The sequence below is a fragment of the Triticum aestivum genome, chromosome 1D (assembly GCF_018294505.1).
Source record: "Triticum aestivum cultivar Chinese Spring chromosome 1D, IWGSC CS RefSeq v2.1, whole genome shotgun sequence".
Classification (NCBI taxonomy): domain Eukaryota; kingdom Viridiplantae; phylum Streptophyta; class Magnoliopsida; order Poales; family Poaceae; genus Triticum; species Triticum aestivum.
The window spans coordinates 384,898,109-384,968,953 of record NC_057796.1 but is presented as its reverse complement, the minus strand read 5'-3'; the positions used below and the strand labels follow the sequence as shown (position 1 = coordinate 384,968,953).

General features: G+C 45.3%; 5 protein-coding genes across 9 annotated transcripts; 4 read left to right on the top strand and 1 right to left on the bottom strand.

Moving 5' to 3' along the window:
- Positions 1-14,026: 14,026 nt before the first annotated feature.
- On the top strand, positions 14,027-50,847 carry LOC123182272 (uncharacterized). 4 transcript variants are annotated; one of them, XM_044594785.1, is made up of 22 exons: positions 14,030-14,157; positions 14,318-14,573; positions 16,332-16,367; positions 16,474-16,612; positions 16,939-17,197; positions 17,309-17,540; positions 31,365-31,515; positions 31,620-31,826; positions 33,948-34,002; positions 39,800-39,960; positions 40,042-40,303; positions 40,819-41,041; positions 41,151-41,298; positions 41,404-41,991; positions 42,144-42,205; positions 42,278-42,332; positions 42,421-42,457; positions 42,587-42,915; positions 43,059-43,190; positions 43,357-43,517; positions 49,670-49,738; positions 50,592-50,847. In XM_044594785.1, exons 3-22 carry the CDS (start codon positions 16,354-16,356, stop codon positions 50,644-50,646), a joined length of 3,339 nt encoding a protein of 1,112 aa, XP_044450720.1. In that variant the 5' UTR covers positions 14,030-14,157; positions 14,318-14,573; positions 16,332-16,353; the 3' UTR covers positions 50,647-50,847. The 4 variants fall into 4 exon arrangements, with proteins under 4 accessions (XP_044450721.1, XP_044450719.1, XP_044450722.1 ...); XM_044594786.1 differs by lacking the exon at positions 14,318-14,573 and having other exon boundaries at positions 14,027-14,157; positions 16,480-16,612; XM_044594784.1 differs by lacking the exon at positions 14,318-14,573 and having other exon boundaries at positions 14,027-14,157.
- Positions 50,848-53,992: 3,145 nt separating this feature from the next.
- On the top strand, positions 53,993-56,600 carry LOC123182270 (very-long-chain (3R)-3-hydroxyacyl-CoA dehydratase 2). The gene is made up of 9 exons (XM_044594782.1): positions 53,993-54,213; positions 54,347-54,432; positions 54,543-54,590; positions 54,699-54,787; positions 54,895-54,948; positions 55,533-55,600; positions 55,949-55,998; positions 56,105-56,202; positions 56,300-56,600. The coding sequence occupies exons 1-9, from the start codon at positions 54,155-54,157 to the stop codon at positions 56,402-56,404; spliced, it is 657 nt and encodes a 218-aa protein (XP_044450717.1). The 5' UTR covers positions 53,993-54,154; the 3' UTR covers positions 56,405-56,600.
- Positions 56,601-57,682: 1,082 nt separating this feature from the next.
- Positions 57,683-60,053, top strand: LOC123182271 (50S ribosomal protein L17). Its single transcript, XM_044594783.1, has 6 exons — positions 57,683-57,869; positions 57,996-58,050; positions 58,174-58,224; positions 59,031-59,122; positions 59,238-59,315; positions 59,685-60,053. The coding sequence occupies exons 1-6, from the start codon at positions 57,814-57,816 to the stop codon at positions 59,836-59,838; spliced, it is 486 nt and encodes a 161-aa protein (XP_044450718.1). The 5' UTR covers positions 57,683-57,813; the 3' UTR covers positions 59,839-60,053.
- A 407-nt stretch (positions 60,054-60,460) lies between these two features.
- LOC123182268 (probable monofunctional riboflavin biosynthesis protein RIBA 3, chloroplastic) lies at positions 60,461-63,491 on the top strand. 2 transcript variants are annotated; one of them, XM_044594778.1, is made up of 7 exons: positions 60,461-60,710; positions 60,821-61,124; positions 61,633-61,854; positions 61,971-62,296; positions 62,486-62,615; positions 62,736-63,032; positions 63,129-63,491. In XM_044594778.1, the coding sequence occupies exons 1-7, from the start codon at positions 60,655-60,657 to the stop codon at positions 63,372-63,374; spliced, it is 1,581 nt and encodes a 526-aa protein (XP_044450713.1). In that variant the 5' UTR covers positions 60,461-60,654; the 3' UTR covers positions 63,375-63,491. The 2 variants fall into 2 exon arrangements, with proteins under 2 accessions (XP_044450713.1, XP_044450714.1); XM_044594779.1 differs by having other exon boundaries at positions 60,495-60,710; positions 60,916-61,124.
- On the bottom strand, positions 63,400-64,126 carry LOC123182269 (histone H2B.11). Its single transcript, XM_044594780.1, has one exon. The coding sequence runs from the start codon at positions 64,038-64,040 to the stop codon at positions 63,603-63,605; it is 438 nt and encodes a 145-aa protein (XP_044450715.1). The 5' UTR covers positions 64,041-64,126; the 3' UTR covers positions 63,400-63,602.
- Between the last annotated feature and the right edge of the window lie 6,719 nt (positions 64,127-70,845).

Sequence of the window (70,845 nt, the reverse complement as noted above, 5' to 3'; positions counted from 1 at the left end):
AGGGACACTATGTTTTGTCTATGTATCCACACATTTATCAAGTTTCCGGTTAATACAATTCTAGCATGAATAATAGATATTTATCATGATATAAGGAAATATAAATAACAACTTTATTATTGCCTCTAGGGCATATTTTCTTCAGGGGCACCCCTCTGGTACTTTTCTGGCCCATCCTGGGTGTCCTGGTCCAAAAAATTCTCCCAAAATTTTTGCTACGTTTGGACTCCGTTTGGTACTAATTTCCTGTGATGTAATAAACAAGCAAAAGCAACAACTGGCACTGGGCACTATGTAAATAGGTCAGTCCCAAAAATGATATAAAGTTGCTATAAAATGATTGTAAAAAAATTCAAGAATGATAATATAAGAGCATCAATACTTCATAAATTATAAATACGTTGGAGACACATCAAGCCGTCGCACGAATCTTGAAGACTCCTGTGTGCCACATCATCACATGTGTGCGAGCAGTCAATGATGGAAGCGACCGAACGATTTACAGTCGTCGCAGCGAAGATGGATCCCCTTCACCCCACCCCCCGCGGCCCTTCCCCGAACACTCCCCATCGTCTTCTCCCCCTTTTTGGCACCGGATCTGAAAACAGGCTGCCGGTGTCATCGAGGTTGGCGGGTGAGGTCGGGTCTCGTTTCCCTCGCGTCGAGCGCGCGCAGCACCACCTCGATTCGGCACCGCATCGCGGACGAGGAGCTGACGTCCTAGGGATGCTTCTAGTGGAGCAGGCCACGGGTGCCAGTAGCGCCAACCCTTGCGACTAGGAATGGCGAGGGCGCCAATCCCCTCAAACCAGGTGACGCATCTAGCACGAGGTCAGCAGCGGCAGGGGTGGCGCAGCGTGCGCATCGAAGGTGACATGGAGACGCGCGCGCGTTGGATTGCTTGAGGGCATGGAGGCGCATTGCGCGCCCGACATGTCAACCTCCCCTACGCACCTGTTCCAATGGCTAGTGGTAGCGGAGCCGAGGCAGGCCACTATAGAGAGGAGTTCCACCAATGAAAGGATGGTGTCACGCGTTTGAGGCGGGCCGGGGCGGTGGACGCAGTCTCGCCACCGATGCTTTCCCCTCGTTCCTGCCGTCTTCCTGCTTCCCGGGACTCCTCCAAGCTCACCACCATGTCCCCCAAGGTGAGATGCATATTACCCCTCCTTGCTTCCCTCAGTATCAATATACAGAGGCGTGTGCCGTTGAATTCATGGCCAGCCACCATGGTCGGAGTTGCAAAAGCTCGGCAAGCCATAGTCGTTGCGAAATTTCGGCTGTCATAGTACTTGTGTTGTTTTTCAGCATCATGCAGTTTGTGTTTGTGATCCACATTGTAATTCACTTAGATAAACCTTCATATACCTTACTTTGTTTTAGCATTTGTTTGTTTCCTAAATGAACAACTTGTGCCAAGGTGCCCATTTTTTAGTGTGATGATCATTGTCAATTGATACTCAATTTTTGTTTTTCATTTTTTTCAATATGATAGTTGTGATAGTTTTTCATATCAATCCTCCCATGTTCAATCCATAGTTGCCATGGTAATTTTCAATCCATAGTTTTTCATGATTTTAGCATTGGATGGGACATAGTAGTTGCCATGGCAATTCAAATCTGCATGGAGAGGATCATACAGTCGTCCGTGCCATTTGTTATATAAGTGTTGTTTGTTGCCATGTGTTTATGTGTTTTTTTGTGCATTGTGATCTCATGAAGTCCATCACATCCTTGTCTTTCGGACATGGAAAATTTCAGCTTTCTTTATAATGCTCTCATGGCTGGTTCTTCAAATTTTGTTGTTTTATATTTGCAATGGCAATTCTATCTTTGCTGACATGGCAAATATAACTACACATCCATGTCAGATTCTACACTTATCATTGCCATGGCAATATATAGTTTTCACTTGTCATGGCAATATATATTTTTCACTTGCCATGGCAAATTTAGTACCTACATTGCCATGTCAAATTTACTAGTTGAATTTTGGAAAATTCTAAAATACGGTAAACTTGCCATCCTTCAAACAGAAGGCAAACTTGCCATGGCAAATTTCACTCTATTTCCCCTTCGCAAATTTACTTTCACAAACAAGGCAAATTTAGTTAACAAATCATGGCAAATTTAGTTTACTGGACATGGCAAATTTAGTTTACTGGTCATGGCAAAATTATTTTCCAAATCATGGCAAATTTACTTAACATGAATTTTGCCATGGCAAGTTTTCATACGAATCTACCATGGCAATTTTTTTCATACTTTGGTTTTCAACTTTTTGTGTTTTCTCACACATGGCAAATTCATCATACAAAACACAACAATTCTTGATACGAATCTGCCATGGCAAGTTTTTTGTTCATATTTTTTTATTTTCAATTTTTTTCACACACGGCAAATTCATCATACAAACACAGTAATTCATGATACGAATCTGCCATGCCAAGTTTTGATACAAATTTAGTTTATTGATCATTGCAAAATTTAGTTTAATGGTTCATGGCATATTTAGTTTACAAATCATGGCAAATTTAGTTTATTGATCCTGGCAAATTTAGTTTACATGAATTTTCATCATGGCAAGTTTTCATACGATTCTGCCATGGCAAGTTTGATAAGAATCTGCATGGCATGTTTTCATGTTCATACTTGATTTTCAATTTTGTGTGTTCTTTTCACACATGACAAATTCATCATACAAATCTACCATGGCAATTCTTGATACAAATCTTAAATGGCAAGTTTCTCATTCATACTTGATTCCAACTTTTTGTGTTTTTTCACACACGGCAAATTCATCATACAAAACACGACAATTCTTGATACAAATCTGCCATGGCAAATTTTCTTGTTCATACTTGACTTTGAAATTTTTGTATTTTTTCCACACACGGCAAATTTCTCATTCAAAACACGACAATTCTAATTAAACTTTCATGGCAATTCGATTAAAATGCCATGGCATTTTTATCTTTTATTGTCCTGGCCAAATTTTCCTTTTTTGTGCTTTTTTCACATGAATTTTCAACTTTTTTGTGTTTTTTTTCACATGGTAATATTTTTTTCATACGGATTTGCCATGCTTCATTGGGGAATCAAATATGTGTTTACAAACCTTGTAATTGTAAAAAAAAATATAATGTCAAATAGTTTGGACAAACTCGAATGGCAATTTTTCTGGATTTTCCATTTTTCTGCTTTTTAAAGCTGATGGCATTTTTTAGTAGCTAAGCAAAAAGTGGGCTTTTATTTGTCACAGAAAAAACCAAAATATGGGCCTTTTCATTTTATTCATTGTCATCGGGCTTTTTGTTTCTTTTTTTACTTTTCACATGGGAAAGGGCCGGGTGTGATGGAGGCGTGCGGGCTGTGGGTTCCCCCTGCCAAACAAATTCGTGCGGGGGATCGATCCCCTCGTACCGAATGAGTCGTGCAGTACGGTGCTCCTCCTGCCACACGTGTGGTGAATATCTGCGTCCTATATTGTTTCTAGTAACAACTTATAATATGCAACAGAGGAAGTATAATATAAAATCCAGATATAAAAATATGTCGTATTATAATGAACGCGGATTTGGTGAACATGGATGCACCTGCACCCTTTATGAATAGTAAATTCAAAAATTAATAGAAAAATAAAAAAATCTGAATTAATTTTTTAAAATACATAGTCAACCGGTGTACTCACATACGAAGTTTCACGAAGAAATCACATCCGTGGTAATTTGGGCAAAAATGACAAAATCAAAGCTATATTAAGAAACACTGTTTAATGAATAGTATGGTTGCATTTGTATTTTCTTCATTAAGAATACTGTAACATCCCAAAATTCTAAATTTTGGAATGTTATATTAAATAGATAGTTATGATTAATTGTTTGATTGCCTGTGTGAAATTGAGTGAAATTCGAAACTTTTGAAAGTTAAATGAGAGGGAATAAAAGGACTTTCCCAAACTTTCACCTTGCATTCGTGATCTCCGTGAATTCAAATTCTTTTCACCACAAAACCTTGGAGAGAAGATGACATGACTTCTTCCATTTAAATAAATGAAAAGGGTTTTTGAAAATATTTGAATTCCATTGGAAATATTTTAAATTCGGAAACTTTAAGTAACTCAATGATTTTCATGAGAGAAGATAAAATGACTTCTTCAAAATATATGAATCTGAGTTGGAAGTTTAAAAGGATCAAATTTAAAGTCCTTTTGAAATTATTTTTTTTAATTTGGAGTTATTTGGTTTTTATTCAAATTATTTTTCTCCAAAATAAAATATATGGAAAATAGGGTAACATGATCCCCTACATTAGAAAATTGGAGAAAAATAAATTTGAAAGTATTTTGGTATTTTTAAATGATTTTTATTGGATTTTATTAGAGCAGCAACACTATTTGGATTATTTAAATTTTTTTGGATTTTATTTGACGTTATCAAAATGTTCAAGTGATAAAGAATATTTTTCTGAAAACTTTGATATATAATATGCCCATATAATTTTTTTATTTTGTTTTTATTATTTTTTATTTGTCTAAAAAAATGTTAAAAAAAAATCTTCCTCCGTCGCCGACTGGGCCGGCCCAGCTCCAGCCAGGCCGCGGCCCAGCCCACCTCTTCGCCGTCCCCGAGCTCCCGAGCGGGAGTCCCGCCGCCGCACGACTTGCCGGCCACCACCGTGGCCGAGTCGGCCTCCTCGCGCCGCCTTTGCCCCTGCCGCACGCCTCCTCAGGCCGCCCCTCCATAAATAGCGCCCCCGGCCCTCTCTCTCTCACCTCGCCTCGCTGCTTCTCGCATCGCCGGCGCCGCCGCCCTTTGCCGCGCAGCGCCATCGCCGCCGCCGCCGCTGCACACCCCCAGCGCCACAGCCGCTGCCGCACTTCGCCGGACGCCGCCGCCGCCCCAACGCTCGCGCCGGAGTTCGCCGCCGGCCGGATCCGCTCCGCCGCCCGACCCGATCCTCCCGTTTTCCCCGACCGGTATAAACCGCAAACCGCCACGGTTTTCTCGGTTTTTTCTTTAAAACACGGTTTTTCTTTTTAGTCTAGTTATTTAACGAACATTCGTCGTTTAGACTTCTGTAGCGAATGGTTTTCGTTCGTTTGGTTCTGTTAGCGAGCGTCGCTCGATAGTTTTTTCTTTTTCTTTTTAATTTAGGTCAGGGATCTTTTCGCAATTAATGTTTTTACAAATTAGTCCCTCTGGTTCAAACTAGCACAACTTTTAGCCCGTTTATCCAAATTCAACAAAACCAACGCCCACTTCTTCATTATGATCCCCTCTATCCATTTAACCAACTTGAACATGTTTTTGAAAGTTTTATAATTTGAATTCAAACAGATTTGATTTTGAACTTCGTTTGATCATAACTTGAGTTTCGTAATTCCGTTTGAGTTGATTCTTTTTGCCAAACGAAGCTCTTGACCTAAACTTTCTGATAAGGCCAAATTAACATAATTTTGGTACTGTTAGAAATTGTTTTATGTTGCAAGATTTATTTGTTTGGTTTTGATGTTTTCCGATGTGTCTTCTTCGTTCTTTCCGATCTTTTGAGTGAATGCTTATGTGTGGTTACTATTGCTTGCTTACGATAGATTGACCGGAGTGTGACGAGTAGAACTATCAGGAGTTATGAGTGCCAAACATCTTCATCAACAGTACAAGGCAAGTTCACACTTTGATCATACCCCTTTCATACCCAGTTTTTATGCATTAGTTTCACCCTCAAACATTGCATGGTTAGGAATTGATAACATGTGGGTATTGGGAAGTAGTTGATGAGGTGGGAACCTATTGTACTGCATTCAAACCCCTGGGAGTTACTACATTATGCTTATACTGCTATGCTATGCTCGTAGACGTGGATTGGTTTGAGAGAATTCATGAAAGATGTGAGAGTTATTATTATCTAAGGGAAACTTAAGGTGGCTACTTTAATACACATCTGGGTGGATTGGTTGGGGCACCCTGGAGCACCCAGTGGTTTGCCCGGGCACCTGGAGAACCCAGTGCTTGCCCAAGGGGATCCCGGAGGACCCGTGTGATCACCCTATGGAATGCCACCCAGGCTCAAAGGGATCATAAGATTATTCATGCTAGAAACTTCCGTGTGCAGCCAGAAGCTATTATGGGCTCTAGCATAGTTGAGTAGGTTGCATGACCTCTTCCAGTGGTAGGCTAGCAGTGTAGAGGGTGTAGGTTGGTACTGTCTACCCGGGGTTAGAGTTAATGCTTCCGAAAGACTGTGTCTCGGTCATCCGTTTCTCAAACACCATGCAGTGCAAGAAATCCAACGGAGGAGATCGAGTCTTGTGGGGAAAAGTGCGCAAACCTCTGCAGAGTGTACAAACTAATCATGATTAGTCGTGTCCCCGGTTATGGACATCTTGAGTATCTGGTTCTTGAATTATCATGTTGATCTCATCACTCTAGTTTAATTAATTTGTTGGGTTGATGATTATGTTAATTTGGGGTTGAGTTGGAGGAACCTTCTCAATGTTTCAACCAATTTTGATAGTTAAATAAAATATATTCCTTTGTAGTAGGGAAAAATTGGCTTTTCGCAAAAACATTTCAACCATAGAGCTTTTCCACCAGCCAAATATGCATGTAGTGATAGCTATTATTCATCATTATCCTATGGTGTGAATTTGCCAGTACATTCAATGTACTGACCCTTTGTGGCTGCAACGTCTCATGTTGCAGGAATCTTACGACGAGTAAGTGATACGTTAGGGTTACGATTTCTACACTCAACTTTGTCGTTGGTGTTGATGGGAATCCACAACCTTGTTGTTACTTCCACTATTTGGATTGAGGTAATAGTATTTACGTTACTTTATACATGTGATTTACCTTTGTTATAAATCCTCGAGTACTCTATGTGTCAGCATACCGATCCAGCGATGACACTTAAGCAGAGAGACTTGACCGTCTGAGGTCGGGTCGCTACAAATACCATGTGTGTCAATACATCATGAAACTTCACACATGAGTAAAATGACCGGCTAAGGTTCATACCGCAAAATTTCATAATTTTTTTATTTTTTTCTAGCATTTTTTATGAATTTACTATTCACATGGGTGCGCGCGCACACATGTTCACCTTTGTATTTTCGTATTATAACATACTAATAAGGCCCATGGCACGAACATAGAGTTTGCACCCAGATGAAAACTAAAATGTGAAAATTAATAATAAAATTTAAAAATCCGATTTTTTTATAAATAATGGCGAGTGTTTCACTTGCATACAAATTTTCATGCGGAATGATATTTTCGGAGGTCTGAGAAAAAACCAAAATTGCTCTCTAAAATGACTAATTTTGAAAGTATTTTGATGCACTAATTTTGTTATCTTTTTCATAGACCTCCACGAATATGTTTTTGTTATCTTTTGTCTAGACCTCTACTCGCAGGTAAAAAACTAAGCAATGTTTGTTGTAAAAATAAACCAGTTTAATTTTTGGATTAGAAGGAGCATTAGAGCATCTCCAATAGTGGTCCAAATTTTGACGGTTCAAAATCGGAGATGTAAAATTTGGACCGCCAAAAAGTGCGCTTTGGAGCTCCGAAAAAGGGCCAACTCCAACAGATGGTCCAAATTCATGGTCCAAGCAACTCCAATAGATGGTCCAAATTCATGGTCCAAAACCGGCAGCAGCCGCGCGGCTGCTGTTCAGCCCCTGTCCAGCCACTGTACAGCCACACATATTGCATAAAACATGTTTTAAAACAACATAAAAAAAATTCATGTCCACAATATCAAATTATTACATAGTTCTTCAGATCGAGGAGATGAAATGCAACACAAATACAACATAGTTTTGCACAATACAACATAGCTTCGGTTTCTTCCTCTTGTGCATGGCCACTAGCATAGCAATCTCCTCTTCTTCATGCAAATCAAATTCCTCGTCCGATGATGAATCATCCACGAAAGAGGAGTCAACCCAGCTCATCTACAATGCACACAACCACCGTCAAACATACTATCCAATCCCAAGTTAAATCATCAAGTTTCGTCATTTTTTTACCTTGGGGAATTCTGTCAAACACCATGTGCGCGCGGTGGAAGAAGATGGCCACCGGTTGGATTGGCTGCTGCTGACGGCTGCGGTCGGCTCCGGACGGCGGCGGTGATAAGAAATGAGCTTGGAGGCCGGCCAAGAGGACCTCGGCGGGTGGCGAAGAATAGTTCGGCAGCCGGGCGGAGGGCTTGGTGCGACGGTCGTGCAGCCGGTGCAACGGCCGTGGACAGGCTCACGGCCAACGGGGAGGAGGTCGGCGGCAGCCTAAGACCCGGCGGAGGCCTACCGTGGCAGCCGGACCGCCGGAGGCGCCGAATCCCGCGCCGGCTGCCTCCCGATTCGGCGGCGTCCGGGCGGCTGCGAGCCGGCTACCGGCAAGGGAGGCGACGGGGGCGACGGCGGCGGCGGGCATGTGGGGTGGTGGCGGCGCGACGGCGAGGTTTTGGGTGGTCGCGGCGGCGGATTCCGGTCGGCTGGTCTTCGGGCGGGCGGACGGGCGTGGGTAGGAAAGGAAAGGAAGCGGCGGTTGGGCGTTCGTGGGCGGCGGCTGGTTTTGGACCAGATGCACCTCGTGATGTAAATTTGCACCGCGAGCTGTTGTATTTTACATCACGAGGAGGCCGCGGTCCAATTTTTTTTGCATATGTACCGTCTGTTGGAGCAGCGTTTTTTGCCCCAGACGGTCCAAAAATTAGATACTTTTACATTTGGACTATCTATTGGAGATGCCCGGATTAAATCATTTTTTCTCTTCCTTTGTTCACACCGCCCTCTCAATCACATTCGACCAGATAAATATATATCATCCTTCGCTCCATCCATTCTGATAAAGGCGATCTGGTGACCTAAAATCCAGGGCCTAGGCCCAATGGGCTTGTCTATGGGCTGGGCTTGGGCCTGAGTTTTGAGCCCACTAGCAGGGCTTGGACGGGCTTGGGCTTGGCATATTGGCATTTTAAGGAAGAGGCCTGACCCATGGCCCTAAGCCCTAAGGGCTTTTCAGGGCTTTTTACCAGATGGGCCGGGCTTGGGCTTGAAAAGTAGGCCCGATGATAGGGCCTGGGCCTTAGTTTTCTACCATGGGCTTTTTTAGGCCCGGCCCATGGCCAGGTATAGCCGGCGGTAATGGACCCGTGGGGCTTAGATGTTCTTTTAGGGAAGGTACGGATTAGTAGTAGCTCATCCTTGCATGTGAATCTGGTATCCTGATCCCGACATGCCGGCTGAGAACAACGTCAGGTTGGCTGTTCAACGCGGGTTGGAGAGCGGCGCGGCCGACGCCGTCGAAGTGGAGGAATGGCCGACGGCTCCCGATCTGAAGAACGAGTGTGGAGGCGGCGAGGTGGGCGTCGCCCCTTTGGGCCGTAACGCCGCGGCCCGCGGTCCACCGTCGTCCTCGCGCGTCGATTTCTCGTGGTATGCGCCGCGCCGCCTTCCTTGACGCGGGAACGCCATCGTCCGCGCCAGTTTTCGTGACACTGTCGAGTTCCTCGCCCACTTCGAGCACCGTCGCCGCACTACTAACTTAGCCGTCACCGTCGTCGTCAGGCTGTTGCCGCCACTCTTCTATGTCCGCCGCCGCTGCTACCCCCGTAGCCGCAGCAGCCGCTCGTCCACCCCCTTCGTCTTCGTCTAGCACCAGCCCGTCGCCAGCGTCGCCGTCATCTACCCCGACCACCGTTGGTCACATCGGCCCCCATGCCGATTGACGACCACAGCCGTCATCGAGTCTTCTTCTCTGCTGGCCCTCCGACTCCTCGACATGGCGTACAACTTGTGCAGATCACTCGTCTACGCATGCCCGGTGCTGGCAGCACCGATGCATGCCTTCGTCCATGACGTGTCCCCGAGCCTGGCAAGCCTGGTCGGCGCTTCGTCAACTTCGTCTTCGTCCGTCTATGCATGCTCAGTGCTGGCAACACTGATGCGTGCCTTCGTCCACGATGTGTCCCCGAGCTTGGCAAAACCCGGCGCGATGCCTCGTCAACACCGTCTTCTTCCCGCCGCACCACTACTTCGACATTATTGCGTCCATGACTAACTCGGCGCCTCCTTGCGCCCGCGGCTACACGACAACTCCCTCGACACCTGCTACCCCGACTCGACATCGACCACGGTGTTCTTCACACGGCTACCTCGACCATGGCTACACCATCCTACGCTCTCGGCTACCTCGACATCGGCACAAAGGGTTATCATCCACTTGAGCAACTCGTCGGCTTCCTCTACAGTCAACACGTCTGTGACGTGACACCGTCCACGAAGCTCCCACGACGCTACGACTGCGGGGGGATGTCAGCCAGTCGGCTGCTATTCTCTCCAGTCTGTCCGTCCGCGACGCTCCTGTTGTTCGCAACGCTACCGCTACGACTACAGGGGGATGTTAGAGATATATTTGGGATGCATGTATTTGGTAGTCTAGGATTTGTAATCCGTCTCCTACCTTATCTTCAGGAGAAGCGTCTTGCCCTCCAAGTCTTGTACTCAATATATACTCGCCCTCGAGGCTCAATAATACATCCATCATATTCCACCAAATCCCTCTATCTCTTGTAACAGTAGTAGCTCATCCTTGCATGTGAATCTGGTATCCAGATCCCGACATGCCGGCTGAGAACAACGTCAGGCTAGCTGTTCAACGCAGGTTGGAGAGCGGGGCTGCTTGTTAGTCTTAATCTTGATTTTATTGTATCTGCATGTTTGTATTTTTCGTTCTGCATGTAGTTCAGTTTAGGGGGTTGTCCGACAAAGTCTCAGCTCAGATGTGAGGTTGTGCGATGCAGCCTGACATGATGCGTCCGGCACGACGCGTGAAATAGCAAGGGACGTAGGAAGCTGGAGCTCTGATCGGGAGATGTCAAGAAAATAGGTGTATTAGAGCAACTCTAGCAGACCCCGCAAAATGCCTCGGCCCGCAAAATAACCGCCAAATTGCGGGTCGGGGTCAGAAAATCTGCACGACCAGACCCCGCATCCCGCACCGGCCCGCAATTTTTTTTGCGGGGCGCGGCAAATCTTCTCCCCCAACCTCTATCTTCACGGGCTGGGAGGCCGACCCGAGCTCAACCCCTATCCGGCGCGAGATTTGGCGAGAGGGACATTTCCGCGCGCCCTTTCCCGCTTCGTGCATCCTCCGCCACCATTGCCCCCCCCCGGAAGCTCCGGCTGCTCCTCCCCGGTTGTCCCTCGCCGCCATGGACGACCCCATGTTGTCCCCCGTCACCGTCGAGGTCGCGCACGTCCCTTCCCCTCGGGCGGATCTCGTCGCTGGCCATGTTTGCCCCGCCGGCGTCGCCCAAGCACACGTCGCGCCTGCCCGCAAGCGGCAGGGCAACGTGGTTGTGCAGGGCGGGAATCCAGCTGCCCCCGCCGTGATGGTCCGCGCTCCGGGCGCCAATGCCGCAGTGCGATCCCGGCCGGCGGCGGAGAAGGCCGGCAAGGCCGCGGGCGCAAAGCGGAGGAAGGTTCCGGCTTCAAGGAAGCCATCTTCTTCAACCTCTCACTCCATCCCCCCGCAAGGAGGTGCTCCGGCGATGCCGTTCAACGGTGCCGCTCCCCCCGCGAGCGAGGTGTTCGACGAAATGGCCGGAAGGTATATCTCTTCGGTCTTCGGCGATTCTCTTTCATTTTTCGCCATTGTTCTCGATAGCTCGTGACTTGTTATCGTTCGCTATAGCGGTGGTTCGAACAATGCAACAACCGAGTTCGTGAACTTGTTGGACACGAACGCGGGTGACATTGATCAAGCCCCTTTCGAACCATTCGACTACAATGAAACGGAGGGCGGCGTGGACGACCATGGTTGTGCGGACGAGTTGGAGGAGATCGAAGCGGAAGCATTTGAGCAATCACAAGCAAAAACTGGGAAAAGCCAAAGATCGAAGAACTACACGATCTTGGAAGATCAAGCTTTGATCAAAGCATGGAGTGCGGTGCCTCTTGATGCATGCACGGGTACTTCTCAAACCGCCAAGAGATATTGGCAAAGGATCGAAGATCAATACTTCCGCATTATGAAAAACTACCCCAATAGGACTCCACGCACATTTCGGTCGCTTCAAGGTCGTTGGGAGAACATCAAGCCTATGTGCAGCCGTTGGGCAGCTTGCTTGGAGCAAGTACGCAATGCACCTCCAAGTGGCACCGTGGAGTCCGACTATGTGAGTTTGCTTTGCCTTTGTTCAAGTTGTGCATCATCATAATGTATCATGAGAAATGATTGCATCACTTTGTTCATATTGTGTAGGACAAGATTGCTCAACATAGATACAAGGACATGGAAGCTTCGGAAGTCAGATTCTTCAAATTAGAGCATTGTTGGGAGTTGCTTCAAAAGTGCGAGAAGTGAAAGTTGATCGACAAAGAATCCCCACAAAAAAAGGCTCACTTACAAACATGGATGAAGATGAGGATGATGATGGCCCAAGAAATTTGCACAAGCCCGATGGCGACAAGAAGACTAAAGAGAAGATGAAGAGAGAGCAAGAAGCATCGAGCTTGAGGGAGAAGATTGATGCCATGGTGCAATCAGACGAGTTCATGTTGTTGAAGTCGTTGGAGATCAAGAAAGAGTTGGCCGAGAAGAAGGCAAAAGAGAAGCAAGAAAAATGGCAAATGCTCAAGGAAGAGGGGCTGCGCAAAGCTGCAACTGAGGAGAGAAAAGCACGCGCCTCTGAAAACAAATCGATGTCATTGTTGCTCGCCGAAGAGAACAAGATCATGTCAATGAACCGCAATGACATGGACGACGTCACCAAAACATGGCATGATATGGCAATGAGAGAGATCTTGAAGAGAAGAATGGTCGCCTCGGCCGGTCCGTCTGCCAGTTCCGGTGATGTTTTCTCTGCTCCATATAGTGTCAATGTGGATGATTTCGGTGCGGGAGTTGGAACAAGCGACAGAGGTGGCTACAGTGGCGCCGATGAACTTCAAGATGGACTCCATGGCGCGGAGTGAAAATCGACCCCCAAGATGATGCCGGACATGGGCGCATACCTTTGCATGCCCTCTTTTGCGTAATGAACTTCACTTTTATTTACGCGCAAACTGTTTATGTCATTTGAATTTGAACTTGTTTGTGAAACCCTATGACAAATTTCAGATTTGCAGTTTTTCTGTTTGCGAGTCGTTGCGCTGGTGCCCGAGCAAAACCCGCATAGCTGACCTGTAAAAAAGCATACTCCACATCTGTTTTGGGATCTACATCTGTGTCAGCCCGCGCCGGCCCGCAAAAGCGGTTTTGTGCGAACTACAAACGCGTTTTGCGGGATCTGCTAGAGTTGCTCTTAGTTTGCATGGGTAAGTTTGTTAGCCGCTGCCGCCGGCCGTGCAGATCACGTAGCTAGCGATCCAAAGAGAGATGGGGTCACGTGCTAGTACGTGGGTTAGTGGTCATCGTGGAGGCCGATTAGTACGAGCATGTTGTACTGGTTATTTAAGTTGAAGAGATAAATGAGAAAGAGAGGCCGGGAGGGCTGTGAAAAAATGTAGCGTTTGTGTCACCAAGAGGAGAGCTCTCGGCAAAGCTGGTGCTGGTTTCTTCCTTGAGCGTGTGTGTACGTGTGTGTTCATGAGAGTGTTCTTGTGAGAAACCATATACGAGAGAAGAGAGAGTTGACAGGAAGAAGAAGAGCGGCGCTGCGACGAGAGGCGGCGCCAACACTGCTGACGCCGTCGAGGTGGAGGAATGGCCGACGGCTCCCGATCTGAAGAACGAGCGTGGAGGCGGCGAGGTGGGCGGCGGAGATGGGGCTGAGCAGCGCGTCGATGGAGAATCGACCGGGGGGAGGGGCGGGCCCCGGGAAACCCTGACCCGCTCGCTCAGGAGAGCGTGCGAAACGAGAAGACATGGGTCACGGGAGGAAAGGTGACTCTGGATTCTCGAAAGCACACGATGGCATTTGCAGAGTAATTTCTGTCAAAGTTTGAGGCCAGTTCGATCGGGCCTGAAAGATCGGGATGCTGGTGGAGTGGTGGGTGGGGGGGGGGGGGGGGGGGGGGGAATACTGTGGAAGTGGACGGCCGCGCATAAAGCTTGCCTTTCGAGCTTACTAGCACTACTGATACACGAGTGAGGACCGAGGACCGAGGAGTCGGAGCGCATGGTCATCCTCTCTTCACATCTGGTATGTAGTTCAAGATCTGAGCCTGCCATTGTCTCTTGTGTCTGGTCTTCAATTATTTCTCTTTGGTGCGTATGTTATCCACAACGCGACTTGATTTGAAACAACTTCTCAACCTTTTTATAAGTTTTAATTAACAATGGAAACCTCTCGCGACCGACAGCGGGCGGCAGCCGCCGCGCCTGATCTCCGTGCTCCAGCCTCCTCCGCGTCCGGCGAGGCCGGATCCGGGTTCCACGTCATGTGCTCTCTGCTCTGCCCCCTTTCGCCGTCTCCTTCCGCCGCCTCCGCCAGCTCAACCGGGGATGGCGATGTGGATGAGCGGCAATAACCTTGGCACCCGCGACGTCTTGCCGCACGAGTGAGGTCGAGTATCCTGAGCATTACGGGCAACCACTACGTGTGGTTTTCAATTTCAGGTTCAGAAAAATTTCAGCACCAACCGAAATCACTGAAATTCAGTGAATTTTAGTTATTTCAGTTTCCATTTCAGCCAAATGACCGAAATATTCACTTGAATTCAATTAAAAATTTGAAAATTTTAGAAAACATTTTGAAAAATATTGGAATTGTTGTGCTATACTGAAATTGCTGAAATATTTTGGCCGAAACGTAATATTTCAGTGTCTGCTGAAATTACTGAAATTCAGTGAATTTCACCGAAATCTCACTGAAAGTGAAAACCATTGCCTTGAGAATGGTCATTAGTGCGGCGACCGAAATATTAGAGCTCGTCGCCGCACTAATGTACACCCAGGGAGCTACTCACCGCACTAACTGAGGTGGTATGCCTTGCTATTGGTCACCGTGCAGCAGATTGCAGAGATCCTTCTCAGTGCTACCATTGCCTTGAGAATGGTCATCGGGCACGAGATTACTGCAACGCCACTTAGCTCACTGGCAGGCCCTGTCACGTCCTTGTTGTCCCGCCTCGCACCCGAGCATTGGCAAATTACAGCTCCCCATCAGGTCCGCATAGATGTCACACCTTTGCCTAAGTTTGATCGTCGTGATTCCTGGGCGTTTGTCGTTGTGGGTGATCCTGTTGCTTTGGGTGATAATGTTGCCGTGGTTGTGGCTCCGGTGCTGCAGATCATGGCTGAGCTAGAAATGATGTGTGAGGGGCTGGTTTACGATCGTTAACGGAGCATCTGAAGATGGACTTGCTTGTGCCCTTGATCGTGGCTTGGGCACTCACTACTCCTCCCTTGGAGCCTGGCCAGGCGTCGGCAAATGAGGGGAGGGGAGTGCTGCTCCTGACACTGTTGCCACACACTCGACTGGGTCCATTAGGCATGTGGTTCCTATGGGGGATGATGTTGATGTGGCCGGAGTGCTGTTGCCTCGGAGACATGTTTGCCATCAAGCTTTGTGAATTCCTAACTAACTTGGATCCTAAAAATCAAAGGCAATTGGATGTCTCTTGAGGGAAAATGCTCGGTGGGACAAATGCAAGGAGGGTGAGCAATCAGACACCCGCAAGAAGAAATCCTACGAGTGCAAAGGCAAGAAGGGTGGTGATGATGAAGAGGCGCAGGTGGTTTCATGATGCAGCTTTCTACGCTGCATCCGGGGGCTCCGATTTGTCTGTCGTCTTTGTCGACATGTTCTCTTGTTGCAGCGAATTGATGGTGATGTTGTGACTCAAGTGTTAACAGATTGCAATCGTCTCATGTTGGGCGTATTTTTAGCTCTGCCTTTGTGGTCACGTGGATCCATAGTTCTGGAGTAGACCGCATGAGGTGGGGTGTCTGTGATGGTTTTGCCCAGTTTATCACAATCTGACTGGGAAATTCTCTTCTTGTTAATTAATGGATGAGGCAAACCTTGGTTTAGAAAACAACCTTTTAACATCTCTATCTGCTCTTTTTAGTATTTTCCAGTTGGATAATTGGTCAGATAAAACAAGTGTGCCTTTTTGGAAGCTTGTATTGTTTACATGACAGTATTAAAACTTACGAGTCTTAATAAACGAAGTCTTCCTATTCAATTTACAACGTCAGGGCCCCATCTTATTCAATTGCCTAGATGCTATCATTTTTAATCGGCAATCAGCAAATTAAAACAAGAGGGAATCTTCATAACTATATTGTATCTAACATTAGCTCACCAGATCTTAACTGTACTGTATGTAATATCTCTTTTTATATTGTCACAACTTTTTTGTGCACATGCAGTTGCAAAAGCTCAAGAGGACGAATGGCAGAGGACAAGTAAGCTGCATGTTTCTCCTAACTTATGTTTTGTGACTTCTCATTTCAAGGTAAAAAGAAAAGACATGTACTTGTTCTTATCCAAAGGTATTCTCTTTTTAACAAGGAGCAGTGGCACGGGGAACAAGGTTGACAACATACATGGTCAGCCACGTAAGCTACCGTACCAATTTATAAAAGATATTACGAATGATTTCGATGAGGCTCAAATAGTTGGCCGTGGTGCATACGGAACAGTTTACAAGGTATGACTATGTACATATTCTTTGTCTTTAATGTAGAAACAATATATCCGCTGTTATTAAGTATGGACCGTGGGACAAATTTATAATCGGTACAAACCTACAATAGATATGTTTGAAATGTGTGATATTGACTTTACTTGAACTTTCAGATCTTTTCTCTGAAACGATATTGATATTCATTAAAACAAGCACAATATCCGCACTATCAAAGTAGTAACTTTTACTACTTTGTAATAATTTAATAAAAAAATAGCAATATTAGCCTAAATTGCATGTAACAGTAAAGTGATGTCAGTGTTATAAGGTACTAAAGAGTTGCTGAACAGGGTACTCGTGAAAATGGTGAGGAGATTGCTGTGAAGGTACTTCAGAACATGACTGGATTTGATAATAAGGAGTTTGAAAAGGAGTTTGAGAACCTTAGGAGGCTCAAGCATCAAAACGTTGTTGAACTATTGGGTTTCTGCAACGAATCAGAGAAAGTTGTTGCAGAATATAATGGGAAGCAAGTTATCGCTGAAAAGATGCATACAGCGCTCTGCTTCGAGTATGTATGTAATGGTAACCTTGCCGAGTATATTTCTGGTAATTAAATTGGTGCACATGGCATTCTACTTATTGAGCATGTTATAAAGTCGACATGCTTCTTCTTCAGCGGATTACACTGTATTGCTTTCTTCTGTGTTTTTTTTATAGATGATCCTTGCTTGGGACTTAATTGGCAGATACTATACAAAATAATTAAAGGGACCTGTCAGGGTTTAGAATATCTTCGGCATGGATTGGAGGTTCCAATATGGCATTTGGACTTAAAACCTGCTAACATATTGCTAGATAAAGATATGATTCCAAAGCTTGCAGATTTTGGCTTGTCAAGACTCTTAGGTGATGAAAACACAAGAAAGACCATCAGTCCCGTCGGTACATGGTAAGAGCTAGCTAACTCATTTTTTTCTGATAAATGATGGATTTATTGACTGAAAATGAAGGGGATATAAACATAATGAGCAACACCCGGCCTCTGCATAGGTAGAATGCACACAAGCAACACCAACACACACAAAAAAAAAAAAACACGTCGGCAAATAGCCAAGTCATACAGTACGAGATCAAAACTTTGCCTAAGAAAGGAAAAAGAAAAGGAAAAAACGAGGCAAACAAAACAGCGATTGACCAAACTACAATAAATAGCTACCTCATGCCAAAACATTCTATCCGGCTATTGGCTTTGAGGCGTTGCAAAGCTGAGCAAGTTCCCACATGTGAAAGATGTTCCCTTTTTACCGGCCTCTTTTTTCTTTGTGTTTTCACGTTTTTTTGCTAGTTTGTGTTTCCATAGTTCATTAATTAAATAGTAAATAACAGAAGAAAAGTATTTATTGAATCCTATTAGACCTTGGAGAAAGTCATATAGTGATATTTGTTTGAAATATTATACGAGGACCAACCATGCATCGCTCGGGTGATTCGTGGAAGGGGCTCTACCCCTAGCACACCGTGATCAAACCATATGTTTGTGGTCCTATAGGTCTCACCAAGATGGATTATCTTTTCAGTGGTAGGCGGCAATAATGAGACGCGAGTGGTGACATCATGAACCTTGATGTTTCGTGACTCACTAGTATAGAATAGTTATTTTAAGAGACCTCATCACGTATAGTTAGGGTTAAACTGTCACTGATACAGAGATCACACATGCCTCAGCTATAGTAACTGTTAGGAATAAGCAACTTGTATTCCCATGAGGCCATAGGCCGATATATATACATGTACAGGTGTGAAACATATGCAGGAAACCCCTTATACAACGGGATAAATACAAAGGGGTACATGACTTATATTATAACTCTAACACCCCCCCTCAAACTCATGGTGGATGAACAACACTGAGTTTGGAGAGATAAAAGCCATGTTGTGCTCTAGTCTGGGCCTTCGTCAGGAAATCCGCCAACTGTAACTCGGAAGGCACATATTGCAGAGCAATAACCTGATCCTGCACACCAACACGCACATAGAAAGCATCAACACCAATATGCTTGGTGAGCTCATTCAACTGAGCACGCCGGGGCTCAAACTCCTTACGGAGCCGAGACAGGAACTCGTAGACCTTGGAGAAAGTCATATAGCTCCGTAAGGAGTTTGGAACTCTCTCTCAATTCTCTTGTCCGGGTGCTCATGCTCAGAATGGTGTGGCTGAGCGAAAGCATCGACATCTTACGGAGCACGCCGGGGCTCAAACTCCTTACGGAGCCGAGACAGGAACTCGTAGACGCGATGAAACTCCAAATTGGCCTGGACAGCCTGACAACAGGGGCAAGTACGACAACCAGCACTGCGGAGAGAATCAAGCTGACGCCAGATAGCAGAACTCTGTGCATAGAAGTCATCAACAGTAGAGTCACCCTGCTGAAGAGCATGCTCCTGACGAACCACAGAAAGGTATAAGGCATCACCAGAGGGCTCATAGCGCTGACGAAGACAGGTCCACATCTGAAAGACAGTAGGAAGACCCAGAAACTCAGAAGCAAACTGAGGCAGAACACTAGCAGTGAGAACAGCTGCAGCACGAGCATCATCATCAAGCCACTGGGTGTAAACAGACAAAGCACCATGATACGTCTGAAGAGCCTCCTCATAAGCCAAAACCCTCTCATCATAAGCACGATCAGCAGTCTCATCAGCAAGCTTAGCCGCATCCTTGGCGGCCTGATTAGTGTCCGTAGGAAGAACCGGTGGAGTCGGCGGAGTAGGGGCCACCGGAGGAACCGGACGTGGTGGACAGCAAACCTCGCCAGAAAGAACACCCCAGAGACGGATGCCACGCATGTGAATGCGCATGAAGCCAGCGAACTCGGTGTAGTTAGTACCATCGAAGATCACCGGACAGCGAGGGACAGCAACATAGCCCGATGCAGCAGACATTTTTTTTACAGAAGGCAGACGTTCAGGAGTCCCGATCTGCAGCAGCGGCGGGCGGCTCGATCAGAAGTGGACGAGCCTCGGAAGCAGAAGCTCGATCTGGCCTCGAGCGGAAGATAGGGCGGGGTAGACGGCGTCGATCCAATCGGGGGCTGCGGGCGACGAGTTGGAGCAGCTTAGGAGCGAAGGAACGGAACGGGCGGACGGCTTCGATCCAATCGGGGACTGCGGGCGACGAGTTGGAGCAGCTTCGATCCAAGCTCGAGTAGAAGTTGGCAAGGAGCGATGGAGCGGAACCGGCTTCGATCTTGGCGACTTTGATCCTGGCCGTGAGCCGGACGGAGCGGCAGTCAGCAGGGCAGCGACGACGTGGGGAACAGGGAGCAGCTGGAAGGAAGACACGGCAGCCGGAGGCAGCCGTAAAGAAAAAACTATCGGGAGATGAGGACGAGTTGCGGCGTCTGAGAAGACCTAAACCTAGGCTCTAATACCATGTTAGGAATAAGCAACTTGTATTCCCATGAGGCCATAGGCCGATATATATACATGTACATGTGTGGAACATATGCAGGAAACCCTTTATACAACGGGATAAATACAAAGGGGTACATGACTTATATTATAACTCTAACAGTGACCTTGTGCAATGTGCTTCGCTAAGAAACCATGTGCGATGTACATTGTATTGCACACAATCGGCTACGGTTTACTTATGTGAAACGCGTGTGATGTATGAATATTGTTCATGGTTGCTTAGATCTCCTTTTGGAATCCTTCATCGGAGTATAAGCATTGTGTTCGTCTGCGTTGAAGGGGGTGGCAGATTGTTAGAAGTAGAGCCACCGAGCAGTACTCTGCCACAACCATAGGTAGAGCTAGCGTTGCATGCTCTGTGTCGACCGGCTAGGGCAAAGAATGTGGTGGGCTTTCTTAGGTGTTCGTCGGCCGGCCAGAGCACGTGGAGGGCTAGCTTGTATGTGGAGACAAATCCGGCATGTGTGAAGGGCTGATACCTTGCAAGCAACAAAGCAATGCTGGCAGGGAACGTCGGCAAGCCGGATGGGGAAGCACGGTGGGTGAGGCAACAGTGTTGTTCTTGTTAGAGAGACGACAGGCAAATCAGCACGACAAAGAACGAAAACAAGCAAGGGACACGGGATTTTAATGTGGAAAACCCCTCCAACACGAAGGGGAAAAACCATAGGTGCCAGCCAGCAAATCTTCACTATATCGGGAGAGGTTACAAACGTCGGGGATTTACAACTAATCAACTTATCTCATGCGGCAGCTTACAAAGGATATATATAATCCGTACCACGGGGGCTTCGCCCCCCGCACCCCCAGGCGTCCCTGTCGGGGGCGGCCCACATGGGCTAACTTCAAACTCGCTAGCATCGGCTCAAGCCTACCAGCGACGGGCCTCGCTCCGCTCGCTCGTCAAAAGTTAGCCTTTCTCTTTATACATAACAAACTCCACCTTGAGACAAATTCCATCTTGTAGCATGAATGAGAACCTCCTCCCTGAACAACAAAGAAAAAACACTTTCGGCGCCAAACAACCACTATGACTAGTGAGTTATACTAACTAAGTCTAAGCAAAGCTCAAACTTAGCAACAGGAACTAGCTTTGTCTAACATATCAGCAGGATTATCATGAGTACTAATCTTGCATACCTTTAGTTCACCTTGCTCAACAATGTCTCGAACATAATGGTATTTGACATCAATGTGCTTTGTTCTCTCATGGAAAATCTGATCCTTAGTGAGGTATATGGCACTCTGATTGTCACGAAATGGATTAATGCAAGAATTGTGTCCACAAACTTCAGTATACAAACCTTTCAGTCCAACTGATTCTTTACATGCTTCTTCAATAGCCATGTATTTTGCTTCAGTGGTAGATTGGGCAACTACTGGCTGCAATGTTGCCCTCCAACCAAGGTTTTCGAGTCGATGAGTCGACGGGTCGCTCGGGGTGGGCGACTCTGGACTAGTCGTGACTAGTCTAGACTCACGGTCGAAGAGTCGACGTGAGTTAAGCAGTAGCAGCAACCAGGGGAGAAGTGGAGGAGTGCAACAGCAGCAGCAACCAAGGGAGGAGTGGAGGAGCACAACAGCAGCAGCAACCAGGGGAGGGAGTGGAGGAGCACAATAGCAGCAGTAACCAGAGGAGGAGGGGAGGAGCACACCAGCAGCAGCAACCAGGGGAGGAGGGAAGGCAGACGCCAGGGAGAGGGTTAGGTTGGGGGTGAGGGGGAATGGATCGATCTATAGGTTTCCAGGGGTGGATGGGCCTATGGGCCAAGCAAATACTTAAAAAAATGCATGACAGGTGGGGGCCCAAAATAAGTGAGTCGTTCGACTCAGACACAGAGACTAGTCGAGCGACTCGAAAACAGAGCCCCCAACTCACGGCACAACCACCAATGAACATATAACCAGAGGAGGAGGGGAGGAGCACACCACCAGCAGCAACCAGGGGAGGAGGGAAGGCTGCCGCCAGGGAGAGGGTTAGGTTGTGGGTGAGGGGGAATGGATCGACCTATAGGTTTCCAGGGGTGGGATGGGCCGATGGGCCAAGCAAATACTTAAAAAAATGCATGACAGGTGGGGGCCCAAAATAAGTGAGTCGTTCGACTCAGACACAGAGACTAGTCGTGTCTAGTCGAGACTAGTCGAGTGACTCGAAAACAGAGCCTCCAACTCACGGCACAACCACCAATAGTGAACACATAACCTATAAGGGACCTTCTCTTGTCCAAATCTAATCTGGATCCACATGGCCAGCTAGTCCCTCACCAGTCTTGCCGAATTTCAAACAAGCATTGGAAGTGCCAGGAAGGCACTTGAAAATCCACTGAACAACCTTCCAATGTTCTTTAAGTTAATTGGATAAAGGCCACTCTAATTCTGGCGATTCCGAGAAATGCCACTGCAATTTCCAAACTTTGAAAAATGCCATTTCATTTCCAGTGGCATTTTTCAAAGTTTGGAAATTGCAATGGTGTTTCTCGGGATCGCCAGAATTTGAGTGGCATTTATCCAATTAACCCAGAACAGGGTTAGCCATGTATCGACTGACCAAACTCATTGCAAATGACAAATCAAGCCTAGAACACACCATGGCATACATTAAAGAACCAACAACATTGGAATATGGAACTCTTGACATATACTCAAACTCTTCATCATTACTAGGACAATGAGAAGATGATAATTTGAAATGAGGAGCAATGGGAATACTTACTGACTTAGCATCATGCATGTTAAAACGATGAAGAACTTTCTTAATGTAACTCTGCTGACTAAGAAATAACAAACCAGAATTTCTGTCTCTCGTAATCTCCATACCTAGAATTTTTTAGCAACACCAAGATCTTTAAAGTGGTGATCTCTTTCTTGCCCTTGGCAGCAATCAACATATCATCAACATATAACAACAAGTATATAGGTGATCCATCAACAAATTTAATGTAAACACAACTATCATATGCAGACCTCTTAAATCCATGAGCTATCATAAATGAATCAATTCTTTTATACCACTGTCTCGGAGATTATTTCAGACCCTATAGTGACCTCTTTAACTTGCAAACGAATTTCTCCTTAACAGGCATTATGAAACCCTCTGGTTGGTCCATGTAAATATCCTCCTCCGGTTCACCATGCAGAAAGGCAGTCTTGACATCTAACTGCTCAAGCTCAAGATCATGCATAGCAACGGTACCAAAAAATGCACGAATGGAACTATGCTTCACAACTAGAGAGAACACATCATTATAATCAATACCTGGTATCTGACTGAAGCCCTTAGCCACTAACCTTGCCTTAAACCTCGCGGGCTCACTAGGAGACAAACCCTCCTTTCTTTTGAAGATCCATTTGGCAACGAACGGTCTTCTTTTGTTTAGGAAAGCGCACAACATCCCATGTGCCATTTTTCTCAAGTGACTGCATCTCTTCATGCATAGCAGCAATCCAGTTCTCGCGGTGACCGGAAGCAACCACTTCAGTGTATGTGGACGGCTCATGGATGTTCTCAACCTGTTATGCGCAACTGAAAGCATAATGAGCAAGAGCAATGTCACACTCTTCAGTTAGGTGGTTAGTTTTCTTAATGACTCTCTTTGTCCTGCCATCTACAAGAGTTTGAACTTGTCGCTGCAAAACAGGGGGTGAGTGTTGCACAACATCATCATCATGAACCTTTGTATCTGGAGCATCATCAACATTATCATAAACCTGTGCATCTGGAGCAAAATCATCATAACCAGCAATTACATTTTCCTCCTCATCAAGGTGCTTCACCTACACAGTAACTTGTTGTGGCTCTACCTCAAAAGTATCTATGGACAGATCATCATGATACATAACAGATTCATTGAAAACAACACTCCTGCTAACGAAAACCTTATTAGTTTCAGGATTCCATAACCTGTATCCTTTTACTTCTGAACCGTAACCAACAAACACACACTTAATAGCTCTAGGCCCAAGTTTTCCATTATCGTGTGCATATGCAGTGGAACCGAAAACTCTCAACTGTGAATAATCAGCTGGTGTACCAGACCATACCTCAATGGGAGTTTTCTTATTGAGTGGAATGGATGTTGACCTGTTGATGAGGTAGCAGGCGGTGGAGGCGGCTTCAGCCCAAAAATGTTTGCACATGCGAGCATTGGACAACATGCAGTGAGCCCTGGAGATGATGGTTCTTTTCATGCGCTCAGCCACACCATTCTGCTGAAGAGTGTACTGGACGGTGTGGTGTCTGACGATGCCCAAGTTTCTGCAATAACTGTTAAAAGCTTTTGAACGGAATTCCATACCATTGTCAGTACGAAGTATTTTTTACCTTCCTCTCAGCTTGCCTTTCTACCATAACTTTCCAATCCTTAAAGGCATCATACACATCATATTTATTTTTCAGACAATAAGGCCACGCTTTTCTGGAGTAATCATAAATAATTGTAAGCATATAACGAGCACCATCAAGCTAGGGTTTACGGGAAGGTCCCCACAAATCAGCATGTACGTGATCTAATATACCTTCTGTGGTATGGACAACAACATTGAACTTTACCCTCTTGTGCTTACCGAAGATGCAGTGCTCACAAAACTCCAACTCACTTACGTTGCAACCATCCAGAAGTTCTCTCTTGGTCAATTTTGCCATGCCAAGTTTACTCGTATGCCTAAGGCGCATATGCCATATTAGTTTTACTGGATTTATCAGAAGTAACAGTAGCAACAGCAGTACCAGTAATAGTGCTTCCTCTAAGAACATGTAACTTAGCAAAATTCATGTCAACTATCATATGAACGAGGGAACCTTTTGTTACCTTCAAAACTCCACCTGAACCGGAGTGCTTGTACCCTTTGACGTCAAGAGTACTCAACGAGATGGGGTTTCTGTCCATGCCTGGTATGTGTCTCACATCTATCAACATGCGTACCATGCCGTCATGTGTCTTGATCTGAACAGAACCAATGCCCACAATCTCACATGGGTTGTCATCTCCCATATGCACAACGTCTCCACTCTGCACAAACTCATAAGTATTGAACCAATCTCTATTACAACATATATGAAACGAACAGGCAGAATCAAGTATCCATTCATCATGACATGAAACGCAGCCAGCAAAAACAACTAAAGCATCATCTGAATCAGACTTATTTCCAGATGTAACATTGACCTTACCATCACCATCGGAATTGTTTTTAGGTTTCCATGTACCGTTCCTCTTGTCCTTATTTTCCAACTTCCAACAGTTATCGATGAGATGACCCTCTTTCTTACAATACCTACAGAATTCTTTCTTCCCAGATTCTTTGGACTTCAAATGACCTTTGTCCTTGCTTTTATCTTTGTTGTTGTAGTAGTATTTTTTCTGCTCAGGCTTGCCTCGTACCTGCAAAGCTTCTCCTTTGGAGGATGATTCCTCAAATTGCAACATATCTTTCATCTTTTCCTTCTGTTGAAGGGCCTCATATACTTCAGCAATAGTTAGTTCATTACGGCTATATAATATGGTATCTCGAAAATTTGAAAAGGAACTAGGCATAGAGCATAAAAGTAGAAGACCTAAATCTTCAGCATCATACATTACGTCCATAGACTGTATGTCAGAAATGGTCTCCTTGAAGATCGATAAGTGGCTTAGCACCGAACCACCTTCTTGCAGCTTGTGCGTGAACAACTTCATCTTCATGTGCATCTTACTGGTCAGGTCCTTGGACATGCAGATTGACTCCAGTTTCAGCCAGAGAGATGCTGTATTTTTCTCCTCCAGCACTTCTTGCAAAATATTGTTAGATAGATGAAGATGAATCAAAGACAAAGCCTTACGATCTCTGTGCTTCTCATCCTCGGTCCACACCTTTGGTTCTTTTCCACCGAAGCCATCTAGCGCCTCATCCAGATCGGGATGTGCCAGCACAGCCCACATCTTCACTTGCCACAAGGAAAACCTCGTGTCGTACGTAGTCCAACAGCGGAATATCGAACTTCATCGATGCCATGTCATCGAAACCCTAGACAGAAACAAGGTTCTGATACCACTTGTTAGAGATACGACAGGCAAATCAACACGAGAAGAACGAAAACAAGCAAGGGACACGAAATTTTAACGTGGAAAACCCCTCCAACACGAAGGGGAAAAACCATGGGCGCCAGCCTACCGGCAGTACCAGTAGTTAGTCTTTCTCTTTATACTTGAATTTGGAGCATAACATAACAGTTTCTTCCACGCTGGTCTAGTAGTTGCTTCTGGTCGCTGAAGTTTAATCGAAACAAATGAAGCGGCTTAAGGGCAAAATGGTCCCAAAAGTGTTGATGGGTGGGTCCAGACAGAAAATAGAGAAAAAGGTCAATTTGTGCCATTTTCTACAATTCACAATCAAACATGTGTGAAAGACGAGGTAAATCAACTACATGGAGTGAATATGATATTCTAAATTTTCTATTCGGAAACAGGAGTAATCAGTGGAATGGAAGAACTAGAACTAAAACTGAGTGAACAGGTTGAAGATACATGAATAATTCTAGACAACAATGGTAACAAATGCATCGGTAAGTACATGTAGACATGAAGAAACAGGAGCAAATAACAGCAGGAGTAAGCATAAACATATGAAGTACTAGAGATGGACTTTGTAGAAAACGTAAACATAATGGATTCAACTCTAGGTCACAAACAAAAGGGTATGGACTCAATAAGAACAATACCTTAACTGAAACGTAGAGGAGTGACCGAGATAGAACCAGATTGCAGTTGAAGACAGAGTATTTGTTTACCTAAGTTGAAATTGTTGGCAACAAGTCTACGTCTTCGTTGGAGACGCTGAGCACATTGCTCCAAAGTCACAGAAGACTTCACCTTAATATCCTTGAGCTAAGTTTTCAGAATTCACTCAATCACACATGGTAGGTCTTGCGGTGGCCTTCCATCCGGTATAAACTTGTTTGTAGAATCCACAGTTTGGATGCTAACAAATTGACGCATAACCATCAAGAAGATGGCAATTCTTCAAGAGTAATAGGCAGGATCTCTAGGCTCAGTTGTGTTCTTGCGGTGATGCAATCACAACTCAATCAGATTTCACTCAATTTTTTCCTCACTTAGGATTGTTCTCATAACCGGATGGGAAACTCATTGCAAACATAGGTTGACACGAAATGTTTCCCCCGTGGTTGGATAGTTGGCGCTATCGTACATGCACGTTGATGGAGACTTTGAACCAAAGGTTCTAGGATCACAAGGATGCCGATTGTGTCGATCACTAAGCAACCCAGTAAGCACAACCAATCTATTCCATCATGGTTTGCGCTTAGAAGCCTCACTATGGTAGATCTTCACCAAGTGGGCAATCTCCTGTTCCATACAAACTCTTGACTCCTTCACATGTAGAAAATTGATTAGATATCAAATGACTCCTAACCGTCTAGGATGCGCACACCATCCAAGAGTAACAAACCATGAAAAATCACTCGACAAGAACCCCTTGAATGATCTTCAATCAAAGGTCCTTCATGAATCCATAGGAATAGTCTCACAAGAATAAGATTGTGTTAAAAGAAGCGATCTTGAGGTGTAGGGACTCAAGAAAGGAAAGTTATTACCTTCAAAGAATCAAAGTAGTGAACATGGAAGCATCCAACACTTTCTCTCTTCTCTTTTTCCCTTGGATTGGCTGGCGACTGGATGTGTGAAATGGATAATGATGGTTGCAGCCACGAAAGTTTAGGAGAGGATATTTATAGAGAAGATCCAAATTTTTGCCGTCACTAGAAAAGGCTAGCGATCCATCACAAAACCTACAAAGAAACAAATAATTGAATAGGCTATCTTCAGAAGAAGCGTATAGCTGAAAATTACATTAGTTTAGTTCAGGGAGAACTTTTTTTTCGCGGGGGGTTCAGGAGAACTTCGCAAGCAAAGCCACCCTATTCATTTAGCATTCTTGAATTACGTACTTGATGTATACCTGGAGATTCTTACACTCATTGAACAACGAGAAAAAACTAAGCCACATTAGGTTTTTTGCAGTAAATTTCAATAGCTCAGGTGAACGACATTCATATTCGATGATTTTTATTTTATTGTTTTGCGAAAATGTTAGAAATGAAGATGAGATTTCATCGATTGAAAATCATACTCCCCATAGAGCATCCAGTCATAAAACTTCCAGGGATTATAATTGTTTTTCATACAAGCATAACTACTCATTCCATCTCTCCTCAACTTTCCCGGTTTTCGGCCCAAGCTGCCATCAAAATGGGTCATTTCATAACTGCATAAAATGTTAGAATAAATCCAAGGCATACCGTCGATCATCCGAGGACCAAACAATCACACGAACACGACACCGAGATTTGTTAACGAGGTTCACCGATATGGCTACATCCCCGGGGCCTGACTATGGGCGCTCCTTCCCATGACACCGTTACAATACCGCACCCGGCCGCCCTGGACAGCGGCACAAGCCGCCGGCTTCCCCTGCGTTCCGGTGCTATTATGTTGGCATAGGTTACATCGTGTGTCTACCCCTACTATATATGAGAGGCCTAGGATACAAGTGTCCTACTAGGACACGACTCCATATCCTATGTAAACACAATACTACTCAGAGTACAACTGTAACCTATCTTGTACACAATATTAGATATCTTGTACACAATATTAGATACAACTCTAACAAACTCCACCTTGGCGAATATTCTCCACCACCTTGAATTCGTTAATGCGTCAAATTTCCGTGTACATTGGACTTGAGTTTATCCCATGAGCACCGCTGCTACTCCAAAGACTCCATATGACTCTACCTGCAACTTGTAGTCCCTTCTTTTCTTGACCATAGTCAACACTCGAGCAAAATTAAGTTCCTTGTTACTCTAATTTGTGCTCCCAACTTCCAGAGTATCCGTCTAATGTCATCACACACTGATCACTGACCTGCGTGAAAGTGAACAACTCACATATTGGGTGTCACACATAAGAGTTGTCTGAACTCAACATCACCGCTCCTTTCTTGACCGCCTGTCTGAAACTTGAAGGAATTTCACCATTGCTTGTAGTCATCCCGAGTCAAATTCGCAGTTGTCTCACCACATGTATGGCTACCAGAGCCCTGGCCCGTCTCCATGTCCCATGCATACCGCACGCCTCGCCGCTATTACCGCGTCGAGCCTCCGCTGTCTCGGTCGAGTCTCAAGGGTTGCGAAACCACACCACTCAACCCCCACTGCAGAGTACCACCGATCATCACCGACCGATGACGAGTTTCACGCTTCCATCAGACCACTGGGCTCTAGTCCAAACTACGTGTCCCTCGCTTTTTTCCTGCTGAATAGGCTTTGACTCTCTGTCGACTTACGCCGTAGCCCCTCAATCGGCACTGAGTGAAGTCTTCCAGACTTCAGCTCCACCTTCAACATGACTTCATGGTAGAGAATCAGTACCCCGCTGCGCCTCATCGACTTCAAGCTCCGTGTATACAACACCTTGAATCAATCCCGCGCCATAGTCTTGTCGAAGCCGCACAAGCCTCGGGCATGTGCACCACGTGTTTCCACGCCCAGAAATCGGTCACCATCAGTATCACGCTCCTATGTCGCCGACGCCGATCTCACCACCATCTTCTGTACCAACCGACATCCAAGTCGATCTGTCAGACTAGCTTGTCCGACCAAGCCGATCTTATTCGGCTGCAACCATGCTCTACCCTGCGTCCGCCCGCACATCTACATGCCTTGCATGATGCCCTGTGTATGCATGATCCTGCCACGACGAACTCCAGACTCCTCCAAGCCTTATATGCACGTCGCCATCCTCGCCACATACTCTTTGAACCCCACGTCGCCATCCTCTCCACATACTCTTTGAACCCTCTGAACAATCTTAACAGAAAAACTTCCATGCAAAATACCTATTCCTTGCACCATAATTTTTCATATCCATTGCCCAGTACTTGTACGTGTACTCTAGCAGCAAGACAAATTGTTTCATCTCTCAACTGCCCCTGTACGCAAGCAAGTTCCGTATGCATGTGTCGACAGGCACTAAAGCCTTTTTTTAACTGCCCCTGTACGCAAGCCTTCCGCACTCCCTTGCTCGGTCAACCCCACAGACCTGGGCCTCAAGCTCTCGCTCCACAGACCTGGGCCTCAAGCTCTCGCTCCGCGCTGGGCCTTGAGCGCCCCCCGCACTCCCTTGCTCGGTCAACCCCCCTGACCAAAAAGATCAGATCGCCCCCGCCGCCTGCTAGGTCACCAGCTGCTGCCACGCGCTTGTGTGATGTTGCCTGTTGTTGCGTGCGCTGTCGTCTTCCGCGTGCGTTGTGCTGCTCCGTGATTGACTCCATCGGATACGTTGTCGTCTTTCTGATCGCACCAGCAAATAAGACGCATTACTTGCAACCGATTCCGACGAAACACATAACTCGATCTTCAATCCCGCAGCCTCCGTAGTTTCACCTCTAGATCAACGATCCATCGCCTCTTCGAAACCTTGTCATGATACCACTTGTTAAAATAAATCCGAGGCATACCGTCGATCATCCGAGGCATACCGTCGATCATCTGAGGACCAAGCAATCACACGAACACGACACCGAGATTTGTTAACGAGGTTCAGCGATATGGCTACATCCCCGGGGCCTGACTATGGGCGCTCCTCCCCATGACACCATTACAATACCGCACCCGGTCGCCCTGGACACCGGCACAAGCTGCCGGCTTCCACTGCGTTCCGGTGCTATTATGTTGGCATAGGTTACATACTTACATCGTGTGTCTACCCCCACTATATATAAGAGGCCTAGGATACAAATGTCCTACTAGGACACGACTCCATATCCTATGTAAACACAATACTACTCAGAGTCTAACTGTAACCTACCTTGTACACAATATTCGACACAACTCTAACATAAAAACAGGAGCCAAAGATGACAAGGGGCTACATCTGCGCCCTGGTATGGAGCCATCATTATCTTCGGCATAACGTGAAGACCTTCCTAGGGTCTGCGAGTCATTCTGGAATAATAATCTTTCAAATGAGTTTTTCTCAGTTTACCAATATTTTGCATACACTGTATTCTATGATTACCCAGAAAAAAAGTGTATTATACTATTGTTGTGTTTTTCATAATTACTAGTGTCAGTATGCATAAATTGCACACCACCATGGGCTCAGTTTCTCAGAATTTAGATTCATATATAAACAATTTTTTAGTTAACTCAAATTTTTGACATTTTTTTACATTGCCTGGACATATTATGTTTCTTTACCTGACCCGAATAATATTTTTAATGTACAATGACATGCAGGGGCTACTTGCCACCAGAGTATGTGCAGCAAGGACTGATGACAAAAGAGTTTGACATATTTGGTTTGGGTGTTATAATTGCAAAGTTAATGGCTGGACGTGAAGGCTACTCCAAAATTGATGACATGAAAGAGAAAATGTTTATTAAGCATGTAAGGACAAAAGGTTCTTCATACTAGTATTACCGTCACTTTTGGAAAAACATGTTTGCCTTGTTTGTGCTATAGATGGGTATAACATCATGTTCCGGTGCCAGGTACATGGCAACTGGAGAAAAAAGATGCGCGCAACATTGCCACCTAGACAACTCGAAGTATATTGTGAACAGGTCAAGACATGCATTCAGATAGCACTGGAATGCATGAAGCGTGAGCGACAAGAAAGGCCCGCCATACAGTCCATTGTCTCTAGATTGGAACAGACAGAAATACTGATGGGTAACCTAGAGCGGCAGACAGAACAGGTGAGATCACATATGAGAATATTGGCATTTCCTTTACTAGAAGAAATAAAAAAAATGCGAGAAAAGAAATAATCTTATTAGCAGCACGATATCTTATTATCATACCCTGACTTCATACTCACCCAAGAGATACAGCGATATCCACACAAGAGACAATGTCCTGATTTGAAAATATTTCTTCTGAAACATTAGATACATATGCGTAGTAGACTTACTTTCTAGTACTCCCTCTGTCTGAAATTACTTGTCGCTCAAACGGATGTACCTAGCACTATAATTTCGGATGGAGGGAGTACTTTATAGTACGTACGAACAAAACATACTAGCGGTCCAGCTCGTGATAGAGTGCACATACATTTGTAGTGCCACACTTACACTTCTGTCCTATCTTACCTGAAACTGCTAGTCATGCCAAAATGACCTAAAAACTGCTAGTCATGCCAAAATGACCTAAAAACTGCTAGTCATGCCAAAATGACCTAAAAACGAAGAATTCTAACAGGCTCCTGAGTCTCGAGAAGTTTAACTGGTAACAGACCATCTTTTCTATAGGGCTGAAGTTCCAATGTTGCAATAAAATTGTTAATTTGCCATACGATCGGTTTCTCAAGACTTTTCTAGAAAACACACAGAATGTTTTGCGTCTTGATGGATTAATAGATGGAAAAGTATGCTTATGTATACGTCCATGGAATGGCCAACACCCTAAAGTTACAACGCTACACGCCTAAATGTTGGGCACCGTCTCTCTTGCCTTCACCCTGATCGTGCAAGCATGCTTTCAATATTGGTTTCCACCTCGATGAAGATAAGAAAGAGCGTTGTGCTTCTTCCAGATCCACCAGGTTGTAAACATGATTACAGGCCACCAAAGTTTTCCCCGAAGATTGAAAGTCGATTGGTCAATCTTTTTTTAGGGAATATTGGCCGATCTTTTATCCATGAAATTCTTATTAGGCATAGGAACGGGTGGTTATAGTAGAAATTAGCCAACTATATTTACTTCAACTATTAATGGAAGTTGGTAGGTTCACCTTACCTTCTCTCTTGGTTTTTTCCTCCCCACGTCCCTCCCCTTTTGGTTTCCTCTTAATTTTTGGTAATCTCAATCGATGTGGCACAAAATAAAAACCAACATAAATAGGCTAATTTGGAATAATCTAAAATAAATCGGTGCTTTGCCAAATTACATACTGCATTAACTCGATCAAACCAATTCTTACAAAAATCTCAACTAGATCAAAGCTTTTCTTACCTTTCCCTACCCATATCCAAATCAAATCAAATTTACCAAAACCTAATTAAACCGAAACTTTTCTAGCCTACTATAATTTATTTTTTTACCAAAATCTAGAATATGATGGGTATAAGGTATATGTCGGACAAGATTGATGTTGAACCACTAGAATATGTTTGACTCTGTTGCAACGCACAGGCAATTAGTAGAAGTAAGATTGGAAGTCAGGCTGGCTAACCCACTACCGATGGTGCTAGCCAGTAAGACCTTTTGCTTTTCTCTTTTTTAGACGTATGGGTATCTCCAAAGCTTACCCGCAAATGACTTCTGTATATATCCGTTTTTATGTCCGGACATGGTCGGCGGACATGATGCAGGAGGGAGCCATCCAATGTTATTCACAAAGTAATCCAATTGGGCGGAGAGAAAATAGGTGGGGACCATGCATGTGGTAGGATATTGTGGTGTGGCGTACGGTTGAGAGGAGAGATGGGCGGGGACCATGCATGTGAAGAGAGAGAGAGAGAGAGAGAGAGAGAGAGAGAGAAAAGAGAGAAGGACCACGCGGAGGCTTTGTATTGGTCAAGTGCATATCCAGACTCCCGCAAAGCTCTTCCACGTTTGTCGTGGATTTGCCGAAATACGGACGTCCGGATCACTTCGTGAACTAATAAGGGTCCCTATTGGATGACAAAAGTTGCCATAAACGATATGAACACCACAATCCGGACATACACCGAAGCTTTGAGAGTCTCCTTGGATGCCCTAACAAGGCCATGTTGAGAAGTGTCCGTTCGTAGTATTCACTCCCCAGATAAGTAAGGAAAACATATGCCTGCTCTTTATGAACTTATTGGCCTAATTGTATATTTTGTTCTTGACAGTTCTTCGATGCGGAAACCATTCGTCTCAGGGGAGGCCTCCAGGTTACACTTCCAGGTTAGTTCTACCTTGGATATAGTCTTTCTTTGTGATGTAGAATGGCAAAACCACACCAGTCTCTGCATGGTTTAAAATATTACAGACCGTTACAAAGTTGAACATTTCATGATAGAGAAACTTAAACATTACTGTTTCACAAAAAAAAAACTTAACATTACTCCCTCCACTACAAAATTCTTGAAGTTCAAGGTTAGTTTTAAGTCAAACTTCGTGTGTGTGTGTGTGTGTGTGTGTGTGTGTGACATGAAATATGTTTTGTGACCAACCTAATGAGACAAATATGGTGTTGTAAATATTAGTATATTTCAATAAATTTGGTCAGATTTTAATATGTTTGATTTAGAACAAACTTAAAACTTAAAGTATTTTTTGTCGAAAAGCAACGATGTTGCATTTTATTGATGAAGAAGAAGAACCGTTACAACCCAGACTGACCTCACAAACACACACACACACACAACCGCAACACCCAAACCTCATGAGGAGCACATCAGCAACAACAACAACACAAGAGGTGATGCAATACCAACTCGCCATCAGTGATTTCGAATGCCCAACCAACCACCAGAGTTAATAGACCTCCATTTTTATCTAACCAAGCAAGGCGAGTGCCTTCGGCATTGGCCGTCTTGTTGCCACCCAACAACACCTCTCAAAGAAAGTGGGAGGCATCATACATGAACGAGATGATCTAAGGAGGATCACGACTCGCTAACCCAGCTTCAAATGGAGATATTGCAACAGATCGCCACTTGATTGAGAACCCATACCACATCCTCGGAGCACAAACTCTAGCAACCATCCTTGCACCATAAGATCAACCAAGCATAACATCGGCAACTACTAGAACGATGCCTTAAGAGGTGAGCTGCAAAGCACCAATGTCTTCTTACCCCCTAAAGCATCAAAGCCCCCCCCCCCCCCCCCCCCACAAAGTTTGGCATGGGCAAGTGAGCCAACACACTGCCTAAACGACACCTTCAAGCAGGAGGTGGTGCCCGTGAGCACTGTCATCGTATGCCCCGGCCACCGGCCGGATGCAAATCGTTAGCCCGATAGAGTGTCGCATCATCACGCCCATGCAATAACTAGTCGAACCGTCGCCACCCGCCCACACCCGATAAACGGCGACCCCATGCGTCTGACGGTCACCGCAACCACCAGCAGATCAGCGTGTAAGAGCATCTCCAGCTGTTCGGCCCCTCAGGGGCTTGAAATAGAGGCTTGAAATAGTCGCCTGGGGCGCGCCGGCGAAAATGTCAGCGTGGGGGCGGTCGGTTTTCCAATCGCCGACCCAAGCCCAACCCAGACGCCGTTTTTCTGAAAAATAAACTCGGCCAAACACGACACATATTCGGCCAAACTAGGCAATTTCATTAATATTTGTACATAAAAACTTAAAAACATAATTCAAAAACTAAAAACATTTAAAGAACTACTGCGCCGCCGTCCGCCGCCCCTCCTATAAGCCGAAGAACGCGTCGAAGGCGCTGTAGTCGCCGCCGTCGTCGGTCTCCCCCTTCACGTCGCCACCGTCCTTGCTGCACCCCTGTCCTGCGTCGCCTTGGCGGACGGGCTTGGTTGGTAGTGGTGGTGCGTCGTCGTCACTGTCCTCGAGGACAATGACACCGTTGTTGTCGCGGTCGCGGCGCCGGGCGGCGATCTTGAGGGCGCGGCGCTGACGCTCGATCTTCAGCTTGACGTAGTCCTCGCGCACCCACTTGAGGGCGGCCTCGTCGGCGGCGGCCATGTCGTCGTGCTCGTTCTTCATGGCGACGAGCCCCGACTCCATCTTCGGCTTGATGAGGCGGGAGGAGGAGGAACCACGGCCGCCCTTGTTGATGACGAGGGCGCTGCCGCGGGTGCGCCAGCCGAGCGGCGTCTCCACGGGCTCGGCCTTGACGCTGGCGAGCGCCGGCGAGCCGGAGGAGAGGGAAGAGGAGGAGGACGACCCACCCGCCATCCGCCTCGGCAGCCAAATGTCGCCGCTCCGGCGGTGGAGAGGCACCGGGGAAGCCGGGTACTGGAGCGGCGGCTGGTTGCCGCCCTCGAGGTGCTCGAGGATGTAGTGTTGCGTCCGCCCGGGGACGCCCCACGACAGGCGGCGGCCATCGGCGTTGTGGCGCCCCCTCAACGGCGCGTTATTGGTGGAGGCGACCTGCTCCTCGTGGCGGCGCTGGAAGTACGCCGTCCAGCTAGCGTGGTTGTTGGCGGCGTACTCTGGGCGGCCGCGCACCTCCTCTGGCAGGGAGGCCCGGACGCGCGCAATCTCGTCGTGGAAGTGGTCGGGGTGGTCGGCGTCGGGCTACGGGGGGACTGGAACGCCTCCGCGCTGAGCCTCCACCGCCCCGGCGCGTGCATGTCAGGCGGCGCCGGGTAGTTGGCCTCGTGGAGGAGGTATGCCTCCCACTCGTGCAGGGTGCGGCGGCTGAAGCCGTTGGCCGCCGCACCGTCGCGGGGAAACGTTCATCCATCAGAGGCTGGTGGCGGGGGAGAGAGAGACGGGATGGGGCGCCAGTGACGAGAGAGAGGGATTGCGGGGCGAAGGAGAGTGCGTCCACCGGCGAGGAGGGGTGACTTTTTATAGCCGCGGGGGGGGGGGGGGGGGCAGAAGTGTGTGTACGCGTGGCGGGAGGGGGCGGCGGGTACGTTTTCGGAAATCATAGATCCCATCTGTACTCCGATCATGCCGATTTTTCTGATCTTATCGATCATCGCGAGTCAGATTCGGATTTACGTTTCACTGTTAACCTCGATGGCTGATACCGACCGGTAGGGGTAGGTTGTGTCACGACCTCATCAATTCCGATCATCAGAAAACATAGCCACATCGAACCCCATGTGCAGTTGATCTCATCAACCGTGCACATAGCCGATCTCATAAACGATGACATATCTCATCTGCCGCCCCCACATATCTAATATGCATACGATCTGAATCCAAATCCTATAGTAGAGGCTCTGATACCACTGTTGGGATCTATGGTAGGGTGCGTTGACTACAAATTAAAAATTTCTTACGCGCAGAACAACCAAGAACATGCTACGGGAGATGGATCATAGATCATTACCACTAGACGCGCAGTGCCGTGCAGCGGAAGAAGAGTTGGGGCAGCGCGTCCGCGTGGATCGTCTCCTCCTCGTCCGATCTCCCTCGAACGGCCGGTCGTCGGATCCCACGTACAGGTTCGCCGGAGTGGCGCAGGTGCACCGCCTCTAACGGTATCAGCGCGTGCAGGAGGAACACCGTGCGGCGGACTGCTAGATCTGATCACACAGTCGGCGGCAAGTGGAGGTGGCTATTCGCAACACATGCAAACCCTAGTGACAACGCCGAAGTGATCAACCGAATGAGTGTGCCACACCCCCACTTTATATAGGCGTCCGTCGTGGGCTCAACACTTGGGCCTCACACGGATCCTAAAGCCTAAAGTTTGTTCGGCTTGGATCCAAGTCCGAGTAGGATCACATCTGACTGGTGGAGTTGGACCCAGCCTCACAGGTTCCTTCCCTTAAGCGCGCGACCCCTTAGGTTCTTGTTCACTTGGTCGCGAGTCAGATCACATCCGACTCAGCTAGTCGGTAGCGGCCTCTAGCAAAGCGTGCCGACTCCAAGTGCCCGATGAAGCTGGTTAGACGAACCTGTACATCACACTTCTGTTCTCTTTGCCACACGATATATGTTGTCGGGCTCAAGGCGAGTCTGTCATCCTTGTGCTAGCCCGACCTCTTTCTCGTTCCTGTGATGCCGACCACAAACCGGATTATCTCATAATCCTTGTCGCATGGCCATGCTTATCCTGGTCGGATCACGCGAGGGGCAAAGAGTATATCTCTCCTAATCAGAGGTGCAAATCCCATCTTGCTCGACCATGTCTCGCAGCATGGGTCTGGACAAGCCCAAAACCTACCTTTGTAACTACCTAGTCACGGAGTAGCGTTTGGTTGGCCCGAAGCAGGTCTGTCACCATCCTAAGTACATGCGCCAGCTCAGGTCTTAGGACATAGAACGTATGTTGTACTAGAGACTCACCGATGACATATCGCTGCGTCTCATGGTTGGGTCTGTCCGACTCAGACCTTATCTCGACTCGGATCCGACTACATATCCGACCAGATCCTTCCGAGTCCATATTATCCGGTTAGCATCCAATGCTCCATGGCTAGTGAGACCAAGCCATCGACCGTGTCATATGCTAACCTTTCGACTAAGGACCTTTTAGGACAGTCATCATACAATGCATGATCCCACAAACAAGTCACGTACTTGCTGATACACATCATTGATTATGTCCAAGGACTATCTTTATTCATAAACACAAGGAAATATCATCATACATGATTGCCTCTAGGGCATATCTCCAACAAGACCGCCATCTGAAGCTGCCGCCTCAACATCCCTATCGCGAGATACCGTACGCCGCTCACATCACAATACACGCAACCACGGTAGGAAGAGCGACGACACTCTATCTACTCCTATCCCAACACCAATCCCCTAATCTGGGTAGGCGCCTCCACCCTTGGAGGCACCAGCACGTGCGTCCCCAGCCAATGTCCGGTGGACTGGGGGGGGGCACGATTCTTAGACTATCGACGGCCGTCGGCGAGCCAACCTCGAGCCCATGGCTAGGCGAGCTCACATGACGCCATGCCCATGGTCACCAGCACTAATCCGTTCACCAACCAACAGTATCCCGACCACCGCCGTTGACCACCGCACCCACGAGGAGAGCAAAAGCGCCACCCGCGAGCACACCCCGGACCGAACCCACCTCACTACCCGGAGCAAGAGCTCCGATCCGCCTCGGGCCCAAATCCAGTATACCCGAGCACAAACCCTAAATCGTAGCAACCGCGACGAGCTCGCCGCCGGCTCGTACCTAGGAGAAGGAAGGCACTCACCGCCACTCGCACCCCACTGGCAAGGAACAAACGCCGTGCCACACCGACACCCACGACCCGTGCACCCCCAGGCCGCCACCAGCACACCAACCCAGCACACCGGAGAACCCTAGCCATGGCCAGCACCAGCCATCAGAGGGGAGCCCCAAGCAGGGCTGGCAACTGCCGCCGGAGGGCAGCCCCACGCCACCCAGGTCACTGGCGGCCAGATCGAGGCATGCGGCCGCCTCAGGCGCGCCCGAGCGGCCATCCATGCGGCCACCAGGGACATAGCGGGCGTGCGGCACACACGGGAGCCTGCAGTCGCAGCCCGAGCATGCGCCATCATGCCCCGCCAACCGCCGAGAAGACCGCCCGCGCCAATCCCACCAGCAGAGCGGAGAGAGGCCCGCCGCCAGCGACACCAACTGGGCTTTGCCCGGCGACGACGAGGAGGGAGGAGGGTCGTGGGCCCCGCAGTGCTAGGGTTTTCCCCCAGTCTCCTGCGGTAGGGGTGGGTCGGGGGCGTGATCCTAGCTGTAACCCCTTCTAGACAGCTCCGTACATCATTGTACATGCCCTGACGCTCCCTTTACATTGTTTGCTGGTACACGCAGATGACATTTGCGAGATTTATAAATTCATATTTGTCCCCCCCCCCCCCCCCCCCCCCCCCAAAAAAAAATTCATATTTGTCTCTCGCAGTTCCAGTCACGTGCTCAGCCGTGTAATGTTTGTGAGCGTTGGTCAATGGATGGCGTGCCTTGCTTGTAGTCGTACCTTACTGTGTTAGGATGCTAAGAATAAGACACTCCGCATGAAAGAGACGTCAAATTTTCACATCAGTGTTACGTATTAACCACTGACATCTTTGAAAGAAAGCAGACATTTTAACCATTTTGATCAACAGAAATGGCCGCCGACTCCAGCAGTGGTAAAACTGATGATGGCAAGATCGGCGCTGCGAGTGCTGAACGGAATGAGTTGCCACTGCAACTATTGAGGAATATTACGGGTCAGTTCTCTGAGGAGCGAAGACTTGGCACTGGTGCATTCGGAACAGTTTATAAGGTATGACTTTACCTACCAGTTTCTCTTTTCAAAGGATGCTGGAAAAGGATGCCAATATAGATTCAATATGAGGTTAAACAGGGAATTCTAGAAGATGGCGAAGTGATTGCCGTGACTAAACTTGCGGAAAATTCGCCAGTGGCACGTGACAAAGCGTTTACTAACGAGGTTCAAAATCATATGGCCCTCAAAAATGAAAATGTGCTCCCCTTACTTGGCTATTGCTATGAAGGACAAAAGGAAGTGGTGTTTAACAATGGAAAATATATTGCTGCAGACATCTTTCAAAGTTTACTCTGCTATGAATATTTACCTGAAGGAACCCTTCAGAGGAATCTTTTTGGTATGCAATACACTATCCAGTATATTTTGTGTTTCTAGTTTAGTTCATGTAATGTTTACACTATTAATTGGAGTTTGGGCAGGCTTGTTATACATACTCCTTTATTTATTTACCAGTATAGAATGACCAAACAGGGAAGTATTGCAAACTATCAGAAGGGGAAATCAAGTATAGTTATTTTTTGTTGAAATAGATTGTCCATTTTTTTTATAGCTCGAGCTTTTGAGTGAAGTTGTTAGGTGCATACAATTTGATATGATATCTAAGCCAAGAGGTCGTGTAAGAACTGTTCTAAGACAGTATTAGTAAATATATTTGTCATCTACATCAATCCCAAGTCTATGGCTTGGAGGAGTTTTAACTCCAGAGCGACTGTGTAATATATATTATGCTAATATTTAACTCAAAATTTGCATCTGCTAATAAATCTTTTATTGTTAGGATTGAACGAAACAAATACTATTGGATGTAATGATCTTAGAGTGCTTAAACAATTTATTGTTTTACTTTGTCAGAAGTACCCAAGAAAATGGACTGGGAGACACGATTCAAAATAATTAAAGGGGTTTGCAAGGGTTTACTCTTTCTACATAGCATTCCTATTGTTCATATGGATCTCAAGCCAGAAAACATATGGTTGGATAATTACATGCGGCCGAAAATTGCGGAATTCGGTCTCTCGAGAATCTTCGGTCAAGAACAAACATGGATGAATTCACAAAATATCGTGGGATCATAGTAAGTCAGTCATAAACTATGATAAGATATAGTCCGTTTGTTATGAAGTAAATTGCACTTTAACCTCTCTGGTAATGCTTGTAATGCCCTTAATGTTGATGGTATTCAGTGGATACATAGCTCCAGAATATCTATACAGAGGTGAAATCTCCACCATGTCAGACATTTACAGTTTAGGCCTACTCATCGTGGAGACCAGCACAGGAGAGAAAAATTGTCCCGGGAATGAACCATCTGCAGTGAAATTTATTAAAAATGTAAGATAAAATAGGACTTGATGATTTCAAGGATGAAATTTAGGACCTTATGTTACATTTGTTTTCTATTGTCTCAGTGGATCATAATTCCAACTTTGTACGTAGGTACGCGATAATTGGACAGAGGAGCGCATAGCCTCAGAGTACCCGTCACTAGATCCAGATTGCCTCAAGCAAATAAAAGCATGCATCAACATTGGACTGGAGTGTGTAGAGATTAGTCGGCGCAAGAGACCATCCATAGAAAAAATTATGGACACGCTCAACAGACTTTCGCAGGTAGACTCCAATAACGTTCTCAGCCTGCAACCCCAACGGATAAACTTCCCTATTGGGCCAAAGAGGTTGACCTCCAGCTCGCTTTACCTAATAAACAACAGAGATGATCGTATTGCCTTCAGGCTTGAAACCAAATTCCCAAGGAGGTACCTTACAAAGCTACCATTGTGTGGCGTGGTCCCGCCAAAGTGCACCTACATTCTCACTATGATAATGCGCCAACAGAAGAAGTCGCCACCGTCGAACAGCGACGATGGTTTGATACTACAAAGCAGTATTGCACACCATGAGGACCTCGACAGTGTCGACCCAGCTTCCGTGGCCATGTTCCTTGACACCGCCGGTGATGAGGTGCAAGAGGCAAAAGTTGAGGTTGCTTGCGAACCACTAGTTGAAACTATCTCTAACGACCAGGTTAGTTCAGTCAAGATCATGGTAAATATCTAATATTTGCACTGTCTTAGTTTTTTAGTTTGGCTTCGAATGTAGTGACCTGTCTTTTTCTGTTCCTTTCTACTGGACTATCAGAACTTTCTCTAACTTCCGTTGGTTCTTTCATGGGTCAGATCATAGACGGTCCTAATTACCGGGAGGTGTTGTCTGTAGATGTCCATCCAACAGAACCATGGTGAGTGCTGCTAATTCGTGAGCCAGACGATGATTTCCGCTCTGATTTTCTATTTCCCATCATCAAATGCAGGATCTTGACGAGCAACAAGAGGGGTCATGTTTGCATTTGGAACTACCAAACTCAGGTGTGTTGTCATCTTCCGTGGTTAGTATAGTGTGCTAGACCGTGGACTGAGCATTTAGAAATGATCAAATGATGTTCTTCGTGTGCAGGCAGAGGTGAACTCCATTGAAGTCACTAGAGAATCAGGCATGCTTCCTAACATTATTCACCTTTCTTACAAATAACTTGGCCTCGTCATGAACTTTTAGAACTTCAAACCAGTAGCAGTGATCACCTACGAGAACTACAGTTCTGATATTATCTTGCCCGTTGCAGTATATTCTGCAAAATTCATTGAACGAGAGGGATGGTTTGTGGTTGGTGGTGATGACGGGTGCATCTATGTGTACAATTATAATACCATGAAAGAAGTTTACATGATCGAAGAAGCTCATGATGATTGCATCATGTGTCTGGTGGTGAATCCAACTCATTCATTTCTGCTGTCAGCGTCTGATGACCACAAGATTAAGCTTTGGGACTGGGCGAACGAATGGCAGTGTACCCGAACTTTTGAGGGGCATGATGACACAGTCACACAAGTAATGTTTAACCCGAGGCACAGCGAAAGCTTCGCGAGTGCTTCCTTGGATCACACAGTCAAGGTTTTATTTCCTCTACTAAATCTGATAAACAAAATTATGCACGGTTCTTGATCGAAATCTATGTTCTTTGGGCCTTGGACTGCACTACCCAATGCCTGCAAATTTGTTTATCTTTTTTTAGAGCAAATGCCTGCAATTTACAGATCTGGAATATTCACTCTGAAACTTGCAACATCACGTGGGATGAGCATCCGGATGGTGTACTCTCTGTTCATTACCACCCACGGTATTTTCAGCAGTCTTTGATTTGTGGATCTTCAGATGGTGACGCAAAGGTATTACATATGGCTTCTTGACAGAACAATGCATTTGCATTTATATGTGAATACTAATATATATATATTTTTTGGAAAAGGAGGCTTACCCCCGGCCTCTGCATCCGAAAGATGCATGTGGCCAATGTGAATACTAATATGTTGCTTCACTTTCTTATTCAATAAGATCTGGGACCTAGAGACGGACAGTTGCGTCGATACGCTCGAAGGACATGAAAAGGGTATCAGTGCTCTTTGTTGGCACCCAGAACTTCGGGCACTAGTTACTGGATCGCTTGATGGGACCGTGCGAATCTTGAGCTGGATGTGTCATAGCAATACATACAGGTACTTATTTCTACTTATGTACAGTCTTACACCAAGATAATGCAGACTCGATCTTAGTCAGATGATATAGATTAACTTTTATTTGGCCTGTTTCTCCAAAAAGCATTTGATGGACGCATCAAAGTGATTATTGCCTAGAAAGAGGGTTTCCCCTCCAATTTCCATACAGGATGGAAACAAACAGTACAAAGTTCGGAGCAACAAATAAAAAGAAAGACATTCAGAGATTTTTAACACCAGACCAGAGAAACAAAAGCGCTTGTCTGAAAGTAAATTGTCCCATGTGTAAAAAGTTATGGAAGCGTCTCAATCTCCATACATGAAGACCCGCAGATATATATTGATTGATGAGGAGTTACAGAGGGAGGCGCAGCCGTGGCTAACAGCCAGAGAGATTACATGAGTTGGGATAGAGAGGTTTAAACAGAAATATCTCTAACTAGTCTAACCTCTCAATATCTTAACTTGATACTCAAGTCTGCGCCTATATGTTGTTACACGTGACAATGTAATGTCTAACGCCTTCTCTTAATCTAAGCTTTGTAAGTTTAGATTACGCTTGAACTCTTCAAACGGTCCTGTAGCCAAGGCCTTTGTGAAACCATCTGCAACTTGATCTTTTGAAGGAACAAACCGGATCTCCAACTCCTTGCTTGCAACCCTTTCTCGAACAAAGTGATAATCAATCTCAATATGCTTAGTTCTTGCATGAAAGACAGGATTAGCAGAGAGATATGTGGCACCAAGATTGTCACACCAAAGACATGGAGTTTGTATGTGACATATTCCAAGCTCCTTAAGCATAGATTTAACCCATATAATTTCGGTTGTTGCATTGGCCAACGCCTTATATTTCGCCTCAGTACTTGACCTAGAGACAGTTGCCTGTTTCTTGGTACACCATGAGATGAGATTAGGTCCAAAGAAAACTGCAAACCACCTGTGGACCGTCAGTCATCCAGACAACCTGTCCAGTCAGAATCAGAAAATGCACTAACAAGTGTTGAGGATGACTTGCTGAAAGTGAGTCCAACACCCAAGGTGTGCTTTACATATCTCAAGATGCGTTTGGCAGCAGCCCAATGGGCTGAAGTAGGTGCATGAAGAAACTGACACACTTTATTGACTGCAAAAGAAATATCAGGCCTGGTGAGTGTCAAGTACTGGAGTGCACCTACCAAACTCCTGTACTTGGTGCCATCCTTTGGATTCAGAGGAACCCCCTCGGCAAGAGACAATCTTTCTGAGCTGGAGAGTGGTGTTGGAGATGGTTTACAGCCCTGCAACCCAGCCTTGTTCAAAAGATCAGATGCATATTTTTCCTGAGAGAGATGAAGGCCACCTTCTGCATTCCTTTTGATCTCAATACCAAGAAAAATAGTGAAGATCTCCAAGATCCTTAAGAGCAAACTCTGAGTTCAAATCTTTCAAAAGAGTTGTGATTGACTCATTTGATGAACTAGTGACAATGATATCATCCACATAAATGAGTACAAAGATAGCTATCTGTGACTTATTGTAAATGAACAGGGATGTATCAGACTTAGAGGGAGTAAAGCCAAGGGTGTGCAACTTAGAACTCAAACGAGAATACCATGCACGTGGAGCTTGCTTGAGTCCATAAAGAGATTTGTCAAGTCTGCAAATGTGAGATGGTTTATGTTTATCCTCAAACCCAGGAGGTTGCTTCATATACACTTCCTATTCCAGAACACCATAAAGGAACGCGTTCTGCACATCTAGCTGTCGAAGACTCCATCCTCTGGACACAACAATGGATAAAACAAGGCGAATGGTGGCAGCTTTAACAACAAAACTAAAGGTGTCCTCATAGTCCAGTCCATACCTCTGCTTGAACCCCTTGGCAACAAGTCTGGCTTTATACCGATCAATAGTACCATCGGACCTGCGTTTGATTCTGTACGCCCATTTGCAATCAATGACATTACGACCTGGACGGGAAGGAACAAGATGCCATGTATGATTTTTCTGAAGAGCATGAAACTCCTCTTCCATTGCCATCCGCCACTTAGGGTCAGCCAGAGCCTCATCAATGGTGCGAGGTTCACCTGTGAAAACAGAAAAAACTAGGCCATACTTAGTTTTGTAGTTGACCTGTTGTATTGTGCCGTCACGAAGACGTGTACGAGGAGGCGTGGAGACGAGTGGTGGCGTAGCCGCAGAAGATCCAGCAGCAGCAGTGGTCGATCCCGAGGCATCGTCAGCACCAGAACCCGCCGGATCTGCTGTGGCAGGGCGAGCAGATAGAGAGACGGGTGAGGCCGCAGAGGATCCGGGTGGGCGGACTGGATCTACAACGGATCCAACAGCGGGCCCGTCGGGCTCACCTGGCGCAGAGGACCCGCCTGGCGCAGAGGACACGGTGGCCCGCGTGAGGCGCCTGGCGTACGTTTGTGGGACCGGCGCGTACCGCGCGGTCGGCTGGTTCCCTGTCGCTGATTGGTGCACGGCGCCCCGCGGAGCCTAGCGCAGAGGCAGGACGACACGCGTCACCTGAGGAGAGGCGCGGGGCGGAAGATGGTGGAGGGCCCCGAGCCGCCTGACTCGACAGCAATCCCGAGGAGGATGCGGTCGGACCGGACGCGTCCAGCCGGGTCGATCCCGAGGTTGATTGCACCGGATCGCCTGGGTGCACGCTGGAGCCCCCTGATGCACTGTTTTCCACGTCATTTTCTTCGCTGATTCTTCCTGGAACAGTAAACTCAGGAATAACAGGAGATATGATAGTCATAATTTGGTCAACACAAATATCATCGCCCACACACGAAACACCGGAAAGATGAGATGGGAGAAGAAGGATTTCTTTCCTAAGGAGAGTGTCGGCATTGGGGTGTAGATGTGCAAAGGGAAATTGTGTCTCATCAAAGACAACGTCACGTGAGATATACACACGGCCTGTAGAAACATCAAATCACTTGACACCTTTGTGTTGCGCACTGTAGCCAAGAAAAACACATTGTTTGGAACGATACATAAGTTTGCGAGTACTATAGGGACGAAGGTTTGGCCAACATGCACAACCAAAAATACAAAGAGCGGTGTAATCTGGTGTGACATGGCGAATACGTTCAGTGGGAGTTTCATGGGAGATAGTGCGACTGGGCCACATGTTAATAAAATGAACAGCGATGAGGAAAGCCTCATCCCAGAATTTGAGAGGCATGGAGGCAGAAGCTAATAGGGCCAAGCCTACTTCGACAATATGTCGATGTTTTCGTTCAGCAGAGCCATTTTGCTGATGTGCATGTGGGCATGAAACATGGTGAGAGATACCTATCTTTTGAAAAAAAGAGTTTAGTTTCTCATACTCACCACCCCAGTCGGACTGTACAACAATGATTTTACTATCGAATTTTCGCTCTACAAGAGCTTGGAAGTTGTGAAACACTTGAAACACGTCATAACATTTCTTAAGGAGATAGATCCACGCATATTTGCTAAAGTCATCAATAAAGCTTACATAGTATTGGTGTTTACCAACAGAGGTGGGTGCTGGACCCCATACATCAGAAAAGATAAGTTGCAAAGGTTTTGTAGAGACACTAATAGACACAGGATATGGTAGTTGATGACTTTTAGCACGTTGATAGGAATCACAAATTGTTTCTGAGTTTCTCTCACCAACAACTGGGAGATTGTTACTACTAAGAATACGATGAACAGTAGCAAACGAAGGATGTCCTAAGCGATTGTGCCATTGTTCAACAGAAAGCTTGATGGCACCATAGGCTTGTTTATTGTATCGGCAATACTGCGGAAGCAAAGAATAGAGGCCTTGCACACAAACACCTTTATGAAGGACTTTCTTCGTGACCTGATCCTTGATCAAAAAAAAGAATGGGTGAAACTCTAGAAACACATTGTTGTCAAGAGCAATACGATGAACGGATAACAAAGTTTTGGAAGCATTGGGAACATACAAGATTTCATTGAGCTCAAGGTTTTTGTGTGGGATTTTGATAAATGAGTGACCAATATGACTTATCTCCATACCTACACCATTGGCGGCGGTGTAGACTTGATCATGGCCATGGTATTTTTCATGCATTGTCAGCTTCTCCAATTCACCAGTGATATGATTTGTGGCGCCTGTGTCCATATACCAATTGGTATCGACACCATAGGACACATCAGCTGCAGCTGCAATTTTCTTGCTTTGGGAGTTAGGATCATCGGCATAGCGCCAATCACAATCCTTTGCAAGATGATTTGTTTTCTTACAAATTTGGCAACGTCCCTCATAACCATCATACCCTTGGAAGTGACGCCCCTTGTTGTTGTTGTTGTTGGGAGGGCGCTGAGTGTTGTTGCCGCCACCAGAGGGGTTCTGGTGATAGTGACCGCCACCACCAGCACCATAGTGGCCTCCTCCTCCATTGTTCTGATGGTAGCCACCACCAGAACCGCCGCCTGTGTGGTAGCCGCCGCCACCGATGCCGTTGTAGCCACCTCCACCAGTGCCCTAGTTGCCGCCACCGGGAGCACTGTAGCCACCTCCGTTTCCTCGGGGGCCGCCGCCGCCCTTCTGGTTGTGATAGCCTCCCTTGCCGGCGTTTGGACGACCCCTGGAAGCAGCGTTTGCCGAGGACTTGAAGCCACCAGCACCACCGCCATGGAACATCTTGATCCGCTGATCGAAGTTCGCCACCAGGGAGAAGAGCGCGTCGATGGTGACAAGTTCAGTGCGCACGTCGAGGGCGGAGATGATTGGCTGGTAGTCCATGTCCAAGCCCATGACGATGAAGGAGATGAGCTCCCCCTCCCCGAGTGGTTTTCCCGCCGCCGCGAGCTCATCGGAGAGGGAGCGCATATGCCCGAAGTATGCCGAGGCCGACTGAGTACCTTTCTGCGCGTTGGTTAGCGCAGATCGGATGTTGTTGACGCGGGACAACGTGACGGCAGAAAACATGGCCGCCAGTGCAGCCCATATCGCATGTGAGGATTCAAGCGAGGCAACTTGGACAAGAACTTCTTTGGACAGGTTGCGAAGGAGATAGGCGACGATATGTTGATCCTGGATCAGCCAGGGGGCATAGGCAGGGTTTGGAATCACCTGGTCCTTGCCATCTTTGTCTTTGGTGGTGATGGTTTTGGGAGGCTCCTCTAGGGTTTGATCTATATAGCCAAACAAGCCGGCGCCCATTATCTGGGATCGCGCTTGAGCTCTCCAGAGAACATAGTTCGTCCGGGAGAGGGGCTCGGAGGTGTTGTAGTTGAGGCCGGAGGTGATAGGGACGGCGGAGGACGACATGATGGGAGGGAGGTGATGGGAGATCGATGGAAGCTAGCTAGATGTGATGGAAGGGCCTGCTCTGTATACCATGTAGAAAGTTATGGAAGCGTTCCAATCTCCATACATGGAGACCCGCAGATATATATTGATTGATGAGGAATTACAGAGGGAGGCGCGGCCGTGGCTAACAGCCAGAGAGATTACAGGAGTTGGGATAGAGAGGTTTAAACAGAAATATCTCTAACTAGTCTAACCTCTCAATATCTTAACTTGATACTCAAGTCTGCGCCTATATGTTGTTGCACGTGACAATGTAATGTCTAACACCATGAGCCATGAAGTCTTAAGATTGTTAGTTGACCTCCAACCAAGCATGTATTTTCCTTGATTAGTAGCACTAATCGGAGCTCATTTGCTAACTGATCGTTAAAATTACAACCTAGTTCAACATCAAACAATCAATGTTGGCCTCCCCTTACTTATTTATTTATTTATTTATTTTATAAATACATGCCTTGTCTTATTTCTAGTACCAAAACTCCACTAGTGGCCATCCGTGTGGTGCATTAAAGAATTTGAATATTACAGAAGTTGAATTACTACCGAGCTGTCCTGTGAGACTAAAACAAGTGTTGTTTCTTGTTTTCCAAATTGTCCATGCTGCTGCTAGGGCAACCAATCTCAACTACCTCTTATCATGATCAAAGGAGCTATGCATGCCATGGTCCAAACATATGTTCCAATTTGCCGGCAAAACTCTGTAGTTGAAAAGTGCGTTGCGCAATTTGTGAAATCAAGTTTTTCATAGAGCACCTGAAATCAAATGCTTAGGATTTGAAGTTATTGTTTTTAGCACTTTTTGTTGAAGTTGACGGTGGCCGGCCTTCTGATATTGCAGGCTCGAGAACATCATTGGATTAAATCTCGGTGCTGTCAATGCTCTTGGATACCTAAAGGGGTTAACAAGGTAAGAAAATTTCTGTGTCATCTTTTATTTCAGTTAGTAGAACATTGGTTACCAAACTGTGAGTCTGCGTGAGTTAGTGATTTCGTACAAACACAAATATACTAGAAGTTCTAAAATATAATGTGTGGATGTGAATGCTATTCTATTATTCTATTATTTACATTTAATTATGGTTAGATGTACATTTCTTTCCCAAATTAACTTTGGTGCTCGCGGTTGACTATCTTTCTGGACTTTCAACTTAACAAATATTACCTCTGTTCATTAATATAAGACATTTTTTAGACTTAGAGGGTGCTTGGATACGTTTTAGTCTCATGACTAAAAGTAGTGGGACTAAAACTTGCTAGCCTCATTCATGCTTGGATCTAAATACTAAAAAGACTAAAATCAAGTTAATGAGCATTTATTATCCTCCAAACCCTCCAATCCAGAACTCGCCTGTGTTAAAAGAAAGGAGTTAAATGAGGAGAGAGATGACTAATCCACATTTTAGTAGGGGTACCCCTGACTAAAAAATTTTAGTCTCAAGACTAGTTTTAGCCCCTCTTTAGTCAGAGGTGCTTGGAACTTTAGCCTCTTAAAGAGACTATTTTTAGTCAGACTAAAATAAGTCCCTTGGATCCAAGCACCCTCTTATGGATAGTCTAAAAACGACTTATATTAATGAACAGAGGGAGTATTATCCAGTGAGTGAGACTTACTTCACACATTACGTTCCATTTCACCACAGATGTTATAGCCTTTCATAAGCATGTCCGCCAATAATTTGTTTGAGAAAATTCTGCAGTGCCATTCTTATTTATTTTCACCGACATGGAATTTGTAATGATAAATATACTGTTTTGTGTAGGATTGTGGTCGGATGCGACCAAGGAATGGCACTGATGGAAATTAACGTGATTTAAATCAAGACCCAGCCGTTGGCTATGTAGGAGGAAGGATTCTAGAGAAAATTAAGTGGAAGCAAAACTCTTATTGAAATCAAACATTAAGAATTTCCAGAAATATATTTGTTTGTTGTATTATGGAGTTCCTCTTGGACAGTACTGATGGTGTGGAGACTCGGTAGCATCCATTAATACGATATAAAACTGTTCGTTTATTCACCTTTTCAGTTGTTCTGGTTTCAACTTAAGTGCAACTATGTTGGGAAAAAACTGGCATGCACATTATGTTTCAACAAACAAAGCATGTTGTAGGGGTATATGAGTCGGTGTCTTATTTTGTTTTATTTTTTAATAAGAGTCCGTGTCTTATAGTTCTTAGTAAAAAAACTAAAGCATGGCCAACCTTACTAACCGAATTTCTGAACTGAGAAGAGTCGGTATGGGAGCTCCTCAGATGTCAACTATCTAAAGAGTCATTTTTGTAGAACAATGATCTCAAAGGTTTTTTTTTTCTTTTGCGGGAAGATCTCAAAGGTTGTGGTTGCCTGAAACGAAATTTCCTTTTCTTGAATGTAGGGTGATTGCCTGAAATTGACTCCATTTTGTTCGTTTACAACCAAACTATCATACCATTGAACCGACCTAAGAGCATTTTTAGCCCTTCCTCAAAAACTTAACTCCCCAAACGACCCCTATAACATGTAGCACCTAGCACTTCTCCTCAAACTAAAGCCCCTATAAATTTGTCTTTGCTACTTCTTCCATCTTTTTGCATATGAACTCCATTCCAACTTAGATTTGAACAACATATTAATTCAAACTTCATAAATCTAATGCACATATTTCAACAACATTTAAAGCTCAATGTTTTTTACAATTAAAAATTCAAATCCAAGCACACAATACGGTTCAAATGAGGTAATAATCCAATTAAACATGATAGAAGTAATAACAATCATTTGTCGTGAACTGCCCACAAGTGGTCAAAAAGATCATCTTGGAGATGGTGACAGTGACGAGCTTCTTGGTCCTCGATCCTTCAATGGGCTGCGAGGAATCTCTGAATCTTGTTTTTTTGTTGATGTTCGTGAGCTCACCATAGATGTATTGATAGTTCTCCCACTCTTCTCTATCATCCTTGATGATCATGTTGTGTAAGATATACATGTTGTCATGATATGCCATAGTATCTTAGGGTTTCAACACTCAACAGGCCACAAACAATGAATATTCAATTATGAGCCCGGGCTCATCTGCACAAGGTGAATGGTAAATTAAAAAAAGGTAGAAAAAAAATCAAAAAAATCTGAACTTTTTTTTTGCACGGAAGATGTTCGAGTGTGTGATGTTCGGGCAAAATTTCATCTTGTTTGTTGAGAGCTACTCGGATGTCCAGACACGATGAAATTTGGCACGAACATCACGCACTTAAACATCTTCTATCAATTTTTTGAATTATTTTGCTATTATTTTCATTTTAATGTTCACCCACGAGTGCAGGTGCACCCGAGAGCTGAAATGCTGCACCCACAAACAATTGCAAAGCATTTTTGCAGCACACCAAAAGCTCTCTCAACAACCTTTCTTGTGGATTCTTGGCACTTTGTGAAGTAAGATTTCTTGTTGTCGTCCAAACATTGAGTTGTCTTCACCAATTTGGCACAGGGGGAATAGAAGCCATTGGCAGGTGTATCCCATGTTGTGGCTATTGACAACATGTTTGCAAGGTGCAGCTTAGTTGGCAGCTAGCCTTAAGAATAGAGATCTTTGCATAACATTGAGGTCATTGTGTGATCCAGGCAATCTGAAATAGGAATGCCAAATCCATAGATTCTCTGATGCAACTTCCTTGAGAAATGGCCTTCTGAATAGAACTTGCCATGCCACATGACATATTTTCCATGTCCAATGGATCCAAGCGTCCTCTCTTCACTTTGTGCCATGAGCCTCGTTGTATCTTCATCAGTGGGTTCCCTCAAGTAGTCCAATTTGAAGATCTCGATCACTTGAGTAAATCTATTCACACTTGAAGATTGTATCTTACCCAATTCGGATGTATTCATTGATGTAGTCAACCGCAACTCCATATGCAAGCACTCAAACTTTCGTGGTACACTTAACCAATGGACTTGCAATGATTTTTTTTTCCCGTTGCATTCCTTCTTGGTGTGAATCAAGGGTCATGCTTCTCAATAGCTTGTGCAATGGTTTTGAAGAAATCCCTGTGCATTTTGAATCGCTGCTAAAATCTTATTTGGATACATTGGATTCAGCCAAAAGTAATCCTTGGAAAGATCGGCATGACCCTCTGCACTATCTCAATGAATGCGACTTTGGCTGAACTGCGAATCAAGTCTCGGTCTCCTCCCATCTTCCACTCGAATGATTGCAACCACCACCATCTCGAAATTGTTATCTTTTTCTTCCTCCGATAAGAATCATCAAAATACATTTCTCACAACATCTTCATCTAGACAATGCAAAGTTTAATGATCAATTTGAGTGCATAAAAAATCGAGTGCATAAATGAAAAAAAAAAGGAGATTTTTTATCTTTTAGGTGATTTGATAAAAAAAATTAGGGAGTGAAGTTTTTTTGGTTGAGGGCCTGGAGATCCTCTAAGATATCGGCCCTCCCTGGCTCCATCGAGCCCTGCATTTAAAAAAATGAAGTTCAAAAAATTATGAAAACTTATACATGTCCTCTATAGATTTGTAGTTTTTTGTTAAAAAATGGTGATTTGTAAGCTACAAAAAATCCAATCCAAAAACAAAAGAAAAAAAATCATTTTTTGATATATGTGTTTGTATTGTGCGTATAGTCGCCCTACCAAATTGTGGGGTGCCAATTATTTGGCGGAGGATCGCGGCCGCCACTTCACCCGACAGTTGATGTAAAAACCTAAACGGTTGACCAAAATCTTGGTGCAAATCCAAAAATCAGGCCACCATTCAAATACACACCGATGCCCGCAGTCAATGCCGAAAAAAATGGTAAGGTAGTTGCTGGCTCCAATTGAAACGGCCCCTTAACCAATTCCTGGTCAAATGGTAACATGAACGCTAATATAGTGATCATGCTGGAATTTTTTCACACAATATGGCCGTACAGATCTTACAATACCCTGAAATTACAATTTCAGCCCATGTTTTTATCAAATCCTGTCAAAAAAAATGAGTGTCCAATTTTTTTGCAAAACTTCTGAGAAATCAACACTAATATATTTATTATTCTGGAAAAGTTTCGCACAATTTGACCGAACAGATTTAAAAATACCCTCAAATTATAATTTCAAATTTCAACCCATTTTTTTGATCGAATTATGCTGAAAGGAATCGTCGCCCTTCTTCAGTACAGACGAGGAGCGACGACGGCACAGAACCTCAGCCACAGATGTCCTCCGTGAATACTCATCAGCAGCCACTTCCGGTATCCTGAGGACAAACCCTCACTGTTCCAACACGAAGCGTCTCCCCGCCTCGGGAGGTTCGCCGGCCAGCGGCGAGAACGAAGCGAGGCAGCGGCCATGGCTCGCCCGTCGCGGCTCTACCTCCTCGCCTACAACTCCGTCCAGGCCATCGGATGGTAACCAAATCACCTCCCAGCAGCAGCAGCAGCAGCAGCAGCAGCAACAGTTGAATTCCCTAATCACTTGATTCCTTCCCGCCCGTACTAACTAGTAATTCGTCTCCCGATCCCCTTCCTCGTCGAACTTCAGGTCCCTCGCCCTGCTCCGCCTCCTGCCCTGCCTCGCCCCTCCGGTCTCCGTCCGCCCCGCGTACGCCGCCGCCGGCGACCTCATATGTGCGTGCTGCCCTCCCGCCTCCCCTTAATTTATATTCTCATCTGAATTCTGAATTTCGTGTGGTGTGGACTGATAACTTCTTCTCCACATTTTCTTGCCGTCTCTGTAGGCTTTCTGCAAACCTGCGCGGTTCTTGAAACGGTCCATGCCGCCGTCGGTGGGGTGGATGAACTACTAGCTAGACTTAATTTCGCCTTCTGCTGGATTTTCCCCCTTGTTGGCGATGTGAATTGACTCTGCATCGTTGGCCGTTTTGGTTGTTCAGGATTGGTACCCACCTCGCCGTTTCTTGCTTTCTTGCAATGGGGAGGGAGGACTCACTTCATTCTCGCCCTTCTCCGGCAAATTCCTGAGGTGGGATGAACGCAGGAACCAACTGCCTTAACAAGTTTCTCGGCTCTTCCTATATTTTAGCTCTGTAGAGTTTGGCTGATAAGTTCACTCTGCTGTTGCAAATGCAGGTTCAGGGCAGTCCATCTGTGTTCATAACGTTTATGGCTTGGAGCATATCTGAGGTGTGGCCGCAAAATCACCTCTTGCTTTCTCACCTTTTTATAAGTTTTCTTATCCTCACGAAGACACCAGTAACCACAACAATGGAGAACGACATAGATTTGTTACTCTCTTATGTTTGTGATCCACTTGATGGCTATGTTAAGATGCATTGCCCTGATATAATGAGTTACTGCTCTGAAAGCATGTTTTAATATACTGTACAACTTTGATTCTTCTCTGAACCCATATATCTGTTGCTAGGCTAATTCGAATTTGTACCATGTTTGTAGAATTAATTTCATATGGCTACAGTAATGTTAGTATCAATGGTGTCACTGTGAAGGGTCGTTCTGTTAATAAAGTTTTTTTGTATGTATTAACCTGATTGTGTTCAGTTGTTAAGAGAAAATAGACCAGTGATTACTTTTTGAGGAGACACGGACGAGCAAACATAGTAGTAGGTGGTATCTTTAGGAATAATTAGCGGTAGAAAAATGGCCCTTATTCAGAATCTTCACAAAATGGCCCTAAGAGTAGTTCATAAGGTCCACCTTTTAGTTGAAGTTTTTTGAACCACGCTAAATACATTGTTGTCATTGTGCAGGTCATTCGATACTCTCACTATGCTCTGACTACGTTAAAAGTTTGTCCGGCATGGATGACTTACCTCAGGTTCCATCCCCTAGCAGTATCAATCCTCACATTTATATTTTGTTTTGATTATAAATGCTGCCCTATCTTATGAGTCATTGCTCGGCGCGAACACATTATAGTATACTCACAGCATAAACTCAACTGATTAGCATAAGACCTCTATTATTTTCTGAAAGAACTAGTACATAGAATCTCTTTTATTTATGAGTATAAAATGGATGGGCGGATGGCCTACTGTAAAATAGTCATATCCTATGTGAATTATTTCCGGTTCACAATTTTTTCTGCTCCCCTGTGGCTTTTCAGACCATTGCACCTCAGTTCTCAGATCATACAGCTTTATCTCAAACAACTTCCTACCTGTAGGTACACTGCCTTTATCCCGCTGTATCCAATCGGGGTAGGACCAGGAGAAAGTAAGCTCCGAAACTTTTTCGCACCACATTGTGCGTATAAAAACAATCTTCCTTAATCTAATAATCCACTGTTGTGCTCTACTCTCCATGCTATATCTGCACGCAGTGTGGACTATGTACCAAGCTCTTCCATTTGTGAAGGAGAGGGGCCTCTACTCAGGATTCTTCGCAAAGTTCTCCATGAGCTACCATTCATTTCTTGTGGTACGTCGATGACGAATCAGATACACCCTGCATCCCTGCTGCTTCTGTTTTATCATAATGTTCACTTGATCACTTACTGGCAAACATGCGGTGACAGGGTGTGCTACTGTGCTATCCGCTTCTGTGGCTGAAGCTGTACTTGCATGTGTTCAAGCAGCGCAAGTCCAAGCTGGGAAAGGGGGGCAGGAAGAAACGGGCGTGAAAGAAATAGGTTCAGCTCAGCTGCCATTATTTCGCTGAAATTCGGTAGGCGAGCAGGTTGCCGGGGGATCTTGCAGCTGATGCAGTTGTGGAGGCTTGGCTGAGATGAACAGCAAACTTACTATACTACTAGCAGTTTACTGGGTGTTGATTACCTTTGGAACAGCAATTTATTATACTACTAGCAGACTTAAACCTGGCAATGGTTGAAGAACTGAACTGTATCTAAACTGAACCCACGTGGCTGATTTAAGCAACCAAAACCAAACTGACCCACCTAATTATGGATTAGCACCCAACCCAAACTAAACTACTTACGATCTCCACCCAATCCGAACTAAACTTTTGACAGGAACCATGGTTTTAGCTTATGGTTTGAGATCAGTTACCCACCGCACATGGTTGCACCTGACAACTCACCCAAGTGCGAGTTCCAAGAAGCAGCAGCGCGCTAGTGCCGTCGACGAGCGGCCGAGACGAAACTGACTGTCCCAGGCTTTTAAAATCGACTTCACTCTTTTCACACAACCAATCTACAGAACCGGTTTTGGACCATAGTTTTTTTTTTAGACTAAACACACTTTATTGATCATAAAAGTTCATAGGAATACAATGAATGTCTGGTGGGTTTATAAGCCATAAGTGGCGTTCATAATCTAGTCCGAAAGCGTGTTTAGGCCCAGACCCAACCATAACTATCTTTTCCACCATAAAACCAAACCAGACCCAACTGTTAGCTGGCTTGGCCCATATCAACTCGAACCAATTAAACCCATAACAGAAAACCAAACCAATTTAACCGGTTAATGAAAAACCATTTCCAGATTTAAGCAGACTGGTGATCTCTATCAGATTTACTGAATTTGAGTGAAGATGTTGCGCAACTCATGGTTATGACATTTGAGAAAAATATGACAGATTGTTTAACGTATGAAAAAAAGTACTCTACTATTTGTGCAGCTAAAAACAGTATCAAACAACTTTTCTTGCTCTTCCACTTTGGTTGCTAGAAGCATACTAGTACTACTTAAATACCCCTGTTAATTTTCATTTCCAGAGATGCAAATCAGTGTGATAATCCTAAGCTGCTTGTTCAATTCAACTGCCAACTATTTTTGAAGTGATTTGGTTTCCAAAGTTGCAAATCAGTGTGATGGTCAGTGGATGTGGAGTGAGGGCAAATAGTCTTACACATTTTTTTGTTTTTTTAGAGAAAACCTTTTTTTTAGAAAAACGGATGTACAGTAGCACAGGCCTTGTTAGAAATTGTGGCCTAAACAACGTCCTAATTTTGGGCCCTGAAGGCCCTAACTGAAGCACACAGTCAGAACCAAACAAACGGAGCCTGGCAGGCAGACCCGTCTGATCGCTGACCGCCGGCCACTCTCCGCTCCTGCCGCCGCCGCCGCCATGGGGAACTTCCGCAAGCTCGGCCGCCACGCCGCCCACCGCGTCTCCATGCTCAGGTATCCATCTCTCTGACCCTGTCGCTCCACCCATCTCCCGTTGGTTTCCGTTTCACCCTCGCTCTCTCCCTGACCCCACGGGCCATGGCTAACCCTCTCCCCGCCCCTTCCCACGTCGCTCGGCAGGACGATGGTGTCGCAGCTGGTAAAGCACGAGCGGATCGAGACCACCGTCGCCAAGGTAGCTTCCTGCCTCATGTAACTCCGGCATTTCGTCGAACACCTTGCGGTGGGAGGAGTGCAGGGTTTCTGCGCCAGGGAATTTCGGTCCTTACTTTTTATGCGTTGCTTCTTGCCATTTCAGGCGAAGGAGGTGCGGCGGAAGGCGGATCAGATGGTGCAGCTCGGGAAAGATGTACGTCCTTTAGCCGTTTACCAGCATTCACTATTCAGTAGTCACTAATCGCCACCTGCGGCCTGCCCTACTCTCCTAGTGCCCGCACTACTGAATTTAACAGTATACTGGATTGTTTAGTGGCGCGTATTTGTGTTTAGTTTACTTGAGTGGTGTAATGAAACCAGCCATCTTGATTAGATGGATAGGTTGTCCTCGGCAGGGTTCGTCATATCTTGCGCTACTAGCTGTGTAGGACTCCATTCATGGTTGATGCTCATACTCGCTATGCCGAATTGCGGATGAAAATGTCATGATCTGGACATATTGGCTTATGCATAGAAACCCTTCACCTAATAATGTGATGTGGTTGTCTTATATGAGTTTCTTGTTTCCTGTTGTAGCTTCTCATGGAAACTTGTTAGATTGTTGAGGTTTTGACTACCTGAGTGGATATTAAGTGTTAGCCTTCTTTTGTTTAAGCAAGTACGAGTGAAACTTCATGGAATCTGCTTTCATGAAGAAGTTAATATGTAATTCAAGGATACCCTGTTTGTCAATGATGTTAAAGCGGTGATCATCCGAAATGAATTCGCACAAATCTGAATGTCACCCTTTAACGATGAAGTCAATGCGAAATAGGTTTCAGATACAGAAATTTTTTATGTGTACTGAAAATTATATCATTCCACATTCCAGGAGTGTCTCTACTCCCTTGACTTAAATGCTCATGCCCAGATATAGTGCATGATTTCTGTAGCTCTTTCTCATGAAACTTCCATTGCTGAAATTGCTGCTATATTGATGAACGTTCTATCATTGTATAGGGTACACTAGATGCAGCAAGACGTGCCTCGGCATTTGTTCGGGGTGATGACGTCGTTCACAAGTTATTCACAGAGCTTGCGTACCGCTACAAGTAAGTTTTACCCATGTTATGTATCTGTTGGTTTTATTTTGGTCTGGTTAGCATGCTCAAAAGAACCTCTCAAGCTATATCTTATGCATCTTTGTTATTTTCTACTTATATCTAGGGATCGAGCTGGTGGGTATACAAGACTATTGCGAACCAGGATACGAATTGGCGATGCTGCACCAATGGCTTACATCGAGTATGTTTGTACTCATATACCTTACTGCACAAAATCATAGTTTAATTTAAAAACAATACTTGCACTGTTTGTGTTGAGTATATTTTAGTCTTCACATTCAAGTAGTGTGCTTCCACTACATGGTGCCAGTTAGTTCTCTTTTGTATTCGTATTGTATAATAAAATTAGATTGAGGTCTGAAATTGCCTATAAAAAAATATTTTTCAAAGAAATGGTGATGCGACATGAAAAAAAAAATTGTTTTCCCATCTCTCTCACTCTGGTAAATGAACCAAGTTTAATAAAGAACATGGCCACATTGCAGCAGAGAAACAAACTATATGCCGTGGTGAGACTGAATTCAACATCTGTTGCCAATGTCATACACAGGTTTGTCGACCGGGAGAATGAACTTCGTGAGGCCAAACCTGCGACTCCACCGCCACCCCAGCGTGCCCCTCTTGATCCATGGACCAAGTCCCATGCCAGCCAACAGTGGGCAGGGCCTAAAGTCAGCCAGAACTCCAAAACAGAAGGGCTATGAGAATCAAACGCACCAGTTTATCTTTATTTTGTGTTTGTGAGATTTTTTTATCTTTAGACGCGCTAATTAATTAGGAGATCCATTCTGTAAGAGACTAAAAACTTATGTTTCCACATGATATCTATATTATTTGTCAAGGATCACTGTGACTAGAAATTGTTACTGATGTGTTAAGAGTTCATACTTATCGATCATTGACAGGGTGGAGTTTGTCATGTTGATATCATAGCTTCGATGTGGCCATGTTGGCAGTGCCCGACGAAGCTTTTTTGCCGACCTTGGGTATCCTGAAACTTTCCATAATCCCGCGATACGAAGATGCAATGTGGCCATGTTGGCACTTTGCTCTGTTGTGCTGAATTCGTAATAAGAAGTTTTAACCTCTATTCCGTTAATGTGACCCACGAGGCCGCGACGATGCTTCATGTGAAAAAAATAAGTACATTGACCTGAGACGTTGATACGTATTCGGTAGAAAACATCCAAAAATTCAGGCTAGGGGGGACAGTTTGCCTGTCATTTTCAGGTGCAACATCTACTAGTACATTTGACCCTTAACTAGACCCACAAGGAAAGAATGAAGGGAAAAAAGATGTGCTATCTTGGCATCACCTGAACCGTGTGGCTGCTTCTATCTTGCAGCTCAGAAACATGTGGCCAGTTTGGCTACACCTTGCGTGGGTTTTTCTTCTGTTATCCACATGACCAGATAAGTCCAAGCGATAGGCTGAGAGTCATCGCAGCAGTACAAGCGATAGAGGTATATAAACATATTTGGGAGCTGATTTCCGAAGATCGGTTATCGGGGATCGCCAGATGGACTGCGTTCTTCTGAGCTCACACTTGTCGTCCCATGCCACTGTTAACGCAAGGTAAAATTCTTACTTTCCTTTTCCTCTGTCGCTGAAGATCTTGCCGGGAACGAAGAATTTCGTGAATTTTCTCTGTGATTGCCATCTGTGCTGACTTTGGATTCCTGCAGGCTTCAGCAATGCTCTGTTAGTCTCAACAGTATAGGATTTGCGGTTATCAGAAAGGGATGCTTAAGATTAAGGTGCTATGCAATTGGTGATGCAGGGCGTCGAAATGATCCTTTGGACGAGAACAAGAATGGGCCCATTTCGCAAGAACTGAACGGGTCCAGTGCTTCCTTCACAACTGTTGGTGCTGAAATCACTCAAGAAACAGGAGATTTCTTTAGTAGCGATGCCGAGGGTGACCCGGATAAACCGACGGAGGGTTTCTCCTCGATCGAGGATGCTATAAATTCGCTGCGGGAGGGAAAGGTAGGGAAAAAGAAAGTCCTGATTTTCTGAACACAAATAGTTTTATTCATGTAACTCTTGTACATAGGCCCTGCTTGATCATGCCCATCTTCTTTTTGCGGTGCTTAAAGATATGCCGAACTGTACTACCTTCCAGCCTCCATTATTCATTTCATCTTGTCGATGACAAGATGAATGAATCACACTTGCCTATTCTCCCAAGAAACCGTAGTTGTAAACGTGTACCACAAGTAATTGAGTACCTTCATGTAAAGCAGACTCTAAGGCTATGCTTGGACTATCAAGGCTGTCTGAATGACTGCCTTTTTTCACATCGCCAGTGAGCAACGTGATTGCTGTAATCAAAATTATACATTTAACAATGTCAATATCGTGATATTCGATATACTGCATTTTCATGTAGCAAGTGTATTTGCTTGCTTCAAAATTCAGGGCCTTCAAATGAGTTATCACTTTTTTCAAATGTAGTTGACTTCAGCTACAAAGTTAACTATTCATTCTTCTCCAGTTTGTTATTGCTGTAGATGACGAGAAGGGTGACAATGAAGGGGATCTTATCATGGCAGCCGATCAAGCCAGCCCAGAATCAATTGCATTCATGATCAGAAATGGTTCCGGCATCATCTCAGTGGGCATGAAGGAAGAGGACCTAGAAAGGTTGATGCTTCCTATGATGTCTCCGGTCACAGAAATCGGCGACATTTCAGCTACTGCTTCCACAGTGACAGTGGTAAAAGATCTTATGGCAATGGCCTTTGTTGCAGGGACTATACGATACTGATTGATCAGGTTTGTAGTTCTTAGTTGTCATAATAACTTAAATCTTTGTTTCTCCTATCTATTTAGGATGCGAGAGTGGGCATATCCACTGGTGTATCAGCTGCAGACAGGGCAAAGACCATCCTTGCTCTAGCCTCCCCTGACTCCAAGCCCAGTGATCTCAGACGGCCAGGCCACATATTCCCCCTCAAGTACCGGAACGGTGGGGTGCTTAAAAGAGCTGGGCACACCGAGGCATCGGTGGATCTTGTTGCGTTGGCCGGCTTGCGCCCCGTATCCGTCCTGTCAAGCATCATCGACCCGAAGGACGGTTCGATGGCATCAACACCAGCGCTGAAACAGATGGCTTTGGAGCATGATATCCCGATTGTTTCGATCACTGATCTCATCCGGTTAGTATGCCTTAAGGTGAAGCCTTTGTGAACTTATTGCCTGTTTTATTCAGATTTGAATTGTACTGCTTGAATCACTCTCCAAGATCAAACAGATAAAAGAAATGAGAAATGGCTAGGTTAGGATAATTACATGTTGCAGATAACCTTTTTATACGATCTCATTTCAGCATGTTGTTGTAAATTCAGGTACAGGAGGAAAAGGGAGAAACTGGTGGAACTGATCGCTGTATCTCGTTTGCCTACTAAATGGGGCCTCTTCCGCGCTTACTGCTACCAATCCAAGCTGGATGGAACTGAGCACATCGCCGTTGCCAAGGTAAATGGAATTCTTGTTGTGTTTCTCTGACAGAACGATCGGAGCAGAAACCAGTGAGCCACTCGCTTGCTTGTGCGATTCAATCTCCGGCGATCTTTACAGTTTGAGGCAAATGTGCAGGGCGATATCGGTGATGGAGAAGACGTGCTGGTGAGGGTGCATTCAGAGTGCCTGACCGGCGACATCCTCGGCTCCGCCCGCTGCGACTGCGGCGAGCAGCTGGACCTCGCGATGCAGCTGATCGAGAAGGCCGGTCGCGGCGTCCTCGTGTACCTGCGCGGCCACGAAGGCCGGGGCATCGGGCTCGGCCAGAAGCTCCGCGCGTACAACCTGCAGGACCAAGGCAGCGACACGGTGGAGGCCAACGTCGAGCTCGGCCTCGCCATCGACTCCCGCGAGTACGGCATCGGAGCCCAGGTACGTACTTGAATACTAATTCATGGCGGATTTAACATTCTTGGGAAGGATTGATGTCTTGATGATTGATGGTGGTTATCTTGCTGTCTATTTCAGATTCTGAGGGACATTGGCGTGCGCACGATGCGGCTGATGACGAACAACCCGGCCAAGTTCGTTGGGCTCAAGGGGTACGGGCTCGCCGTGGTGGGCCGGGTCCCGGTGATCTCGCCGATCACCAAGGAGAACCAGAAATACCTCGAGACCAAGAGGACCAAGATGGGGCACCTCTACGGCTCCGACCTTCCCGGCGGCCTCCTCAAGGAATTCCTCAATCCTACGGAAGACAACGCCACGAACTAATTATACACCCACCACACGATCCGCATATCATTTTCTTTAACTTCATTTCTTTCTGATACAACGATCGAACGAAAATTGAGACGAAATATTGCAACCAATCCGTAGCGATTCCATTCATCCATTGTTCATTGTAACAAACGAAAACAATTACAAACTACGAGCCTCGATCCCCGGGGCCGAGACGATCATCAAACGCGACGAGACGAGAGAAGGGCGGGGGAGGAGCGTCTAGGAGGAGGTGAACTTGGTGACGGCCTTGGTGCCCTCGGAGACAGCGTGCTTGGCGAGCTCGCCGGGGAGGACGAGGCGGACGGAGGTCTGGATCTCGCGGGAGGTGATGGTGGGCTTCTTGTTGTACCTGGCGAGCTTGGCGGCCTCCTGCGCGAGCTTCTCGAAGATGTCGTTGATGAAGGAGTTCATGATGGACATGGCCTTGGAGGAGATGCCGATGTCCGGGTGCACCTGCTTCAGCACCTTGAAGATGTAGATCTTGTACGTCTCCACGCTCTTCTTGGCCTTCTTCTTGGCCTTCTTGTCCGAGCCGCCGCCGCCGCCCTCCTTGGCCGCCGGCAGCCGCTTCTCCGCCTTGGGCTTCTTCTCCCCCTTGGGCGCCTTCTCCTCCGCCGGCTTCTTCTCCGCGGGCTTCTTCTCCGCCTTGGGCGCCATCACGGACGGATCGAGAGGTGGCTGGCTGCGGCGGGGAGGAGGATGATGATGATCGGAGAGGGCGCTGGTGGTGGCTTGCGGTGGGATGAGATGGGAATTGGATTTATAGAGGGGCGCGGGGGGATGTGATTGGTGGAGGGGGTGAGGACGCGGATCGGTGAGGTGGAAGGATCTCAGGCGTTCGATGTGGTTGACGGTGAGGATTGTGACGCGTGGGGAAGAGTTATTGGCTGGTGGGAGGTCGAGCGCGGATCTCTGGGCGGTTTAGGCGGTGAGCGCGAATTTTGGGCGCCGAATGGAGGCGGCGATGGATTTTTGCCCGTTCTCGGGTTTGCTTAATCCACCGTCAAAAGTCTACAAATTACCCACCAACAGAAAAGAAAAAATATATAGTTTTTGAGGGAAAAAATTAGTTTATACACACATACAAAGGGAATTTTTTTTGTTGCGGGTAAATACGAAGGATTCGTGCATGCTCTACACAAGTATTCAATTCCATGCCTCCCTTGGCGGCGCATCTCACCTTGGTGGCATTTCCATGCCTCTCTCCCTCTATGGCGGGTTTGAAGATGGAGAGAAATTCACCGATAGCTTCACCCGACAATGGTTGCGGTGTCACATCCATGTCGTTCTTTCACATTGGTGGCGTTCATCTCCTTCATGTCGCACGATGAATTTATCCATATTTTTCATGAGCCTGTAAAATATCCACACAACCACAATTGGGTAGGCCTTATTGGCGTTTCTCTCATTGCTCCGTAGTGCCCTTCGTTTACACTCTACCTTGGGCAAAGACTACCCCTATGTGGTGATAATTTCATTGGTGGCACTCTACGATCATGTCACATCATCATCATCACTATTTCTCGCCTCTTCCATCGGCAATGATCACTCTTCTGGTGTAAAATTGTACTTCTGCTCTGTGCACGTTTGTCGAACCAGACCTTCCATGTCTTCATTTTCACTCTAGGGATATGACCAACCTTCCCCTGAGTGTCGGATGGTACTGGGTGGTAATGGCACGACTCCTTGACATGACTACCCGTGGTCTTCCTTGTCTGTGGTTTTGGTGTTGTCCTTCTCGTGTGGTATGCTTCGTAGTTTACCTCTCTGTTGTCTCTGACGTGATGTGTTGCCTCAACAACTTTCTCTTTGTTTCTTGTGGTGCCCTATATGTGGTTATGACATCACATGTGCCGCATCGAACGACCACGTAGGCCCATCTGATGTCTATGAGGCCGATCATTGTGTTGCGCTATAATTTTGTACCTGGCCTTTTTTTTGTGTTTTTGTGTACTTGCCTCGCCCCCCACCTAAGGATTTTTAGGCTTTCAATTTATTTTTCCTTATAGACTGCATCATTTTTCCAAAATGAGATCATATTCAGGTGGGGCGCCTCCCTTGTTCCCCATGAAGGTTATTTCAAAAAAAGGTAAAAAAAAACATAAATGAGGTGTACCTTCTATATCTAAATAGTTAGCCCTCACTAACTTATTTCTCTCAACATGCAAACATGTCACCTTATCATGCAATATGCATAAAAAATGCCCACGTCAACATGAAAACATCCATGAAAAAATCAGTTATGTTATTTAATAAATATTTTACAACTATACAATAACCAAACACAAGAAAACCATATGTATTTTCAATTTTAGTGCTCATATTATTCTAAATGTGCATGCTTCATACAACCAATTTTTATTAACATATTGTGCAAAACATTCCCGCAACAACGTATAGGTTATCATATAGTTGATAAAAAAAGGGCACCTAATTAACAGACGGGCTGGTGGAAAAAAAATCTGAAACAGAAACTAAAATAAAATAAAAGGCGAAGTTTTCCTAAGGAGGAACGGATTAAAAACATTAGTATTATATAAAAGAATAAATAAAATAAAAAAGTTAAACTAATTGATGACAAAAAATTGCATAGAAATTGCACTTTTATTAAAAAATAAGCATATAATATAGTGGATTTTTTTGTCTCTAGTCTAATTTTTCCACATGTCACATAGTACTCCATATATACGTTGGAGATTAATTATTTTTATCTCATACCGATGGCATCACGTCATGCGGATGTACATACAAACACATCAAAGATGAATTAAATTTCCTTCCCTAAAAAAAGATGAATTAAATTTCCTATTAATATCACGCATGCACCGCACAGGCACGCACATGAACGATATGCATGTGTGCACACGACACGCATGAACGCACAAGCCCAAGCACACACACACGTACACACATAACATGCGCACATGCGTACACACGCACGCACATGCATACACGTACATGTGAAGAAAGAAAGTAAAAAACCGTACACATACAAGTAATTAACTGAAGACATTGACAAGATAGATAGAGAGAGTGAACTTTTAGATTTTTCTGCTCATAAGTATAGTCTGATAATTTTTTTTAGAGGAGAGGCTCAATAGGATTGTTAGGGACGAGGAGGTTAAGTGGATTCAAAGAGCTCGAGAGCGAGATCTTCTATTGCGTAATGCTCCTTCTTCTTATCTTATGGTGAAAGTAAAATGGTAGGAGGAGAAGAAATCATATTGTATATTGAAAAGAAGGGGGTAGAGACGTAGAGTGATATAAGGGATGCTAACTTGTTAAATTATGCTACTGATTTTTATAAGGAGTTGTTTGGGACTGAAAAATAGTGGAAGATTTATTTCCTTGGAAGTTCCAGTTTCCTGTGTGCTAGATGATGTGGATAGAGATAAATTAGTGATTGAGTTTACTTTAGAAGAAAAATAGAGTTGCTTTATTTCAAATGAATCATAATAAACCTTCTGGTCCGGATGGTCTCCCAGTAGATTTTATTATCATTATTTGAATATGTTGGGAAAGGATCTTGTTCAATTATTCAATAAATTTTTTATGGGAGGATTGATTTGGCTAGATTAAATTATGGTGTGATTACTTTAATTCCTAAATGCTCTAGGGCTAATATGCTTAAGATGTATAGACCCATTTGTATTACTAAGGTGATTAATAACAGAACTGTTGCTTTAGCCCCAAATAGTATTGATCCTATTCAGGTAGCTTTGATTAAGAATAGATTTATTTTGTTTTACATGAAGTTTTACGTGCGATTCATAGAAGAAAGATAACATGGTTCTTTTAAGATAGACTTTGAGAAAGCATATGACAAAGTTAATTAGGATTTTATGTTTAGTGTTCTTGAGATGAAAGGTTTCCTTGTTAAATATATTAATTGGATTAAGCAGATAGTTCAAAGCGGTGGCATTGCAGTAATGGTCAATGGTCAGGTGAGTAAGTATGTTAGGACTGGTAAAGGATTAATGCGGGGGGGGGGGGGGGGGGCTCTTTCCCCCATCTTATTTAATATTGCTACTGATATTTTACATATTTTCGTGAGTAGAGTTAGAGAACAACTTATTAAAGGTGTCACGTCTAGATTAATAGAAGAAGGCTTTACTGTGATTCAGTATACGGACGCCATATATTTATGTTTGAAGCTGATCTGGCTAGTGCTAGAAATTTAAAAGATATTGTCTGCTTGTTTGAACATTTTTCAGGTATGAAGATTAATTTTGATGAAAGTGAAGCTTGTTGTTTTAGTGAGGATAAGGATAGAGAACATTTGTTTAGAGACATTTTTACTTGTGTAAGTGGTGATTTACCCATTGTATATTTAGGTATTCCACCATATAATGTCAAACTAAGGAATAGTGATCGGAATAGGGGGTAAAATAGAGAAAAAGTTGGGTACTTGGCAGGGTAATTTTCTTGGCTATGGTGATAAATTAATCTAGCTTAGATCTTGTTTAACTAGTATACTTTATTTTATGATTTCAATGTCCATTTTGCCTAAAGGGCCTCTACATAAGTTGGAATTCTATATGAGAAGTTTTTTTTTGGGCAGGAGGATGATAAGTACAATAAATATAACCTTATGTGTTGGAAAGATGTGTGCCAACCTATAGATAGGGGGATTTGGGGGAAGTTGACCTTCAAGTAATGATTTTTTGCTTATTTAATTGTTGGTTCCGTATACTAGAAAATAGTGAGGGGTTATGGCAGACTGATATTAGGAGGAAATTCTGCAGTAATATTTTCTTGGCTAGTGTTAGGGCTCCAGCTTCCCTGTAAAGGTATAATTACGGTACCTCTCCTGATATACCATGGACCCTAGTCAATTTTCATGTACAAATGTATAAATTTATTCCTATTTTCTGGTTCAAATGCATGTCATTGCCACACTAAATAAAAAAATCAACATCAAATATAACTAAGTTTAAAGTCCAATTAGCATCTCCGATCATGAAAACATCTCATTCCTCAAATATGAAATTACATATCCATGACTTGTGGCGGAACATGTGAAAGAAATATGCCCTAGAGGCAATAATAAAGTTATTATTTATTTCCTTATTTCATGATAAATGTGTATTATTCATGCTAGAATTGTATTAACCGAAAACTTAATACATGTGTGAATACATAGACAAACATAGTGTCACTAGTATGCCTCTACTCTGATTAGCTCGTTAATCAAAGATGGTTAAGTTTCCTAGCCATAGACATGTGTTGTCATTTGATTAACGGGATCACATCATTAGAGAATGATGTGATTGACTTGACCCATCCGTTAGCTTAGCACGATGATCGTTTAGTTAGTTGCTATTGCTTTCTTCATGACTCATTGATAACCCACAAGTATAGGGGATCGCAACAGTTTTCGAGGATAGAGTATTCAACCCAAATTTATTAATTCGACACAAGGGGAGCCAAAGAATATTCTCAAGTATTAGCAGTTGAGTTGTCAATTCAACCACACCTGGATAACTTAATATCTGCAGCAAAGTATGTACTAGCAAAATAGTATGGAAGTAACAGTAACAGTGGCAAAAGTAACAGTAGCAGTTTTGTAGTAATTGTAACAGTGGCAACGGTAAAGTAACTAAGCAAAGAGCAATATGTGAAAAGCTCGTAGGCATTGGATCGGTGATGGATAATTATGTCGGATGTGATTCCTCATGCAAAAGTTATAACATAGGGTGACACAGAACTAGCTCCAATTCATCAATGTAATGTAGGCATGTATTCCGAATATAGTCATACGTGCTTATGGAAAAGAACTTGCATGACATCTTTTGTCCTACCCTCCCGTGGTAGCGGGGTCCTATTGGAAACTAAGGGATATTAAGGCCTCCTTTTAATAGAGTACCAGACCAAAGCATTAACACTTAGTGAATACACGAACTCCTCAAACTACGGTCATCACCGGTAAGTATCCCGATTATTGTCACTTCGGGGTTAACTGATCATAACACATAATAGGTGACTATAGATGTGACGCCCCCGGTTTGACCGTACACTAATCATGCACGCAAATGTGTACGATCAAGATCAGGGACTCACGGGAAGATATCACAACACAACTCTAAAACATAAATAAGTCATACAAGCATCATAATACAAGCCAGGGGCCTCGAGGGCTCGAATACAAGTGCTCGATCATAGACGAGTCAGCGGAAGCAACAATATCTGAGTACAGACGTAAGTTAAACAAGTTTGCCTTAAGAAGGCTAGCACAAACTGGGATACAGATCGAAGGAGGCGCATGCCTCCTGCCTGGGATCCTCCGAACTACTCCTGGTCGTCGTTAGCGGCCTGCACGTAGTAGTAGGCACCTCCAGTGTCGTAGGAGTCGTCGTCGACGGTGGCGTCTGGCTCCTGGGCTCCAGCATCTGGTTGCGACAACCAGGTAGAAAGAAAAGGGGAAAAAGAGGGAGGGAAGCAACCGTGAGTACTCATCCAAAGTACTCGCAAGCAAGGAGCTACACTACATATGCATGGGTATATGTGTAAAGGGCCATATCAGGGGACTGAACTGCAGAATGCCATAATAAGAGGGGGATAGCTAATCCCGTCGAAGACTACGCTTCCGGCAGCCTCCATCTTGCAGCATGTAGAAGAGAGTAGATTGAAGTCCTCCAAGTAGCATCGTATAGCATAATCCTACCCGGCGATCCCCTCCTCGTCGCCCTGTTAGAGAGCGATCACCGGGTTGTATCTGGCACTTGGAAGGGTGTATTTTATTCAGTATCCGGTTCTAGTTGTCATAAGGTCAAGGTACAACTCCGGGTCGTCCTTTTACCGAGGGACACGGCTATTCGAATAGATAAACTTCCCTGCAGGGGTGCACCACATAACCCAACACGCTCGATCCCATTTGGCCGGACACACTTTTCTGGGTCATGCCTGGCCTCGGAAGATCAACACGTCGCAGCCCCACCTAAGCACAACAGAGAGGTCAGCACGCCGGTCTAAATCCTATGTGCGCAGGGGTCTGGGCCCATCGCCCATTGCACACATGCACGTCGTGTACGCGGCCGGAAGCAGACCTAGCCTAGTGGCGTTCCAGTCCAATCCGGCGCGCGCCACTTAGTCGCTGACGTCACGAAGGCTTCGGCTGATACCACGACGCGGGGATACCCATAACTACTCCCGCGTAGATGGTTAGTGCGTATAGACCAAATGGCCAGACTCAGGTCAAATACCAAGAACTCGTTAAGCGTGTTATGTTGAAGTAACCGCGGACGCCGTCCAGGGCCAGGCCCACCTCTCGCCTAGGTGGTCTCAACCTGCCCGGTCGCTCCGCCACAAAGATCCACTTGCGGGTACTCCTACGAGCCGACCCGACTTTAGTCACCACAAGTGTCATGTATAGAGTATATAAGTATATACCCGTGATCACCGCCCAAGTGATCACGACCCGATAGTATAGCACAGCAGACGGACAAGAATGTAGGGCTACTGA

Coding starts and splice junctions, on each gene's coding strand:
- LOC123182272 (XM_044594784.1), top strand. Junction 39,961..40,041: donor CATTCGGAACAGTTTATAAG/GTATGACTTTAC, acceptor GAGGTTAAACAG/GGAATTCTAGAAGATGGCGA. Junction 41,992..42,143: donor AAACTATCTCTAACGACCAG/GTTAGTTCAGTC, acceptor TTCATGGGTCAG/ATCATAGACGGTCCTAATTA.
- LOC123182270 (XM_044594782.1), top strand. CDS start 54,155: ATGGCTCGCCCGTCGCGGCTCTACCTCCTCGCCTACAACTCCGTCCAG. Junction 54,214..54,346: donor TCCGTCCAGGCCATCGGATG/GTAACCAAATCA, acceptor GTCGAACTTCAG/GTCCCTCGCCCTGCTCCGCC. Junction 54,433..54,542: donor CGCCGCCGGCGACCTCATAT/GTGCGTGCTGCC, acceptor CCGTCTCTGTAG/GCTTTCTGCAAACCTGCGCG.
- LOC123182271 (XM_044594783.1), top strand. CDS start 57,814: ATGGGGAACTTCCGCAAGCTCGGCCGCCACGCCGCCCACCGCGTCTCC. Junction 59,123..59,237: donor GAGCTTGCGTACCGCTACAA/GTAAGTTTTACC, acceptor ACTTATATCTAG/GGATCGAGCTGGTGGGTATA. Junction 59,316..59,684: donor GCACCAATGGCTTACATCGA/GTATGTTTGTAC, acceptor TGTCATACACAG/GTTTGTCGACCGGGAGAATG.
- LOC123182268 (XM_044594778.1), top strand. CDS start 60,655: ATGGACTGCGTTCTTCTGAGCTCACACTTGTCGTCCCATGCCACTGTT. Junction 61,125..61,632: donor ATTCGCTGCGGGAGGGAAAG/GTAGGGAAAAAG, acceptor ATTCTTCTCCAG/TTTGTTATTGCTGTAGATGA. Junction 62,616..62,735: donor AGCACATCGCCGTTGCCAAG/GTAAATGGAATT, acceptor GCAAATGTGCAG/GGCGATATCGGTGATGGAGA.
- LOC123182269 (XM_044594780.1), bottom strand. CDS start 64,040: ATGGCGCCCAAGGCGGAGAAGAAGCCCGCGGAGAAGAAGCCGGCGGAG.